The following is a 71,014-nucleotide window of genomic DNA, read 5'->3' on the forward strand; positions in this document are numbered from 1 at the left end:
TACCGAAGGTCAGATTCTTTGATGGTATTCTTTCCATCCTAAAAGTTTTGATCTGCTCGTTTCTCAGGATATATTTTTACTAGAATTAAGAACTTTTCTGTTTCTACAATATTATGGCCATTTAGAACTCTCGTCTTGGACTATAATAAGACTGTCAGATTCCATAGAAAATGCTAAGGTCAATCTAACAATTTTGGTAATTCCTTTGTGTTAAATGTCAATCCTTGATACAAAATAATCGGTCAAGCATTGGCAAAAATTCAGTTCACACTCTTCTATGAGCTTTTTAATGTGATCAGTGCTGCCTTAATTGTCAACTTAAAATGAATGGATATATAAGCATTCTGGTGAGTGGTTTCAGGTTTGAATGTTCACTCCATCAGTAGAGATTCAGGTAATCAACTTCTTGATGTTGTTCAGCATGAACTTTTTACTAACTTCTACTCTGAGTGCCTAGCGGACAGACAGAGAAGAGAATATCTGCAACTAGTAACTCTCGTATCTTCCTGGATCTTATACCCTTCTCCTGAATGTTTACTTGAAAATTTTGTTTTACAAAAAGGGATTTTTACTGAAAATGTTTTTCTTTCATAAATAATCTGTTTAGTGAGTGAAACGTATTGTGCATATCAAATTATAATAAACATGGGATGAATTTATGTTCTCTGTCTTGCATTTCTCTCCCTTTTTCACTCTTATTTGGTGTTTGTATTATGATTCAATTCTAGGAGACTCTAATTTATATGGTTCTTAGCGGTTATTAATTTATGATCAATGTGGTGAAGTCACATTTGAAAAAAGAAAGGAAGAGCTAGGATCTTTCCGATTTCTTTTAATATGTTTCACTCATTGGTATGTACAAACCGAAAATAAAAAAATCTCAATGCTGTCTGGTAAAACTCAATTAAACGATGTCTTCAAAATTTGAGTTTTGTTTGTATGAATTTCTAATGGAGTTCACTTCTTGTTTTATGGAGAACCCATTGGAGCTCAGTCCTGAAAGAAAAAAGAAGCAACACTACTGGCTAAGAAACTTACATTATGTAACCAAGTCATTCCCTTCCAACCCAATGCCACTTTCTTCCCTAAAAAACAAACTGCTTCTCACCCCCAAATCAAGGTGGTTGCCTATTCCCCAAGGTAACTGTTAATGTTAATGTGCAGTGTCGGTTTTATTTTATTTTTACTGCAGTTTATTCAAGTTAATTGTCTAGTCAATTTGATTAACTTGAGTTAAAACATATGATTTTGGAGAAACCACTTCTTGGCTTAGCTTTGGGCCTTATGAAAATATATAAGGTTGTGTGTTTTACTTCGTAAGTAGACTAAAAAAAGAAAAGAAAAAAGGGCTGTAGAAAAAAGTGCAGAAACGGAAAATCAAAGGACCAGCAAATAAAGCCAGAGCTTCTCCACAAATCTTCTTTCTTTAATTTCTCAAATTGTTCCTCTGTGTTCAGTTTTTAGACAACTTTTCAGACTGTTTTCTTCAGGTCTTGAACTCCACTCCACTCTCTTTTCCTGGAAATTGTTTGTGTATTTGTGTTGTGAAGTTGCTGAACAAATCAACCAATAGGCGCATCTTGGTTCTACAGCCCTAATTACTCTTGAGAAGAAATAAGGTCTGTGAATGAAGTGGATGGAATTTTCAGTATATACATATGTTTACTTTGTGCTTAAAATGCTGTTTTGTTCATTGTGGGCGCTAGTTGTATTTGAAGCTGTATAGGCAGTACATAGATAATATAATTTTTCTTTTTATGGTATATCAATTTCCTTGAAGCAACTCATTTCATCTTAATTTAAAGTTTCAGCTACTTGAATTATTTATATTGATGGAAATTTTCTGGTTCTGAATGCAAACTCTTCTATTTTGGTTACTCTGTAGTAACCTTGCTGTAAGGGTTGGACAGAAATAATAATAACCTTTGATTGGATAGTCAATAAGACTATATAATTATTTGGGATGGGATTGGGATTGGGATTGGGATTGAGATTGGGAGTGTAGATTAGATATGATATGATCGAGTTGTATGGAGTACTTTCTTTATATTATGATGTGCTGTTGAATGAAATTATAATGATATATATGGTCATGCATTTGATATAATATGAGGATCCTTTTGGCTGTATACTTTGCTTATCTAATGGTAAATCAGTAAATCACAATGCAAAATTGTTGTAGAGTGCATACATGTTTGTTATTGAATTTGTAACGTTGGATGAAGACATAAGCATTGTGTCTAAATCTAAATCTAAAGCATTATAGGTAAAATATTTGTAAGAAGAAGTTGAACCACGAACCTCAAATGCCAATAGTACTGTTATTTCATACAAAATATTCATCTTGTGTCATCGATCACAACTTTTTCCAAGCAGTGCCCGTTTTGGTAGAGGTTAATTTGAGGTGGTTCTGAGTCTTGTTGATTTTGGTTGATGATGGAGATGAACATGGTGGTAGTAGAACTCGTAATAGCAGAATGGAAAGGATAAAAATAATGTATGACTTCTTTAAAACTGGAATAGAAGAAGCTGCATAGAACCATCCCAAGACTTTTTCACATTGGATTTGGAGAACAGCAGGAAGAAGATGATAAAATTTAGAAGAGGTGGGAAAAGAATCCTCAAATCGATTGAGAAATGCATGATTGTTAGTCGTTAATTAATTTATGAGATTGACTGTTGTGCTTAATCTGAATGAGACGCTTTCCTCAAATTCATCCACTAAATATTATAAGAATATCATTATTTATTATCTTGATATGACAATTACATTATTATTATTATTGGAATTGTAATTAAATGGAATTAAAAGACAAAATGTATGAAAGATTTTGTTATGTTATTGGAGCAAAGTTACTTAGGTACAAGTATAAGATAACCCTTTCTCCGATTTGATATAAAAAACCATGTGCCAAGCAGACTACAGAAAACTAATACAGAGAGAGAGAGATAAAGGCAGTCAGGCAAAGACATTTCACAAAACAGATCGCTGTCTCAACCTCTCTGTATTCCCTTTTTTTCTTCTTTCTAACTCAACCGGACCCAACACCTCCTCTCTCTCCGTCCAATTCTTTCGGGGCCCGCCACTCATTCGGATCCTACATTCCGACTCCTCACTGTGCTCCGCGATGGTTGCTAGCACTCCTCTTGAATGAGAAATACCAGGTGCCTTTTATACAAGTGAACACAGTGACTGAGAAATACCATCTGCTCATTAACCCACCGGCCCACAACAATTTAATAAATAAATGTAAACAGTGGTCATCTTTTAGCCCACAATTTAAGATAAGTGACAAATGTGAAAGTGTCAATCAGGCTATATTAGTCATAAACTCTTTATAAGTGGCAAACCCTGACTTTAAGCAGGGTCAGTAACATAATAAAAGAGTTAAAAAGATTTTTTTTCCACCCAAATAATGGCTTAATAACACTTTTTCACCCAAAAACTTTTAAAATATTATTTTATTACTCAATTTTATATTCCGGTGGCGAACATAGAGCAAACTTATTCTATGCTATTGGGGCTTTTGAAGAGGGGAGGCTGATGAGAATTTTAGTGGTGGAAGGTTAGATTTTGGTGGTTATGATTAATAAGAATTTGACTTGGGAGAGGCGGTTGTATAAACCTTAATCGCTCAATTGTTGATGATTAGCATGGTCGACAGGAGTAGGGTTTGAGGGAGGTTGGTAAGTGATGATCGGGGAAAAGAATGGTGGTGGTGTGTGATGTGTGTTTCCTATAACATGTAATATGTAGCAAGTATACTAGTCGCACAAGTAATAGAGTGATGAGTGAGTATCGTTCCCACGAGGATTGTTGCTAAGCACTAAGTTTTCTACCGTTTTCAAGTTAAAGCAATCGAATTCTTTTGGATTTAAGGTAGCAATTTAAACTATAACTAAAACAAAATTTTACTAAAATAAAATTTTACTATGAAAGCAAGATTTAAAACGAGATAAAATCAATTCAAACAAACGGGTAGGGTTTTGACTTCATTCGGACTCTATGGGTTAAACTAAATTCATATTCACATTCATTTATTGTAAATCGAACTCTCTAAAAGTGTCCAACATACCTTCTCAGGTTATGTTGTCCTACTCTTCCCTATTAACCTTCCGCACCCAACAAAATGAAAGTTAATAAATCTAAGCTCGTTAAGTACAAGAATCCTAGATTGATTTCATCGGTTCTTGAATCTATCTCTAGCATCCAATAATACAATAGTGATTACCCAAGAAGCTTAACATGAATTATCTCTCAATCTCATCATGTTCATCACATACAAACAATAAATACAGAATAATCACACAATCAAAGCAAATAATATGAAATTAATAATCATCAACTCTCTAACCCATTAGAATCCGAGCTACATCAAAACCCTAACCCAAAATAGGTTAGTTCATGGCTAAATCAATAAAACAATTAAAAGAAACGAAAAACTCCAAGTTCAACATAATGGAAACAAGAGAAAAGGAAAAGAATCTCCCCAAATTGATGAATCCACTGATTTCCTCGGATCTTCCACTTTGTTCAATCCAAAATCATTCAAAAATCAATCTAAGAAAATGTAAAACTGTTGTCTATCTCTCCATGAACACCCTAAACAAAAAGACTAAGTCCCCCTTTTATACCTCGTCCAAAAATCTTAAAATCCAGCCTAAAAACGAAACTGTGCGTTTTACGAAAACTGGAGTGAGCAGACTTCGCCGCGGCGAAAAAGGAATCTCGCCGCGACGACAAAGGAGCTGAATCTGGTGCGTCACTAGCCCATTTGCCACGGTGAAGCTTCCTGAAGAATTCTGAAATTCTAGAATTGCCCTCCGCTTGCTTCTGAGTCCAACAACTCCAAATATGCCTTTATTTGCTCAAAATTTCCATTTTAACCTGAAACACGAAATGTAAGGAATTAAGTATCAATTCAGGCAAAAATAGACTAAGAAGTTTCTAAAATCCGGCCTAAAAGCTTAAATAAAATAGCATAATCCTCAGATTATCAGTGTGGGGTTACAATGATGCTGGAATCGAAAACGGAAGATAAATTTGGATAATAAAGTGATATTTTAAAAATCTATGGATCAAAAATGTCGTTAAGCCATTATTTGGGTTGGGAAAAAGTTGTTTACTCCCTAATAAAATCTAACACTTTAAATCGATGTTAGAATTAGAAGTTGGACGAATGTTGGTCACAGAGTGTGGCCGCAAGAGGATTCTAAATTAGACCCCACCTCAAGACATCAACTTATCTCATAGTGAAGAAGAGACTTTTAATTATAAAGTGTGTCCAACCCGCTTCTCACGAACTTTCTTAGCTGATTCTTCCATTTTGTCCCCTGCCCTTCCTACTTGTATATATAATGAAGCCCAAAGCAACAGACTTACTAAAGATCAAGCAAAAATTTATCCAATTACAATTTAAAAACCATGAATTTTTCTATTGATTTGCGGCTCTTTTTCCCATTACTGCTAAATCTTGTCATCTTCTTTCTATTACTCAAATTGCACAAAGAAGACGATGGGAAATGGGACCAAGTTGTTGTTAAGCAGATTCTCCAATATCCAGTACTATTTATATTGTTAATAGTTCATGTACTTCTGATACTATTACTCTTCCTCTTTACACCCATCTTACTGCCTTTCAGTCTCAGCGTGAGCTCTCTCATTATCACACACAGTAGAGATCTCCCTATCCTTTTGTCTCTATTAATCCTAACCTCAACCATTTTGCATCCCTATTGTTTTTGGATGACCTATGTGTTTCTAATTACCATATCACCTTGGTTTGCGGAGCTATGGAATCTATTTCTGCACTTCTTGAACCAGTTTCATCACACTCTACAAACCCATATTCCCACTATACACATCACCTATGTAAACCAAAATCAAGAAATACACCTGGAAGAAGAAACTGAAATGGTTGAGGTTCAAGGTAATGAACCCCATTTGGAACAAGATATTTACCTCGAGGTAGTAATTGATAGGTAGCCGGTTCAATTTCTTATTACAAAAAAGAGTAATGATACACCAATCCTCTCTCACAAACTTTCTCTTATAACCATGACGTGACAGCTTGCAATTAATTAGTGAGACTTATGTGGGATCCCTTGTGAACTGATCAACTGCAAACTGTCACGTCAGGGTTGTGAGAGAAAGTTTGTAAGAGACAGTTGTTGGTGTAATATTATTCTACAAATATATGATATCTATGCACATAAAAGTAACCATGTATTGGTTTTTATTGTAGTACTTGCTATAGTAGATAATTACAGTTTCGCCTCTAGGAATAATTTATACAGCAGATAGATGCTTGCACATTTTTTTCTTCAACTACTTTTACTATAAGTTATTATCCAAGAAAGAGGGATGGAAATTGTCTGTCTGCACATTCAGCTTGATTCGGTCTATAATTTACTACTTCTATTTAAATTGTTATTGATTCTTGTACTTTTGTCACTATTATTGTACCTCTTTATACTTATTACATAACCTCTCAGTCTCAACATGAGCTTTCTCATTATCATACACAATAGAGATTTCCCTATTCTTTTTTCTTTATTAATCCTAAACTCAATCATTTTTGCAACACTATATATCTTTTCTGGATGACCTACGTGTTTCTAATTATCATATCACCTCCGTTTGTAAAGCTACGTGTTGAAATGAAGACTTGAAATGGTGTCGCTGAGCCTTTAGTAATACCCTATCGTTTTAGTGGATTCCTGGAGTGAATCCAGACCTTTGATCCAAGTCTGATCCAACTGCTGTTATTCAACATCTGGTCAACGGTATTTAAGAAGCCCAATCGCCAATTTCATATCAAAGAGTCTTCTTTGTGTTCATTGAGCAATTTTATTTGCCAGGGTTTACATCTTGTGATCAAATCTGTGTAACTTGTTGAAGTTGAGTGATTAGGGTGTTAGTCATTCAATGAGGGGGTTTTTCTCTCAAGATTTAGGGATTCCAGGGAGAGGTTCTCTAGGTTAGAAGTTATGGGGTGATTTGGTTGTAATCAAGTGAGAGATTGATTGATCTGTGTGTTTGTAAACGGTTATTCTTAATTGATTAGTGCGGCAAGCTCCTCTAATTCCGGAGCTCAACATTGATATAATTTATCCAATTTTGGATAGGTGAACCACGGTAAATCTCGGTGTCTTTTTTGTTCTTGATTCTATTGTGTATTTTCTTGATTGTGTGGGAAAGAGATCTAGGATTATTTCATAACTCCACGAAATCTGTTTCAGCGTTTCTTGAACCAGCTTCTTCACACTATATGAACCTATATTCCCATTATATATACATACATATATATATAACATTTGTGTCAACCAAATACACCCTGTACTAACCCTTCCTCGTCAAGTTGAAGATATTGAAATGGTTGAGGTTCAAGGTAATGAGCTCCGTTTGGAGCAAGATGCTTACCTTGAAGAAGTAATTGACAGGTATCAAGTTCTTTTTCTTATTACAACCAAAATAATTAGGGCTGTTTTAGAGCCAAGCCGAGTTTTTGGCTTAACGAGCTCAGCTCATGAAAGGGGAGAGGAAATCGAGTTCAAGCCGAGCCGAGCCGAGCCTTTGATTTCCTGGCTCGGTTTGGCTCGTGAAGGGAGGAGGGGAATTCGAGCCTAGCTCGTGAGTCAGCTTAACGAGTCGAGTTCGAGTCAGCTCGTGAGTTGGTAAAAAAACATTTTTTTAAAAAAAATTAAGAGCAGATTTCAATTTTTTTTACTAGTGTAGAGAAAATAAAGTTGTGTTGGACTGTTGGTTTAACATTGAGCTTTAAATTAATTAGTTAATCAATTTGTTGTGTTTATGGAATTTTAGCTGCTTGATGAAGGCGTTTTCAAAATTGGACAATTAGTTACAAAGTAGTGCTAGTGTTTGCTGAATTATTTGCTTTTTTCAATGATAATAATTATAAGATATGTCATGACATATAAAACAGTTCTAGAGGTTTGAGAAATTAATTAACATCAGTAAATGAAAGTCATTATAGCTTAATGGAATACAAGCTAGGTAGAGAGATTTTTTCATGAACTTGAAGCTAAATCCAGATTAGATTCAATTCTTCCAGCAGTGCATGTGCAATATGCTTTGTTATTAAATGTTATGAACCTGATTGCTTCTATTTCTGACTTCATTACTGACGAGTGACACTTTCACAAGCAACATCGCATGTGATGTGATCACTAAAAAAGCCAAAAAAGTGGAGTGTATAAAATATAAATACATTCATTCAAGGAGGAAGGTCCATGTTTTGAATTCAAAATACCCTTTGTTGTTTGTATGCATGTAGTAAAAAAACCGAAGGTCAATAAAATGCCTCTATCATATTGTCCCGTTTGGCTTGAAACTCACGCAGGCTCACATTCCAATAACTTGTTTCATGCAAATAACTCATAGCAGCTTTACAAATGTGAAATGTCACTTCTTTTAATCTAAAGTCTAAAACAGCCCTAACTCTATCAGATCTGCGAGCAATATAACACACACATACATTTACAAGCCGACACCTCCAGCAACCTTGACGATGGCGACGACGACAGTGAGATGAGTTTGACAGTGATGAAACAAAAGGAAAACAGGAAGCGTCCAAACGTCGGTGAGATTTGAAGGGATAGATACAGCAAGTTTGTGGCAACACAACGACGAAGCATATGGGTTTGAGTCGTTTGACGACGACGAGGAAAGACATCGGAGGCGGCTGAAAAGTTGGTTGAAATTCTTTACTCGTTTTGGTTTTACAGCAAACAGTGGTGGAGTCGCGTTTTTAGGGATTTCAAAATTAGGGGGATCTTTGTCATTTTTGCAAACCTTTTTCTTTGAAAATTTTAGTTTAATCCTCCATATTTTAAAAAACCCCTAATATGCCCCTATGAATTCGAGCCAAATGCGGCTCGCGAGCCTAATGAGCCGAGCCAAGTCAGGCTCAAACTCAGCTCGTTCCTCTTACAAATCGAGCCGAGCTGGCTCGAATATAGTCGAGTCGAGCCGTTAACGAGCCAGACTCGAGCCGAGTCAAGCCGGCTCGCGAGCAGCCCAATTCGTTAAACAGTCCTAAAAATAATCATGTATTGGTTTTCAGGAGTCCTCGCTATAGTAAATTATCACAGTTTCACCCCTAGGAATATGTAAATTGGCAGATAGATGCTTGTACTTTTTATTTCTCCAATTATTTTTAGTAAATTTATTATCCACGAAAGAGGAATGAAAATTGTCTTACGTACATTCAACTTGATTGTGTCTGATTATGGTTAATTACTAATGTTATGCCTAAAAAGTCACGTTTATGTCAGCTCAATAAATGTCTTTTTGTACTAGCTGTCAAGCCCATATCTCCTCAAAGATATTCATACCAACCTTATCTCATTTCAAGGGATGAATGGACGAGAGCCTTTAGTGATGGCAATGGGCTGGGCCGGGATCGCGTACCCCTTGGCCCAAGCCCAAGCCCGATCTCATGACATAGGCCCAAGCCCAGCCCGAGCCCATTACGGGTATGATAGGCAAAGCCCAAGCCCGGCCCGACGGGTTTTTTATAACTGCAGGCCTGACCCAAGCCCGCCTTTTTTAATAATGTTTATTTTTAAATATTAATAAATTTCAAATTTTTTTTATATTTTTAATTTTAGAAATAGTTTTTAAATATTAATTGAAGCTATTTCCGCAAATAATTTAAGCAATAAGTGAGCAATTAAAACTCCATAATATTTGATTATACTAACTTTTCAGCTGTGCATAATATGTTATGGTGAAATCCACTTTTATAAGTTGAACCAAACCCATCTAATTCATTTAAAGGCAATTTTAACATGTTAAACCTTCAATATGGGATAAAAATTGAGGTTAGGGTTTGGGAAAAATGGATATATATATGTACGATAATATTGTAATTAAATATATAGTATAAGGGTAAATTAGTAAAATTAATACTAAAATTTTTGGGGATGGGTCGGGCCTAAAGATATACCCATGCCCGGCCCATACCTGAGGTCAGGCCTTAAAATCAAGCCCAGGCCCAAGCCCAAGCCCGCCAACCTTGGGTAAAGCCCGCCCCGGGTCGGGTACCCGAAAATGTCGGGCCCATTGCCATCTCTAAGAGCCTTCCATGTGTCAAGACAACTTGCAAAACACTCATTACACTAACCTCAAAGGTATATAAATTGGCACTTCTCTTCCCGAAAAGGGAGGCTGGGCATTTGAGAGCTAAGCATAGATTAGAGCTCAATTCTTTCTCTTTGTAAACACTGTATTTCTTCATCTTTGTATGCCTTACGGGTAATATCATAGAAATAATCAGAGATCAATAAAATAACAACGGCTGTAAGAGTCGCTTGTTTAAGCATTTGAACCACTATAAAAACCTCTCTTGTTAGCCTATTATTTATGTTTTCCGCAACATCTATAATCTCAACTCCATATTCAAATCTCATGGATCCATCACGTGTAATTTCTAAGGCTCTCTTAGCACTTTGCACGTGCAAGTCGTTGGCATCTAAAATCATGCGTCAACAGTTTGGTGGCCCATACAAGTCTCAAACATTCGTCCAAGTTCCCTGATGGCGTGCTCAGATCTCAAACCCGCATTAGAATTCTCCAATCGCGTGGCCAGATCGCACGCATTAGAATTCTCCAATCGCGTGGCCAGATCGCACGTGTCATAATTCTCCAATCGCATGGCCAAATCGCAGATCTTATGCTTCAGAGTTCTTCGATCGCGTGGCCAGATCACAGATCGCACGCGTCATAATTCTCCAATCACATGGCTAGATCGCAGATCGTACACTCAGATCGTCTTGATCTTCGACTTCATATCGCTGATCTTTAGCTTCAAATCGCGTGTTCAGATCGTTGATCTCTTGCTCTCAGGTAAAGCTCGTTATGCTTTGAGGTCGAGCTCGTTATGCTCTGAGGTCGAGTTCGTTATGCTCTGAGGTCAAGCTCGTTATGCTTAGGTCGAGCTCGTTATGCTCAGATAGAGCTCGTTATGCTCTGAAGTCGAGCTCGTTATGATCAGGTAGAGCTCGTTATGTTTTGAGGTCGAGCTCGTTATGCTTAGGTAGAGCTCGTTATGTTCTGAGGTCGAGCTCGTTATGCTCTCAAGTAGAACTCGTTATGCTCTGAGGTCGAACTCGTTATGCTCTCAGGTAGAGCTCGTTATGCTCAGGTAGAGCTCGTTATGCTCTGAGGTCGAGCTCGTTATGCTCTGAGGTAGAGCTCGTTATGCTTAGGTCGAGCTCGTTATGCTCTCAGGTCGAGCTCCTATCAGATCGCGATTAGCTCCTAGCTCTCAGCACTCGATCACGCCAGGAATAGTTTGAGCTCTTCAGTTCGAGACTGTAGCCTATAGTGCAACAGCCATTCAAATCAAAGACCTTAGTTTCTGAAGCGCGATTATGCACTCCAAAAACTGGGGGGCTTTTGTTATGCCTAAAAAGTCACGTTTATGTTAGCTCAATAAATGTCTTTTGTACTAGCTGCCAAGCCCATATCTCCTCAAAGATATTCATACCAAGCCTATCTCATTTCAAAAGATGAATGGATGAGAGCCTTCCATGTGTCAAGACAACTTGCAAAACACTCATTACACCAACCTCAAAGGTGTATAAATTGGCACTTCTCTTCCCGAAAAGGGAGGTTGGGCATATGAGAGCTAAGCATAGATTAGAGCTCAATTCTTTCTCTCTGTAAACATTGTATTTCTTCATCTTTGTATGCCTTACGGGCAATATCATAGAAATAGTCAGAGATCAATAAAATAACAATGGATGTAGGAGTCGCTTGTTTAAGCATCCGAGCCACTATAAAAACCTCTCTTGTTAGCCTATTATTTATGTTTTCTGCAACATATATAATCTCAACTCCATATTCAAATCTCATGGATCCATCACGTATAATTTCTAAGGCTCTTTTAGTACTTTGCACGTGCGAGTCGTTGACGTCTAAAATCATGCGTCAACAACTTAATTATTGCTGGATTTGTAAATAAATACAAGTCATCGAACTAAACAAAAAAAAGTAAATAAAACCAATTAATCAGATGAAAAAGAGGATATCACCACTCATCTAGAGGAATAGCAAGTACCTCCCCTGATAAACTCCCCAACAGCTCTTGGAGATTGGTCATGCAATACACCCAAACATTAACTTCGTTAGACTTCCGTTAGTTTGACTAGGGTAAACCATAATTTTATCTAATTGACTTTGACAAAATCGTTGAGGTTGATAGTCTGCACAGAGTTATTGATGTGAACAAAATCATTGAGTGCACAACAAATTACTCTAGGGATGAATGAAATCTGTTTGATGGAAGAACGCAGCTTAAGACGAAGACCTTGGCTTACTACGATATCAAGAAAAATGGCCAGTTGAAGATGATGCCTGCTGTGTACCAGATATTCGTAAGGACTCGGGACTGGGGAAACTATAACACTGGAGGTAACATAGGTCAATACTATTAGCGATGTGAAACACAAAGTGTTTGAGAAGATTGGTGTGCCTGCTAATCATCAACAGATTTCGTTTGGTGGTCGAACTTTGGAAGATGACAAGAGTCTTGCTTTTTACTTCATTGAGGGAGACCTCACTCTCCATGACCTTATTATAAGGTGATAGATAACTAATATATAGTGTAACTTAATATATAGGTCGGTTTGGAGCAGTAATATGAATAAATTACTTCAGCTATGTATCCTAATTAAGAGAAGCATTTACTCTTCCTCAATGTTATGAGCTCAAAGTAGTATTTTGTTATGAACTAATTTTAATTTCCTTGGTTCCTTCTCTCGGCGTTTAATAGTTTAACCTGTTGAGGATAATAACCAGAAATCCTCCAAGAGAGAGTTCAACACAATCAAGAAACACCAAGAAGAATATAGCAAAACAAAGATAGGAGAAAAACAGGAAGAAGAAAGAGGCACACGTGATTTACTTGGTTCGGATTCAACTGAAGAATCCTACTCCAAGGCAGGGTTTTAAGGCCCTAGATCGTCCACTATAATGAAGTCTGATACAATCACTAATCTGAGAATTACAATACTGAAAGACTAACTCTCACACCTCTCTCTATTTCGTTACTAACAGAAAGTACAGACCACCCTCTTTATACGTGAGCCTATGACGAAGTGTATCAGAAGATATTTGGAGGTTATCACAGCTGTGTGATCTTAGCCAGGTTAGTTAGCAAATAACTAACGTAACAAACACTAGCCATGTAGCTGAATAACCATCTCACTCTCTTAACAAATAAGAGGCATTATCCAACATAACCAATAATCCCTCCATCGGATTCTCTAGACAAAGAGGTTCTTACTTTCATCTTATTCAATTTTTCAAAATGTTTTATTTTATTTTTTTTATAGTTATTAAGATTTCGCATTAGCCATTCAATCTCAGAGCTGAGTTACATAGGATTGAAACTCGGTTATGTGAAATGGAAGATTTGTTACGTAAGCGGGGAGCTCAATTACATGAGAAGGAAGGGATTACTGAAGATATTGAGGACATCTTTTCCGGTGGTCGGCTTCAGGATGACCAGAGACAGGTTGATCATAGTATTCAGTGGGACTCCAATCTTCAACTTTCTCCAAAATCCCACTGTCATGAAGCTATATGTGAAAATGCTTTCAACCTGGAAAACCATTTTGATTGAAGCAATGCCTCATGATACAATTCAAAACATCTAATTATTGGTTCAGCAAAAGGAGGGAATTCAATCAAATCAATTCAGTCTTATCTATGATGGAGATTTCAGGACGAGGATATAACTCTTGCCTCCCGCCATATGAAGAGTGACTCAACTCTCAATTTGGTCTTCTGTCCAAAACACTTGATATCATTTTCTGTGAAAGCACCAAGTGGAGATGTAGTAAAACTCAAAGTTGAAATTCTGTTCACGGTTGGTGATGAAAAAGCAACCTTAAATTCACACAAACTCAAGAACTACAAGTAATGAAAATAAGTAGGAAGAGAGTATAGAGAAAATTATAAACTTTATTGCTTGAATTATTGGATCCTACACATAATGTATTTACACAAAGTGGAATGCCCTATATTTATAGGCTAAATCTCCCAAATGAAATGTCTATATACAATGAATTCTTCATACCTAAATTTCCTACAACTTGTATGCTAGTTGACAGTGAGCAAGTTTTGAGATGGCTGAAGCATAAGGTGGCTACATCTTAGCAAGAGTTGGCTACAATGGCATAGAGCTGGGCATTTGGGACCGGGCCCAAAAGCCCAGCTCCAAAAACCGGTCCTAGGACCGGTCCTTGGGAGGACCGGTCCTAGGAGGCCTGGTCCCAAAACGGGACCAGGCCTTAGGAGGAGGGCCCGGGCCCTGCACTGGGCCCTCCTCCAAGGCCCGGGCCTGGGACCGGTCCCAGGCCTGGGCCCAAAAAAATTTGTATATTTTCAATGTAGTCTCCTGTCAAATTACATAAAACCCCCTATTAATTAAATAGATATAAATTACGAGGGTTAAAATGAAATATTACAAAATTTATTGAAAAAAAAATCTTCCAGGTCTAAAAAATTTATAAAATTTATAAATTTTACCCCTAAAAAATACTAAAAACCCCCTATAAAATTTTGTTTTGCCCCCAAAATATAAAAAAAAAATTGAGGGGGGAAAATGAAATTGTCCAAGGCCCATTGGACTGGTCCTAGGACCGGTCCTGGGCCCATGGGACCAGTCCCGACCAAGCCTAAGGCCTGGTCCGGGTCCTGGTTTTTCTCATGGGCCTGGGACCGGTCCCAGGCCCATGAGTGACTGGTCCCATTTGGGACCAGTCCCAAACGGGCCCAGGCCTGGGCCCGCAAGGGACCGGTCCCTTGCCCAGCTCTACAATGGCATGAGGTGGCGACGACTTTCTTAGCAATGAAGTCTCCTTAGCCATGAAGTTTCCTTGGCCATAAAGCTCCTTAGTCACGAAATTCTCTTAGTCATAAAGTTTCTTAGCAAAGAAGTTTACTTAGTGATAAAGAAATAGATAACCTCCTTGAAGTTTTTTTACTAACGAAGAAACTACTTAATAGCTTATAAGAAGTTGTTGTGCTGGTTGCCCATGACATTGTGCAGGATGCTTTTGTCGTTGAGCAGGTTGGTCGTGACACATTGCTGCCTTCTTCTATTCAAAAAGAATTCTTATTAGAAATGTCGCCTTCTTGTATTGAGGTACTTGTTAAAACGCCAACCGAAGAGATCCTGAAACTCCAAGTTAAAGCTTCCTCAACAGTACATCAAGTGAAAATATTAGTTGGGGGTGTAATGGCGAATGGGTGTCTCAATAAGCAATCTCTGCATATTTTATGCGGGAAGGAAGCTTGAAGATGACGAGACCCTGGCTTCTTATGACATCAAGAACCAGTTCATGTTAGAGGTGTCACCTCCTTCATTTCAGATATTTTTTAAAACTTGATGTGGGAAAACTATAACACTTGATGTGCAGCTAGCTAATACAATCAAAGATGTTAAAGGCATGCTTTTTGATAAACTATGGATTCCTATTAATCGTCAGAGTTTCGTATATGCTGGAAAAAAGCTGGAGGCTGACAGTAATATAGAGAGGCACTCCACTCTCCACATGGTTTTTGCTCCTTCATCAAAGTTTATAAAGATGAAATTAAATACAATTGATCTTCCTATATCAAGATTTACTACAATATCTGAAATGAAGACAATGGCTAGAGTTAAATTCCAAGATCTAATAAAGGAAGTGTTATTCCGTGAAGTGGTGTTAGAGGATGAGCGTCCACTAGCTGATTATGGCATTACCTTGAATGCAGAAGTAACTGTTGTCTTTGAAGCGTAATGTCTATGAATTGTCAGTTTCATTTGCAGACTATGAGTGCACATGTTACTTTATATTTGACTTAATGAAACAGTGTAACAAAACCAGAAACTTCCGTATGCTTGAATGGGAAATGAACAATAAATGATAACATAAGTTTCATTCAGCTTGTGGAATGAGTCGGCTCATAAAATGAATTTTCTTACAAGATGGGTCATATCATTGGATGATTAATACACAAATGAATTTAAGCGTAGATCTAATCAGAATTAGACAAGGACACTGGGCTTGAATAGTTTATTTTGTTATTAGGTCTGGTAATGTATTGGATGAATTTTTACCCATCCAATAGTAAAGTCGATTAGGAAACCAAAAGGCAAAAGCAAAAAACAGAAGAAAGAACACAAAGCATTCCTTCCAAAGAAATTTATTTCCTGCCAAAAAGAGTAAACGACTTTTTTCCACCCAAGGTTTGGCCTAATGACTATTTCTCACTCATAAAGTTTTAAAATGATACTTTAGTACCTATAACATAGATACATTAATAAATTTTGTTATAAAGAAGAGTTGAATGATCAAAACTCCGTTACAAGTAAGGGCAAAATAATCAATTAACACTATGCATAAAAATTTAATATTCTCCCTAAATCAAAATTTAATATACAAAGTTCTTAACCTCGTCCCTCTTGTTCACCCTATAACCCTTAAAAACACCTAATATCCTCCCTAATCTTTATGATTCTAAAACGCTTTAACCCAAAAATAAACCAGAAACATAAAAAATAAAAATTCAAACAAACAAATCGTCGGCCATGTTGCGACTGGTGGCAACACCCCTGGCCGCCGAACAGCCAGTCCTCCCCCACTTCTCCTCTCTTCATTGTGCCTCCCAGTACCTCCCCTCCGCTGCTCCGGCCCACCTCCAATTTCCTTGCTCCTTTTGCCCAACACCTTCCCTCTCCGCATCTCCCGCATAGCACCACCAACCCACCCACTTCACTTCTCACCGTCACACCACACCCCTCACAACCTTGCTACAAACCCAAGTCAACACAAAATATAAAAGACACATCACAAATTGACACCATTTTATTTGAATCAACACGAAATAAAACACAAAACACAATCGAGCTTTGTTCTATCTCCAAATCCCTTTTTCTATCCTCTTTTATAAAATCCCAAACAATTAATCTCCTTTCATAATCGGAAAATATTTCGTGATTATGGGTTTTCAAGGACTGGGTTTGAATTTTTTTTTTTTTTTTTTTTTTTCGATTTTATGACTATGCAAATGAGATGGAGGATGAATTTGTGTGGAATAAATGGGGAGGTGATAATTTCGTTAAATCTTGGGTATATGGAAAATCTTCTTTGTTTGGAAGAAATCGTGAAATTTTGCTATTGGAAGGTTGTTGTTCTGTAGGGGTTTGGTGCTGTAGATTTCAGTTGGTGCTCTGGCTTCAACTTGAGTTTATTATTTTGTGGTTTTTTTCTGAGTATATGATTATGAAGTCTGTGTTTATTTTGTTGTATCAAATATGACTAATTTGCATAATATATAAATCTATTTATTATTATTTTTGGATTTGTTATTTTTTCCTTGGTGCCATTGAGAGAGGAAGGAGAAGAAGAGAAGGAAATAAAAAGACAGAAGAAAAGAGAGAGAAGAAGTCAAAAGAAAAAAGAAAAAGAAGAGAAAAAAATTAGGGACAAATCTGTAATTTAATTTTAATAAAACATTCAAACTTAAATAGTAAAGGGTATTTTGTCTTTACAACAAATATGTAACTGAATTTAACGAAGATTAGTAACAGAACATAACGTTGGGTAGTAAAATGTCCTTTTCAAGCTTTTTGGGTGGGCAAGTGTTATTAGACCAAACCTTGGGTGGGAAAAAGCCGTTCGCTCTGAAAAAAATTAAAGAAACCTCATCAGTCATAAAAAATTAATAATTGCCCCCCTCTTTCTCTTCTCTCAGACTCTTCACTCTCGCCATATTCATTACTATTAATTTATTCTCTCCTTCAAACAAAACAAAAGGAATCATTCAATTTAGAATTTTTTGCTGCTATCTCAAATATACATGGCATCATCCAGTTCTCAGAGAACCCCAGCGGATTCTTCAGACGAAGAGGTTCATGCTTTCATCGTCTTGTTAATTTTTAGTTTCTAAGATTTTGCGCAGTACCCAAATTTTTTTTTTCTTTTTCACGGAATCCTGTGTTTAAACGGTTTGAAAAAATTAAAAAATGTGACTCTAGGATTCATTTCATGATGTCAATAGTAAAATACCCTGTTTTTAGGATGAAGTTAAAACATAGAATGTTATGTTTTAGTGGTGGAAACTTTGTTTCTAGTGAAGCTTTGTACTTGGTGGTGCTTTTGACTCTGTGTGTGTGTTATTGTTTCTAGTGAAGTTTTCTGTTTACTTACCAGTTACATGATCTTCAAATACATGATAATTAGTTCAAGTGGAGTTTCTTTTTGTAGTGTTGTAATTGATTGACCTATTGGATTTTTCAGAACGGATGCATGCTTTATTTTTTGCATCCGCGTCTTAACTGCTGTACAGAGTTGAAATGAGAATGTTATGAATTTGGTCAAATGAAATCCAGTCATGCTTGCTTTGTTACATCCTTCATTCCTTCAATCACGGTAGCTTCAATCACGGTAGCTGGGCGTCCTGGCTCGTTTCCTTTTCCGGGTATTCTATTTTTGAAGTTTTTGTAAATAAACAAGTACGTTAACAAGTACGTGGTGTGGACGGAAGTCAAGAAAATTTGTTTTAGACCTTATGTGAATATTTTGAAACTTATTCTCTTCTGTTTGCCATCGATCATCTAATGTTTATCTCTGGATGCACATAACAATACTGAATTCTGGAATGCTCTTTCCTTTTTAGTGATGCCTATTTAATGATCTTTTTATAGTAATTTTTTTTTTTTTCCATTTTTTTCCCAGGTAAATGTGTATTTGAAGGTCATGAAGACTGTGGCCTTAAAAGTTAAGAAATCAGATACAATTAAAAACCTCAAAGCTCTCATACGTGAGAAGGAAGGAATTTCTGAATATATTCAGGGCATCTTCTTTGCTGGCAATCGGCTCGAGGATGGCCAAAGGCTTATTGATCATGGTATTCAGAAGGACTCCACTCTTCATCTTATTCTCCTGAATCTTAAAGGAATGAAGTTATATGTTGAAATACCATCAAAACAGAAAACTATAGAGGTGGAAGCAATGGCTCATTACACTGTAAAAACCATCAAATCATTGATTCAGATGGAGGAGCAGATTCAATCAGATGACTTCGCCCTTGTCTATGATGGAAATTTACTTGAAGAGGATATGACTCTATCCTCTCTCCATATGAAGAACGAATCGACTCTTCATTTGGCCTTGCGCAAGAAACATGTGCTCTCAATTGCTGTGAAAACAACTTCTGGAGATGTTGTGAACCTCAAAGTTGAATCATTGTTCACAGTTGGTGATGTAAAAGCAATACTTGGAAGTATGATAGGTGTTCCAACCAGCAATCAGGTTATGATGTATGCTGGAAGGAAGCTTGAGGATCAAAAGACCTTAGCTTGTTATGGCATCAAAGACCAATCCATCTTGGAGATGTTTTTTCCTTCATTTCAGATATTTGTTAAAAGTTGGAGCGGGAAAACGATCACACTTGATGTGCAGCTATGTGAAACAATCAAAGATGTGATGTGCAAGCTTTGTAACAAACTGCAGATTCCACATCATCTTAAAATTATTATTGTATACGCTGGAAAACGGCTTGTGGAAGACCGGGATCTTGCGAGCTACAATATACAAAAGCACTACACTCTCCACATGCTTTATGCTCCCTCATCTAGTATATTGAATGTGAAATTAACTTCAATAAATCCTGTTTTATCAGAATCTGCCACCATTTCTTATGTGAAGAGAATGGCTCAAGTTCAATACGAAGCTCCGGTAATTGAAGTATTATACCAGCAAGTGCCATTAGAAGATGCTCGTACACTAGCTGACTATGGTATTGATTTAAACTCAGAAGTGACTTTTGTATTTAACTGGCATTAAACCACTTTAGTAACTATACATTGTTGCTGACTATTTTGGATGTGAAACACATAAGATACTTGAAGGGAAAGGTATTTTAGGTCCATTTTCTTTTACCTTCTTTCTTTTGGATGTTTCTATGTTTTGATGCCTCAACATAGAGCGAGTAAATGTAAACTGTGCATACTATTTACCTATCTTGGATTTAATATTTTGGCTTGCGTTATTGACTTGAGTGGATACCAATTTGAAGGTCAAATAAAATACAAAACTTTCTTAAGTAAATCAACATTCTTAAGTTAAGCCAATTCTTGAGCTTTACTTTCTCTGATAATTCTTTATTCTTCTCTTTTAGAAACCAGTTTCTCAATCTTATTTGTGTACTATTTTTTTAAGGGCAAAAATGGTCTGAATTTCCCTCCATTATAGTCTCTATGTTGTCCTGATTTGTTTCAATTTCTCTTGGAAATTATTAGAAACAGGGAATCGGGGACATTGGTTTGATATTTTTCAAATTACAGAGTATAACAGTAGAGGTGGCTATATTTGTCCTTTTCTGAATGCAGAGCCAGCGGCACAAGATGCTATCATTGAATTTGATGATAGGAGGTCCATGTAGACGAAATACTTCCACCAAAATATGTTTAGCCATCATATCAGAGACACTGTTAGTAAGATTGGATTAAAACGTTTCAGCTGAAGAGCTAAACGATGATTCTTGTATGACAAAAATCTAATATGATGATTGGTGATTATAGAAAAGAATAAAAAGGAAGATAAATCTTAGGACAGATAAATTTTAATATTCATGTGTAGATCTTTAAACTCGTGATCTTATAGATTCAAATATAACTAGGATCTACATTGTGCCTCCTTTGAGTTTGAAGATGAGACTGAGACCTCAAACATGTCCCATATATTTTTATTATTTAATTGTTGAAAGTTTCCTCGAAATAATAATGTAGGCTCTTATGATTGTCATCAGTGTTAAGCTTCTCGAACAGGCTTTGAGGTTCAAAAGTCAAAACTTACTTCTGCTTTGTGCTTTTAAGGTAGAGATTTCATTATGTAATCATCTATACGATATGGCATCTAGCTACTTGGTATATACTCTTTGCGTTCATGTTGAACAGAAAACATATTGAAAACTCTGATATCAGTGTGTGGTTCATTCCTCAACAGGGAATGATTCCCTCAGCCGGAGTATTGGATCCTTCAATGAAAGAAATGAATGACAATATGTATATGTACTAATAGTTAAATTTAATGGTCATTTTGTTTTAACATTTCGATACAAAACCAAGATTCTTTTCACTGCATAGTTACTACACTTCTACTAATAAGTACCAATTTCATTATTGGTCTAAGCAAAGGCCAGCCAGAATGGCAAGCGGAAGTCAATATTGTAATGGACAATGAAGTTAAAAACAATTACACTTTTTTTCATACAGAGGATTATGTATTTATGTTAAAACTTATAATTTACAGATCTCTAGATTCCTCCTGAACTTCTATTTCATCCTTTCTCTTCTTCATTTGCTTCCAAACCTGAACCCATTTGTTGTCTTTGTTTGTTCTTCATTTTCTGTCCTGACTCACTTCCAGTTGGCTGCTTTGGTTTTTTTCGGCGAAATAGTTTTGGAATGCCAGCAGGATCCTGAGAGGATGAATCAAGGCTAAGATTTGACCTCTGGCTCCCTCTTGGGGAATCAAATGCGGATTCAATAGTCGTAGATTGCTTTGTTCCATCCGTTCCCGGCTTTGGGGAACTTAAGGGTGAGCCAGGGGCACCAGTAGATGATTTCCTTCTCGACTTTTGCTTTGGCTTCTCATTCTTTGAATCTTGAATTCCTGCAGCAATTTAACTTGCATAAGGAAGATTACAATAACCGAGTTAAAGAAAATGATATTATTATTCTCTAATCTCAAACCAACCTTCCGGGGTCAATTTTTTTTCAGGTTTCTTTGATTCAACAATGGAATTCGAAGGCTCTTTTGCAATTTCCTCCACAGATTTAAACCCATTCATCTGCACAAATTTCAGAATTCTGGTAATTATTGCATGGTATGTGAATAACTCAGGTAACTAATAAAGAAGAGTGGGCATACCCAGCTGGGCGGATTGGCAGATGAACCATCCCATCCGATGTGAGAGACATGCTTTACATCTGTGGGAAGACCAATTTGCATTTCTGGTTCTTTTGGCTCTACAAAATTGTTACAAGAAATAATTGATGATTATAGTAACGTTATGTGAAAATTTCAACGTAAGTTAAAACTGAACGATACCAAATAGTTGCGCTATGAATCTTAATCCTTTCAAGAGGCCCTTGATCGTTGCACTCATTGTGTTTACAAAACATCAGAATGGTTCCTCCACAAGTTACTGGTGCTTGATCTAGTGCTATCACCAACGTCAAGATTCAATAAATTCTGGAAGCTGGTAAACAAAAGAAGAGAAAGAGAGAACATGAGTATGAAGAGAAAAATGGTTTTTTTGCTCCGTATCATAATGCCTTTACAACTAGCATCATGTTAATTATATTATTTCTGTCAAAGACTTTTTAGGCTTATATGTCCATAATTTCCATGAAGAAAATTACATAAAGCTTCTCTATACGGGCAAACTTTTGTCCTTTCTCTAAATAAACAGGAAACAAAGAAAAGAAACACATTTCACATAACGCATCTTTAGAGCAAAAATCAAGAAGATGGCATGATGTTACCGAACAACTCACAATGAATTTTCCAAAATCACCCAGGAAGGTCAATTGCAGAAGCATGATGTGAATGTCATATTCTTGGTTCTTGTTACCATGCTCTAAAATTTATCCCACAAAGAGAAAAATGGTTTTAGTGTAGAAAAGATTGAGATTGAGTGGATTAGCAAGAGGGGGAATCAAACGCGGTGTCTGTTCCGGTTGCCCGTGAATGGAAACCAGAAGAAGAAACAAAAATTGGGTCAAAATCCAGACACACAAAACTAAAAAAATCGTAACAGCATGAGCTATATTTGTGTTAGTTTTAATGTAAGTGCGGGATAAACGGTTGTGAAGTCATGGCAGTTGGGTAATATTTAGGTGTCATAGGTAAAGTAAATATTATAAGATTGAATTATCCAACCTATAAAGGGATTTAATCTATCACCTATGATAGCCGTAGACTTCGTTTTATAAAATTATTGGTTTATTTTATATAATCCTTATATGCAACATAGTAATTTAGATTATAAAATTCTGATAAACGTTTACTAATTATAAGTTCCATGCAACATCTATGATTGTTCTTGCCCTATACGATTTCTTTTTCTTCTGTAACTTTTTGACATTAACTTTTACACAAAAAAGTGATGTCCAACCAAGTAGAGGACTTAAAAGACCTCAAAGGATTGGTCTCGCGGTAAAAAAGGTTTGCTCCCTTCCTTGAATTCTTGGGTGTAAATGTTAGAACCACCTACCACAATAATATTATGGTTTACTTGATCCTTTAGATTTGTAAAATATTCAATAAACCTCGAGGATTGATTAAGATGCATACAAGCTGACCTAAACACCCCAATTACCAAAAAAAAAAAGTAGAGGACTGAAATTCTTTGTTTTAAAAACCGAACCGGATCGATCAGATCGAGACCCAGCAGCTTCTCCAATCCGGTTCAGGTCTTAGGGGTTTTTGTAATATTTCAAAACTATAAGGGTTAATTTATATTTTTATAGGGTGTTTTAGAGATATGACAACAGTTTAGGGATTAATTGGTAATTTTTTTGGGACATTTTTGAAATAAAAAATTTTAGGGATTAATTTGAACTTTTATAGGGAAATTTTTATAATATATCAAAATTTGAGGGATTAATAATAATTTTTAAAAAATAAAATTATGACTGACGTCATCGGTCCAACCGGTTGGACCGGTTGACATGTGACCCAAGCAACAAAAGGGGTTGCTCTACCGTTCGGGTTTTAAAACAATGTTGAAATCCCCACAAATTGGATTTTGCAAATTACCAAGTGAAATATATATTCCAGTTTTTTTTTTTTTTTTTCAGTGATGTAATTTTATGAGCTTCGACGATTAAAAGCATGGCCTAATTCATGGTTATGATATACATAAAACTGCAGTAAACTCGTTTTGAAAAGCCTTTTAAAACTAAAAAGCCCTCCAAATCCAAAAAGAAATCAGTCAGTTCAAGGGGTCAAATGCCAAGCTTAGAGCAAGAAAATTACCATCAAGATTACTAACCCAAAATCGAAAAACTCATTGCCAGTCTGAAATCAAACATGTATTAACTAGAACTTTATATAGCAGCAAGTACATGTAAAAGTTGAAGCCAAAGCGGCTCCTAGAAGGCCAGTATAGATCCAAGTCATTGATTATTTGTCATGTCAGGATGTTTAGAAAGCGAAAGAAAATAATAATAATAATAATACAGTACATGTAAACAACAGCTGCGAAGCAGAGAATTCTTCCAATCATGAAGCTTTCAGATCATCCATGCCAACACTGGCCTGTATCAGCAAAAAATATTTCATCAGCCCACTAGTTACAAAGCCATGCTGAAATCATATTAGTAAAGTAAAACAATTTCCTTCCATAGAAATGCCATTATTTCAGCCCGTCTTTGAAGGTTCTTACAGCCCAAGAGAAGATGTTCCGGCTTCTTTAAAGTTTAAACTTATTCTCAAGATGTGAATTTACTGTTTCATAACCTTCACAATAGTGAGATTTTCAAGGGCAAGGACATTTCATAGGCCACAAAACACATTGTTCAGTTGAATGGCGATGACAAGGTTTCCCCAACCACAATCAGGAAGATAAAACTGCATGATAGGGAACAATATCCATCCTGAACCCTAAGTTTACTTTATTCACCTTATTTTCTGTTAAATATAAGTCAAATTATTGCATTCTCAAAAGTTTAACATTTCGCAGAACAGTGCAAAGTCATTAAGATCCTGGAAAAATCTTACCAGAAACTTGTGGTTCTCTTCAAGAAATGGAGAAAAGTTAGCACAAAATTTCTCCATGTCAGCATTTATATCACCAGAGCCACCTATCACATCCATGAACTTCTTCCTATCTGGTGCAAGCTTCATAGCAACCTGTAGTAGTACAGTATCAAGTCAAAAGTTCTTGAAATAGTGTACAATAACAAGAAAAGGTCCCACAATAGAGCAAGAGCTATTTGCATCTGTTAACTTAAAATATACAACCTTTAACAGTATAAGATAGAATTAAAGAACTATTTGCCATCACTATTTAAATTCTGCACTCTCATGGTTCTTACATACAGAACAAAATGACTCAATCTAAAAGTTAAAGAATTTCTTTCATTGTTAAAAAGACAAAAAAGATTACAAAACAAATTGTCTTCCATAAGTGAAGCATCATCATACTAAATCTTCCACTGACTCTTACATGCCTTCAGTTCAAAGAAAACAAAGGGTAAAACTCCATATAGATAGTACAGAGTGAGTTTTAGTAGTTTACTACTCAGCGACTATAAGCACAAAATTACCAGAAATATTAGAATTTGACTTTAACAATCTAACTTAGGCCTATGAAGCAACATAGTGCACATAATAATACCCACTATGTACAAGATATAGAGCAGTACCGTGAAACTTGCACTTGCAAGCCAGCCATGCCATTTCTTCAGGGTCTTAGTATAGGAGTCTGTACAAGCTTGTGACATTGTCCAATCTGGATGTGCAAGTAAGTTGCGAAACAATTCCACCAGGAAATCCATTGCTCTAAAGAATTATCAGAAAAAAGTAACTATGAATAAAAAATATAATTGATTACAGACCATCAAATTCAACTCAGATATCTCTTCTGCTAATCTGCTCAAGGAGCTCTGACAGTACAACATGTTAGCAGTTAAGTGTTTTGGAGTCTCATAATTCTATCAATACCATCCTAAAGTAAAACTAAGAGTCCCTGACATAAAAAAGTGAGAGCAAGAGCAGCATGTTAGCAAATTCTAATCCCATTCTTCATCTTCCACTTCATATTACATATATTTTTAACAATCTAAAACCATGGTCTGAACACCAGGCCAGGGTGAGATTTTCATCTTAAAGTACTTTCTCCTACATACTTCAATTGAAGGAACTGAAGAACATATGAAAGAAGACAAAAGAAAAGAGTTTCTGTTCTTTCCTTTAAATTGCTTGATCCACACTCAGTAACAATGACATATTTCAATATTATAAACAATCACCTATTATTGAAAATATTCCCTTAGTTATAAACTAAAAACAAGGAAAAGAAGTAAATTATCAATGAAATAACAAATGGTACAGAAAAAGGAATTGTCTGCAGGATATAATATGTACCTCGTCAACCAGAGAAGACCATTGGTACAACTAGATGATCCTTTGGAAGTTTTCGCTGAAATTTCTACTTGTACCAAGCTGTATAACTTCTCAAATTCAGTGGGATTGGATAAATATTTATTTTCCAACCTCTACAAGCAAAACAAACATCAGTTCAATATTACATAAATCAACTACAATATATGAGATTATACTTTATTTGCAGGCAAATTTTTCACAAAACTACCCGCCACGATTTTTTTCATTTGACAATACACATGCAAGGCCACACATCCGAAATTTTCAATCATAGTAGCTATAAAAAATCAACCATACAAGTTCTTTCATGGTCTTTTACAAAGTACAAACATATTGAAGAGCATAAAAACACACCTAGAAGAAATATAAATTAATATCAATCCAGAGAAAAACGCATGAAAGAAACATCTTACCGTTATATTACCACCAATATCAGACTTTACAAGGGCAAGGGCAGCTCCAAATTTATCTGCAACCAGAAAAAACAGAACACTTCCATTTATTTATTTCTTTTTCAAAACCAAAAAATTAATATCTACTATCCATCTCACACGAAGCAAATTACATTGTTGAATTGGTAAAAGAAACAAAAACCCATCCTTCACATGAATCAGTACAAAGAGAAAATCAAATTGCCACGCTGATGCAAACCATGAACTTGTAGCAGCTATCAAATGGCAAGGAAAAATGCAGATCCAATGTGTATAAATAATAATAATAAAACTCTGTTTAGCATTTACTAAGACAATAATTGACGATGTTAAAGCTTCAAGCTTCAATATTCTGATCAGTTCAACTTATAAAAATGCTCAAAAATAAAGCAGGGTGAGATCGATGAATAAATGACTAAAATAAAAAATGAATAAGAACCTATAACGGGCAAAATCAATTTGCAAACATCCAAGAAAGGCTTGGTGAGCATTTCCCCTTGTTCAGATTTGACATGCTTCATTGCTTCCAATGATGGAGTAAACACTGTTCCCTCCATTTCTTCCTAATTTCACTACAAAACCAATCAATCACAAAACAAACTAAACCGTTAGCCGATCGATTCAATCAAACACCAAATCAGATCTATCAACAATCACAAGATCACAGAAGAGAGTGAGAGATCCGTACACGAAATGATGTGAAACGAAATGCGAAGAGAATGAAGAAGAAATGAAAACGAATGAGCGTGGATTAAGAGTAGCGCTGGGAAGGGTTGGGTATGACTTCCTAGTTTGATTCGATTCTGAAATGGAGACGGAAAATCTCTGAGAATCAGATTCTCGTTTTGTTTGGAATTGGATTGATTGGAAATTTGATAGAAACTACTGTGTCACGTCGCGTCCACGACTGTACTGTTTTTTTTTTTCTTAAAGATATTGGCATTTCTGCAACTGCCAATTGTCGCTCTTTCATTCGACCGCTATCTTTTTTTATTATTTTTAATCTTTAGATATTTTTTTTTTTAAACCTCTTCTCTTTGGTTACCAATAGCGGGAAAGAGTACTCTTGTAAATCTCTAAAACCGTGTCGTTTTTATTTTTCGTATTTTAGAAATATTATTTTCGGATAAATTAAAAGATATTATTTTCAGATAAATACATGAAATATGTTTTTTATTTTTCATATTTTTAATATCTTTAAAAAAAAAAATATGGTTTCACAAAATCTGAAAAAGACTATGCCCTTTAATATTATAAAAGAATAATTCATTTTTATGTAATTATTTTTATGATTGTGTTTAAGTTGTTTTCTTTTAAGTTTGTATTACTTTAGAAACGTTATTTAATCATAAATACAGCAATGTTTGATGAACTGTTTTCTCACTATTTAATCATAAATGCATTATTTGATGTAAACTTAGATCATAATGAGTCTTTCATAGAAACTAAAGAAAAGTATTTATGGTAATTAATTTTTTTATGTTTTTTTTTTTTTTTTAATGACCGAGGGTGTCTAAACTAACTTACACACACTTCAATTAATTCTCTAGAACCCTAGAACTACCGACCGAGTAAGAGTTCTAATGTTACCCTTATTAGCAACCTAGGATGGTCTTGAACTCAAAACATTTTGAATAATATACTCAAGAGTCTCTATCAAACCACTCAACGTAATTAATACTCTTCTTTTGAATAAAACTCTTAGCTACAAGTCTAGTTTTTTATCTTTCTATATTTTCATAGAAATCTCTTTGGTCTTATAAGAACTCCTCTAGTAATTCAACAAAATCCCAAACTTGGTTTATAATAGTAGATCTCATCTCTTCATTCATGGCATTATACCAAAATATGAAATTTTCTCAATTTATAGCTTCCCATAATGAACATGGATCATCCTTAGATTCAATGTTAAATCTGTTTCTCGGAAATATGTAATTGAATGGTTGTTCTTTAACAATATGTAATTAGTTTCGTTAAAAAACAAACAAAAGACCATCATTTATTGGCAACTCAATTTCATTTCATGTTTTCTCAATTTCTATCTTTCAAGGATAAGCACTCCTTCTAGGCTCCGAGTCTCTTTAAAAAAAAAAAAAAAAATTAATCCTTTCGAATTCACTTTATAACCAATGAAAAAGCAAATTGGTTATTCTAGGGTCTAAATTTTCTATATGAGAATTGTAAATTTTTACTTCCTTTGGTCCTAACATTAAATTTTGAGCAATAATTCCTTCCTGCTCAAAGAACTTTACAAATGGATCTAGTACTTGTTCTTTTTTTATGTACCTTCTATAGAATTCTCCTCCCCGATACTAATCTTATCTTTTTTTTTTTTTTTTTTTTCCTTTTGTTTCTTTCATCTACTTTATAGGTATTCAAAATATATATTTCCTAAACCTTATCAAATAAAAGATAAGGATACATAAATTTTGTATGGTTGTCAATGAATGAGTTATAATATCTTTGACCATTCAAACAAAGAAACAAAGAGTAGAAAATGGTCCAAAGGTATCATAAATATGATTTCAAATTTGATTTTTAAATGTCTACTTTTAGAAGAGTAGATATGATACGTGATCAAATTATATTTTTTTTTCATAAATAAGTTTTTTTAAATTATTAAAATATATTAATAAAAAAAATCTTTAAATTTTAAATTAAAAAGAATTGAAAACTCACCAATGGAGTCACTAGTTAGTCTACCAATGGTGGTGGTTGCTGTTACTGCAGACCTAGCAATGTCGTCACAAGTATTGAGATTGTTGACGGCAATAATTATCATCGATAACATGTTTGACCAATCTTGAGTAGCCTAGATGGTTAAGGGAAATTAAGGGTAATGTGATAGACCTACGGTCTTAGGTTCGCTTATCGTAGATTGTTGCGTTAGTCATACAACACTAGTAGTTGTAGCATTTGGATTTAAGTGAGGGTCATGACGATGGGTTGTTGCGCTAGTCATGTTTGACAACACCGTTAGTTGCAACATTTGGACATAAGAGTTTGGCGACAATTGGTCAGTGACTCTGATAACCAGTTTTTAATTTTTCAACTTTTAAAATTGTTTGTTTTAAATTATAAATTTGATTAAATAATTATTCATAAAAGGTAATTTTAGAATTTAGGTTAATTTTTAAGATATTAATATAAAATTCATCATAAATCTTTCTTAAAATATGAAGTTTTCAAGAAAAAGAATCTCTCTGCAATTCGATCAAATTTGTTTCTTCAATTTTATGAAAACTCTTGGGTGCGTTTGGTTCATTATTTTGGATAGGAATTTTGAGGATAGTATTGGATAGTTGGATAGGGTTATGATTATGAGAATAGGATTTACATAATATGTGTTTGGTAGAGTATTTTGACCTTGATATTTGTGCTGAATATTTGATTAATACATTTTTTTTATAAATGATTTATTAATATAATATTTTGTTTAGTTTTATTAAAATAATATATTATTATATATATAACTTATCTTGGTGGTTCACAGTGGATATTAGTGTGGGACAGATCTTGGTGGTGGGTGGTTCACGGTGGCTTTTAGTGTGGGACAGATCTGGTGGTGGTGAATATTAGTGTGGGATAGATCTGCTGCTGTGGGTGGTTCATGGTGAATATTGTTTGGGTGGTGCAGGTGGAGAAGAAGTTGGATGTGCTTTGTTTGGTATTTACGGGTGGAGCAGAAGTTGGATGTGTTACGTTTGGTATTTGCAGGTGGAGAAGAAGTTGGGTGGAAGAAGAAGAAGTTTGGAAAAGTGGTGAAGCACTGATGCAGTGAAAAAGATGAGAAAATGAAAAAAAATGAGAAAGAGAAAAAAAAAGCTGCAAAAAGTCAAACGGTCAAATACATGATGCAGTGAAGAAGATGAGAAAGGTATTTGCAGGTGGANTTCTATATGAGAATTGTAAATTTTTACTTCCATTGGTCCTAACATTAAATTTTGAGCAATAATTCCTTCCTGCTCAAAGAACTTTACAAATGGATCTAGTACTTGTTCTTTTTTTATGTACCTTCTATAGAATTCTCCTCCCCGATACTAATCTTATCTTTTTTTTTTTTTTTTTTTTCCTTTTGTTTCTTTCATCTACTTTATAGGTATTCAAAATATATATTTCCTAAACCTTATCAAATAAAAGATAAGGATACATAAATTTTGTATGGTCGTCCATGAATGAGTTATAATATCTTTGACCATTCAAACAAAGAAACAAAGAGTAGAAAATGGTCCAAAGGTATCATAAATATGATTTCAAAATTGATTTTTAAATGTCTACTTTTAGAAGAGTAGATATGATACGTGATCAAATTATATTTTTTTTTCATAAATAAGTTTTTTTAAATTATTAAAATATATTAATAAAAAAAATCTTTAAATTTTAAATTAAAAAGAATTGAAAACTCACCAATGGAGTTACTAATTAGTCTACCAATGGTGGTGGTTGCCTTTACTGCAGACCTAGCAATGTCGTCACAAGTATTGAGATTGTTGACGGCAATAATTATCATCGATAACATGTTTGACCAATCTTGAGTAGCCTAGATGGTTAAGGGAAATTAAGGGTAATGTGATAGACCTACGGTCTTAGGTTCGCTTATCGTAGATTGTTGCGTTAGTCATACAACACTAGTAGTTGTAGCATTTGGATTTAAGTGAGGGTCATGACGATGGGTTGTTGCGCTAGTCATGTTTGACAACACCGTTAGTTGCAACATTTGGACATAAGAGTTTGGCGACAATTGGTCAGTGACTCTGATAACCATTTTTTAATTTTTCAACTTTTAAAATTGTTTGTTTTAAATTATAAATTTGATTAAATAATTATTCATAAAAAGTAATTTAGAATTTAGGTTAATTTTTAAGATAAAATTCATCATAAATCTTTCTTAAAATATGAAGTTTTCAAGAAAAAAGAATATCTCTGCAATTCGATCAAATTTGTTTCTTCAATTTTATGAAAAATCTTGTTTTTGATGTAACTTTAGTGGTGTAACTGTAATAGAGTAAGAATGACTAAATTTTAAGAAAGTAAAGTTTAAGGGGGGTTGTAATATTTCTTCTTTCTTCTCAATTGGTTGTGTAACAAACATGGTGCGGGTGGGTGGGGTGGGGTTATTTATAGCCATCACCCGTTCCCCATTTACCACCTCAAAGTTAAGGCGGTGGATGGCCACATATTTTACAACACTTCCCCTTGGACATCTATCGCTTACAAATAATTGTATTTAACATTATTGAAAAAAAAAAACCTAGTAGGAAAAAAACCTAAGTAAAGAAATACAACTCTACAATGAAATTGTAACGTGAAGTTGGACATGCTTCATACCAATGAAACAAAACCTGATCAAGGAAAAAAGAGTACAGTGCACATATGTCCAGTACAATAAACAGTACAGTAAACTTTTTTAAAAACTCTCCCTAATCGATGCTCATCTTGATCAATGCTCCCCCTCATAATGTAGAATTAATTTAATAACTTATTGAGTCATCACATAGCAATGTTATACACTAACTTTTCAAATGTTGATGTCGATAAGGCCTTAGTGAATAAATCTACAAGATTATCATTGGAGCGTATTTGTTTGACATCAATCTCTCAATTTTGCCGGAGTTCGTGAGTGTAAAAGAACTTCTTTGAAAAATGTTTGGTTCTATCTTCTTTGATATATCCTCCCCTAACTTGAGTAATACATGCTGCATTATCTTCATTTATAATTGTGGGAGCATCTGTGGCACATGAAAATTTGCATGTACTTTTAATATGATGAATAATAGATCTTAACCATATGCATTCTTGGTTGGCTTCATGAAGCGCAAGAATCTCGGAGTGTTGGAGGAAGTGGCAACCAATATTTGTTTTGTAGAGCGCCATCATATTGCAGTATCATTGTAAGTGAAAAAATATCTCGTCTGCGAGCAAGCTTCATGAGGATCATAAAGGTACACAACATCTGTATAGCCAACTAATTTAGGATCATTAAGAGATTTCCTTGGATAAAATAATCCTAGGTCTTTTGTTCTACTAAGGTAACAAAAGACATGTTTGATCTCATTCCAATGTCGACAAGTTGGTGCAGAGCTAAATCTTGCCAACAAATTCACTGCAAATGCTATGTTTGGTCTCGTACATTGTGTCAAATATAATAATGCACCTATTGCATTTAGATACAATACTTCAAGACCAAATATCTTTTTGTCGTTTTCTTTAGGACGAAATGAATCATTTTTAGGATTAAGAGACCTAACTACCATTAGGATACTCAAGGGGTGAGATTTATCCATATTAAACTGCTTTATGATCTTTTTAGTACAATTTGATTGGTAGAGCAAAATATCATCTAAACAATGCTTGATCTGCAGGCAGAGACAATACTCTGTTTTCTCCAGATCCTTCATTTCAAATTCTCCTTTTAAGTACTCATCAACTTTTATGGGCTCTTCAGGAGTCCTTATTAAGTTCATGTTATCGACATATACTACGACAATTGTAAATCCTGATTTTGACCTTTTTATAAAGACACACGGGCATACAGGATCATTGATGTATCATTCATTTATCAGATATTCACTAAGACGATTATACCATATTTGTCTTGATTGTTTTAACCTATATAATGATCTTTGCAATTTTATTGAATACATGTTCAATTTATTTGCTTCTGGCACTTTGAATCCTTCAGGGATTTTCATATAGATATCAGTATCTAGTGCACCATACAAACACATAGTGACAACATCCATGGGACATATACCAAGTCCTTCTGAGACTGATAAACTCATGAAGTATCGAAATGTGATCGCATCTATCACTGGTAAATACGTTTCATCAAAGTCAATTTCGGGTCTCTGTAGGAAACCTTGAGCCACTAGTCTGACCTTAGACCTAGCGATCTCATTTTTCTCATTCCGTTTCCTTATGAATGCCCATGTGTATCCTATAGGTTTCATGTTTTCAAGCGTTCGGACTAAATGTCCAAATACATTATGTTTTGCTAGAAAGGTTTAATTATGCTTGAATTGCCTCTTCCCATTTTGGCCAACCATGTCTCTTTCGACATTCATCAACAAAACGTGGTTCAAACTCATCATTCATAATTTCAGTAGCTACTGTGTATGAGAATATGTTATCGACAAATCGTTGTCTCATGATTCCACATTTCCCTAGAGTGAGCATAATTTATAGAAATTTCTTCATTTTTATGTTCTTGTATTCCTTCGGGCATTTATTCCTCTTCAGGGGCTTGTGTCCTTTCAGAGACTATTAACTCTTTTGGAGTTAGTTTAGAAGGTGTGAAATTGTTTATTATTCTAGTATTGTCAATATTGGCACCTATTTGACTTTGTGCCTTTTGTTTCCTATAAACAGTATCCTTGGCTCTAATAAGCCTACCACGCTTCTGGCGTGTAACAAATGAATTGATTGCTGCCAACATGGATTGTTCATTGGTAACGTCAATCCTTGTTAGTGTATTGATAGCAGGAATGTATGATCTTGTTATTTTTGTTGCATCTATAAATGCATCAGGCATTTGGTTGGCAATATTTTGCAAATGTGTTATTCTTTACACTTCAATTTCAGATTGAGATGTGCGAGGATCTAAATGATATATAGAATTCACTTTCCAAGAAACTCCAAGCCTTACTTCAGGAGGCTATACCTTTTCTCCTAAAGATGGGAATGTTGTCTTGTCAAAATAGCAATCCGCAAAACGTGGGGTAAACAGATCACCCGTCACAAGCTTAAGGTATCTGATGATGGATGGCGAGTCATAGCCAACATATCTTCCCAAACGACATTGGGGTCCCATTTTGGTGCATTGAGGGGGTGCAATTGAAACTTGCATAGTACAACCAAAAGTTCTTAAATGTGATATGTTAGGTTGATGTCCAAATGCAAGTTGTATTAGAGAGTATTGATGATATGCAGTGGGTCTTAGGCGAATTAATTCCGCAACATGTAAAACAGCATGAGCCCAAGTAGAAGTCAATGATTGCATGCGTAATAGCAAAGTTTCTACAATTAATTGGATACGCTTGATAAATGACTCTGCCATATCGTTTTGGGCATGTACATGTGGTATTGGGTGCTCAACATCAATTCCCATTGATGTACAATAGTCATCAAATGTCTTTGAGATAAACTCACCAACATTGGCCAAAAAGATTGCTTTAATTGGGTGATCTTGAAAGTGTGCCCGTAATTTGATAATTTGTGCTAGCAATCGAGTAAAGACAATATTACGGATAGATAGTAGATAAACATGTGACCATCATGTTGATGCGTCAATCAATACTATAAAGTAGCGAAAAGTCTACTTGGTGGATGAATAAGTCCACATATGTCCCCATGAATCCTTTGTAAAAAAAAATAGTGGGGATTCTAGACCAACTATCCCATCCCATTTGATGGTGGGGATATATATTTGTAGCCATCACCCCTATCCCACTTACCGCCTCAAAGTTAAGGCGATAGATGACCACATATTTTATAACAATTATTCATTATTATTATTATTATTTTTAATAGAATTTGGAACCCTTACCCGAGGGCGTAGCCATGATTTCTAGTTGTGGGGTCAAAATATGTAAGTTGATAAATTTACAATAAAATATATACCAAGGTAATAAGCATAAAAATTTATCAAACAATTAATCAACATATCAAAACTAAACTAAATCCTCAAATCTCTACAACTTAGGTTTCATCCATCTTTAAACTTATTCAAAATTAAATCAATAACTAACCAAAATTTATCAAACCTAACTTAAAACAACAACTAATTAACCCATACATTAACATAAACAAGATTAAATCATAACCCACATCAAAATCTAAGAATTTTATCTTCCAATTTTAATCCCATTTATTAAACTCACATATTAGCCAAAATTAACTAAACTCATCTCAGTCAACATATAATTATGTCAATTATATACATAAAATAATAACAGCAACCTAAGGCAACATAGCTCATGATCTGTCATCAATTAAGAAAGATAGAAAAAGAGATTTTTAAGCAAAATGACAAAAAATGAGCATCATTTTACCTTGTGACCCTCAAAGGAGTAATCTTTCTTGATTAGTTCAACCAAATGAAGAAGAAAGTATGAGAGAATAGAGAAAACGTGAAAAAGAATATGAGTATTTTTAAATCACGGGATCAATAAATATGAAAATATCTTAGTGGGGGTCAATCAAATATGAGTAATTTTAGTTAGGTCAAAATTGTTAATTACTATAAAATATATACCTGGTTTTAATAATTTCAGAATTTCAGTGGGATCAAATAACCCCACTGAGTATACTTGGTTATGCCCTGTTTGCCACATTTATGAATATTTAATTAAAAAAAATGGAATGCATGTGACAGTATTAATATACTCATCAATGATTGATCATCTATCAAATCTTTAATAGAAAATAATTATTTTAAAAGGAAGGAGTTTATAGTTGTGGAATATATTGACAAGTCTAATCCAATGAAGGAAAGTAAAACGTCTCCCTCTCTATCGGTCTATCTAATTCACACAAACAATAATACTTTGAGTACTAACGGATTTTACTAACTAGTGTACTAACTTAAAGCATAATATGGGTATTATATATAATTTTAACAAAAATTAGTACACTGGTTAGTAAAATCCGTTAGTACACATAGCATTACCTTTCACACAAATCTCAACCTTGATGAGCCAAAACAGAATGTGATTCCCCTCTGGTTTTCTTCATATCACACAATAACAATCATCAAAACCTGTAACTCTAAAATCTCTAAACAGCTGTAAAACAACTCATAGCCATCTTTTATAAGCAATAACATGATTGAATATCATAAAGTACCTTAATTCATTTTGATAGACGCATCAAATTGCTTAACCAGCTCATTCTTTTATATTCGCCACCATTACCACACAATAGAAAAAAAAAGCTGAAATGTCACAATAACAATAAAGATAGTTATTATTATTTAAAAGTCACCACTGGGTGTTAACTCATTTCATAGAATGTATATATTTTTTTTTTCCAAGCTCAATTGGCAGGCAAAAATGGCAGGTTATTGCACAATGAAGTTATTTCAAAAGAGCTTTAGGTGGGTATTTGATTGCATTTTTGACAATCTTTTTGCTGCGGCGTCGCCTAGATCAATGCCGCAAATATCAGCCAACCTGATAAGATATAGAAGAACATCTGATAGTTCTCCAAGATGCTCCTTATCTGCGTCTTCCCAATTTGGCAACCCTTGTCCACCTCTCCTTTCACTGGAATATTTCTGATAGCTCTCCCATCACCTACCTGTATATCAAATTCGATTATTTGTGCAAAACAGAAAGGTTATTAATTAATATCGGATTGCGACAAATTCAGATAACTGTAGAGCTGTAGGTTAAAGTTTTGATTTTGCTATATGAAATGACAGAAGCATCTTTAGAAAAAAAAAAAAAGTTAGGAAAATAATTCCCCGGGTAAATTCCCAGAAATTTCAATACTGAATATGGCTTAGAGATTCCTCTGTTTATTATCGGCGCACGACCGTACTTGTTAACCTTCAAGATGCTGATCTTGCTGCATAATTAGCAGGATTTGCCCTTCCGTGGTAGGCCTTGGTGTGGTTCTGAACCATTCAAAAATTTTGTCTGGAACCCATTTTGAGCCGTGGAAAAACATCAAGTACAATATAGGAATCCGGGTTGATTAAAATTTCAATTATTCTGTCATTTTGAACCGATGAAAGCCTTACGAATCTGTTTCAGGACCCTTGGTTGACAAAAAATTTTTGTTTAACATTATTAAATTAATCCTGTAAAGACTGAAAAGGCGGGATTAATTTAAATCAATTGATGGACATAAATTTAGCATATAACGACTTTGATTATTGTTCCTGCAGAAAAAAATGATTGTTATGGTTTAGAGTAGTCCAATTCATTTTGAAAATTAACAAAGAAATTTGACAGGAATATAATGATCAGGAATGCATATGCAACAAGGGAAATAACTATATATGGATTTGGCATTGTAATTGATGCAAGGAAGATGATCTTTGATTAAGAAAGTGAGGAAAGTGAGAGAGGCAAATTGATTACCATAGCAAGGAGAAGGTTTCTGGGACTGTGGAATTTTCCAATCTCTCGCTTTGGCAAATTCTTCAAGCTTTCTCGAGAGGTCTTGAGACTAATATCCATAACCCTGCTCTTTCTAGGTTCACCACTTCACCTTCTCCCATGATGGACGATGATGAGGAGGAGTGAGTTTAATTGTGTGAGGAGAGAAGTGAGAGTGGGTTGGTGGATTTAAAGGGAAAAAATTGGTTTAATGTTTCTTATTCTGTTTGAAAATAAATGAAAAATATAAAAAAGAAATTGGCTTAAAAGTGGGGTAAAAAAAAAATGCCTTCCTCATGGTTTATTCATGAGATTCCTTGCTGCCCCACCTTGCAAAATGGCCAACTTCACTACCTGAAGATTAATAGGAATTTCCACTTTTACATCCTAATTTCAAACCAAACCAAACTCAACCTTAGGGTTTAAGTTTTGAAAAATACTAATGTACAAAGAGTCTTGTATGAAGTGAAGTGACAGTTGTCATACCATTATTTTGTGAAAAGAAAGAGAAGATTGATGTTAAATTAGTGGTGTGGCACATCACTTTGTATAAGACTTTTTATAAGAGTCTTTGTACCTCTAATTTTCTTTAAGTTTAACTCCCTCTATTCCTTTAAGTAACCATTTCAACTGTTCCATAGTAGTCCGGTCCACATTTAGACACGTAACATATATAAGTAATTAATAAAATTAATGGCTACAACAAAATATGACTGTTTATAGGGTGGGCAGAGGCATTCATGTGATGTGGAAGGGAAGGATGACAAGTCGTTTTTTAATAGTGACTGAACTCTACACAGTTTGGTATGTCGTTCTTTATCTTAATTTGATTGATCAAGCATCAAAACTCACTGTCACTCTAACAAATTTGCAAGGAGGTTAAATGATTCGACAGAGACAGTTGAATGTATTATTTAAAAGATCTTAAGTTTGAATCATTTTTCGATTGTTAATAAAGATGGCCATTGAAACCTTTATCCAACCAATAGTTCAAGTTTAGAGAATTAGTGGGGGTATGGAACTGATCCGAAACACCTCCAGTGATAAAAAAAAATAATAAAATTTGTTGGGGGGATGGATTTGCCGCACAATCACCCACTACCACGTGCAACCATCAAATACTGTAAGTGTTGATGTTCTATTTATGATGATAATTCCTGGAAAAAAGGAACTGAGTTTTCTGCTCTTGAAACTACAAAATCATACATCAGTTTAGTCAAATTAAGTAGCCTTCTCTTACACGCAATCATATGCAATGTATGAAATAGTACAAGGAGAAAACTTGTTTTACTCGTAAAACATGCTTTCTTATCTTTTTGGGATGCTTTTCTTTTGGAAATGAAACTGCCCAATGTTTGGCCCCTCCTCTCCAATTTTCTAAAGTTGAAGAGACCTAAGACTTTATGGGGGGCTTCTTTCTTTGATATAATCATTACAATATACTATTCAGAACATCTTTTTCTGCAGAGTCTGGCCCCCGGCCTCTTCACATAGAATCTACCCCCAACCATTCCAAAAAGCTAGAGCGGTGTGGAAAATTCCTGAAGCTTTTTCTACTTATATTCGACCCACAATCGTTGTTTAATTAGTCGTCAAAATGTACATTGGTGGAGACACAATAACTCGGTATTGAATTTTGCTTCCTTTTTCCACCTTGGACATCTGAAGTATCAGTCATCATACAAATTATTTATGTGTTATGAAGTGATTAGTCTTGAATTGAATCACTACTAGAAAATGTACATGTCTCGACAAGCACTCTCGACCCGGCTCAGGAATGTGTTGGTACTCATGAGGCAGCTTCTAGCTGCCAGTTCCCTGATGCACAACCGCGCTGGAAAAAGTTAGCCGGATGCAAGAAAACTATTACCCAAAACATGTTCTGCACCGACAGAGAGCTTTATTCCAGTGGTAAATATTCGTGTTGGTAAATGTCTGTGATTCAATACTCATAACCCCATATGATAAGCGTAGTAATGGCCCGATATGATAAGATATAATAAATAAAGAGGACTCTGATTAATTATGCCCTTGGTTAGAGAATCTCAAGTTGAGAATTAATAAAATCTTATTGTATTAGTTTGTCACTGGGGACATCCACTGTAGTGGTGTTAGCATCTAAACCTGTAACTTTGTCTACTCCTTTGATACTAAAATATATGAATCGTCAAATCCTGTAATCGCTTTAATATTTATATATTTGAGGTGATTGATCATTTGGGTGTTACTTTGGAATACTGGTGGTAAGTTTTGAATTTGTTTTAAAAGCATATCTTTAGGATTTGAAAACTTAAATAAAGCTCAAGATTGAAGATTCAGATTAAGCGTTAGGTCTAGGTTATTCTACTTAATTCATCCCCAATATTGATTTGTAGTGGCTTGAAGACCAGATTTTGATCATTCTAGAGATTACATTAGATTAAATTAACACTTTATCATGTTGAAATATGATTATAATACTCAGCTAGTTGCTGATATTTCTGCAGATAAAAAGTTTTGGTCGGTGTCACCAGGACTAGATTCTCAACAGTTAAAATTCAGCTTCAAGTTATTTGTTAAGAAAGTTGCAGGCCCTCACAACTGAGGTCATACCTCTGTAATATTTAATTGCTTTTTGAAGAAAATGTGGACACGTGAGAACCTGGAATCTTATTCCTGTAAATGGTTCAAAAAACTAAACCCAGTCGACAAATGTAGAAAAAGGGTTTCTTCGGAAATTATAGACTTTATATATGTTTTAAGTGTAAAAAATTTGGAATGAGAAATTCCCTTCTGTGTAACTCTTAACTGCTTGTACTCTTTCGGCAGATGCTTGAGAATCCGAGTATTGGGATCCAAAGGAAGAAGACAGTCTTCTCGTAGTAAAGATTCTAAGCCTAGATATTCTAATAGATAATTTTCAGAATTCCAATAGTTCAGAATAAAGGGAAATAACATCATGTATTTGAGGAAAAAAGACTCATCCCTCAGCCAAAATTGTTGAACAAGTGGCCGTGGATTCTCTGATTCAATGGCTTTTGAACCGTCCCCCTGGAAAGATGTTCAGTCTATGTGCTACTTTGAGTCAGGAAATTAATCCAGGTGTATAAGCAACTTGTTCCTGGAAACTTCATAAATCAACATGAATGTATCTCGATATTCCGCTTCCTGAACAACCCCAAAATCCTGAGGCAGTCAGCCTGATCACGCAATGGATTGATTCTTTTCTAGTTTACGTTAATTTCATTGTAATTCACAGAGAGAGACGCAAGAGAGACCCCATAGTTTTAAAATGGGTAAAAATATCTCCTGAACTTCTAAAAATTTCCATGAATTTCATCATAAGTTTTCTTTTCAAAAACCTCTTTTACAAGGAAAGTATCTTTCTATTTTGTAATTGAGCATGACTGCTTTTTATGTAATACAAATCTGGATAGAATTTGAGATAGGTTTGACTCCTCACTCAATAAGGCCTTGTTGAATGGGAGGATTACCTCCTCTTATAAACCAGTAGGCTTGAACGTGCCTAATCGGTGTGGGACTCCAACACTCCCTCTCATGATTAAGCTCATATGTTGGGTCATGCCTGTTGATTAAGGTAGTTATCGGCTCTAACTCCTCACTCATTGGTCAAGCACTCAGCTCAACTGAACCTAGACTCTGATACCATGATAAAATTTGAGGTGGGCTTGATTTCTCACCCAATAAGGCCTTGTTGAATAAGAAGATTACCCACTCTTATAAACCAGTAGGCTTGAGCGTGCATAGTCCGTATGGGACTCCAACAAATCTTAAAGATTTCTCCATCTAACATATACACATAAGACACCAAAACTAAAGACCTTGGACTTCACTAAATAGAATTGCCTATCTGGGAAATGATTCAATTTCAACTTACAGCTGCTCTTAATTTGATACAGAAAAGAGTAAAAACACAAGAGACTGCTACCAATCACAACTACATACAAAGCCCCTTTAAATTATAATTCATCTAATGCTAAATTACCAAATAGTCTGTTTGCCCTGAACATGAAGAAAGATAAAAAGTTTCTTACCAAGTAACTGAGTATAAAATAAGCCCATTTCAGGATATATGTGTTTCTATTGGCATTGTTGAATGATTAATGTTGTTGACCTCTCTTGTGTTTTGATGTACCAAAATTATCCAAAAGGTTGATTAATTATTAACCAAAACATGCTAAGGTATGACATACATCATAACTAAACCAAAACAGACTTGTTAGGTGGTATGACCGTGCTTAAGCAGAACTTTCAACAGGTATGACTGTGCGCGATCAAGGCACGCCCGTTTGGTAGAAGAAAACTGCCCAGATGAACGTGCTTCATTGCACAACCTCGTTCCTCGTGATCGTTCATCACTCTGCCAAAATGTGTGGCACCTGCAAGACAGTTCCATTCAAGTCAAAAGTCAAGATTTTCAAATTCATAATCCTTCGCGTTCTTGACTATTCTCCAAAGTCAATTAAGTCAAAACTCATATATCAAAAGAGGCACAACCGTTCCTCTCTGAAGAGTTTTTCAAATTAGATTTCCAGGAAGTCATGGCTGCTTCTAGAAGATCATGTGGATTTGGAAGAGCAATTTGGGTAAGGCTGTTATGCATGGTGGAATGACCATATGATGTCTTCGCACACTCATACATTGCGGTGGAACATCCATTCCAGAAACCCTAGATCTAAGAAATATATCTGTTGTATCAAAAATGACCGTTTGGGATTATGGAACGATCGTTCCTCTGTGTTTGCAAGCTTTATCAGAATTGCATTAAATGAAGCAACAACTAATTTTTTTAAGAGATATAAAAACTCAAGGTTTTTATGCAAAAGAGAAGAGAAGAGTTATATCAAATCAAATAACATTCTCATATAGTCCCTTGAACTCAAAATCCAAATCTCACTTGTACTCACCTTGTAAATCTTTGAGAGAATATTTGTTCTTATTGTGTGTATAAGACTATAGAGAATAGACAATCATTTGCAAACACTTTGATTATAACCTTAGTGGCAAAATCCTGTAAAACTAGGTGCAATCTTGTAAATCTAAGTGTGCGAGGTGAAAATCCTTGTGAAAACTATTGTATTGGTACAATTTGATTCTAGTGGAAATTCAAGGAGGTTGCCTTGAAGAAGTGGATGTAGGAGGCTTGTAGATATAGCTTGAATCACTATAAATCTCTGAGCACTTCTCTCTGTCTCTCTTTCTCTCTCAACATATTTATTACTCTTGCTCATACATTCATCATACATATTTATTGCTCATAAGTTGATTGCATTTATTGTTGCTCACTTGCATTAATTTCAATTTTGTCATTCTTTGGTTGTTGAGTTTATTTATTGAACTTAGATTTGTTTAACTCATCATTTGTTATTCTTGTATAAGATAGTTTAACTCATCATTTGTTATTCAACAACCAAAGAATGGCAAAATTGAAATTAATGCAATTGAGCATACTTGATTTGTTGCTTATTTAGATGATTGAGGAAGACATTAATATCCATTCGATTAGTGTAGTGACGTTGTCGAATCTGATCACTCAATTCTATAATAACTTTTTGATTCTCCTCATCCACTTCATTTGTAACTTGCAATTCATTGACATTGGGAGTCCTAACTTTGCAATACTTAAAATAATTAACAATTGTATGTGGTTTCACATCAATTGATCATGCATCAACTACATTTACAATTCCATCAAGGACACTTATCTTTGTTGGTTCCAAGACACGATCTTCTATCCGTTTCAAAAGTAGACAATTGAAGCACTGAATTGAAATCTTAATACTACTAAAGCATTGATTGAAATCATAATACTGTACTAGTAAAACATGAATTATAAAATCAAAAATCAAAACAACAATTTTTGTAACTACATCTCTATTAAGTTATAATCTCTTAATAATAATAAAATTAGTTGGTCCCACCATTATGACTATAGAAAGGTTTTACTGTATATATATTTGACATGACATTCTAAAACGGCCAAACAAACAAAACTCATGTCTTGATGGTCATCATTTTTTAGCCTTTCGGGGTCGTTTCAAGAGGTTTTTGGACGTTTTATGATTTTTAGGGTTATTTTTGTGAGTTTCAAGATGTTTTGGTATTGTTGGGTGATAATTGTTTAATTTTCATTTCCTTTGTTTGTTTGGATTAGGATTTTAAGGGGGAACTATATAAAGGTTGTTTCAACCTGAAGGACTGCAGTTTTTTTATTATTTTATACTAATGAATTACTAAAAACCCTAGAGGGTAGTTTCAATTAATTTATTATCCTAAACTTAATACAATTCGGTGGTGGTTATCGTATCCTTGTTCCCTATGTTCAATCATCTCTTGATTGTTTCGGCATCAATATATATATATCAAGGGAAAATTACTTAAATAACTCATTTTAGTATTTACTGATCGGATAATTTAAAATTTATATATGATTTTTTGTAGAAGGAAAAACCAAAGTTTGTTTACCATCATTTGGGCCGTGGGCTAACTGCTCCAAACCCGACTTAAAATAAGAGGAAAACCCTAGATCAAACGGCCCAAAACCCTTATAAAAACAGCGTCATTAAAAACCCTAGCTTCCATTTCTTCTCTGAGCATCTCCGCCTCTTGCACTCTCTTCCTCACACACTCACACACAAAACACGAACCCAAAATGGTTGGTCTCTCTCCCTCTCTATCTTTACGAACATTTGAACGGCGTAGTTTTGTTTCTGATATTATTTTGTTTTGTAATTTCAGCCTTTCAAGAGGTACGTGGAGATCGGGAGGGTCGCCCTCGTCAACTACGGCAAAGACTACGGCAGGCTTGTTGTCATCGTGGATATCATCGATCAGAACAGAGTAAGCTTTTGCTTCCTGTGTATTTTTCGTAATATTACTTGTATTAAGTTTAAGATTTATTTATCTGTTTAAGTGGTTTGTGGTTTTGTTTATGCAATACTGTTGTGTACTCAGTTTTAACTAGGGATTGATGAGTCAATGTTATTAACTCTCTTTAGTAAGAGTGGATTTTGAATTGTGATTGTAAGACTCTGTTAACTGTATCATGAAATATTAATACCTCTTTTAGAAGCATAAGAACAACCGATGCTTTGCCCGAATTTGTAATATGGCTTTTTCTTTTAGTGCAATTTAGTGTTTGACGGTTTTGCATTGTGTATCAAAATGAAGTTTAGCTTTGTTAACTTCTTTATTATTCTTATATGCTATCTTTGTATGTTTGGTTAACTGTTAGATAAATTCTCCTTGATAATTATATTCCAGTCGGTTTAGAAGGTTGGACTTTAATAATTATTACATTGTTGAGTAGATTTATAGCAATGTTTAAGAAAAGCTAAGTTAATTTTACTATCCTACATTAAATTTAACCTCTAGGGTTGTCCTTGAGTTTGATTATGTGATGTGTTTATTTTGAGCAATGTAAGTTTTGTCTGAATTTGTTTTGGCTTTAGTTACTATTATTTCTGTTTTTTGATGACTTGGGTTTGTGACAAGTCTCTTTATGTGTTTCCACTTGCCCGGTAATATCTTTTATGTCACGGAATTTTGATGAATGTGCCAATTTCACTGATTTCTGACTTACAATTCTTGTTTCTTCAGTCTGTAGAAATTATTACTGGATATTTGTAACACAATATCTTGTGGATTGACAGGCTCTTGTTGATGCCCCTGATATGGTGAGAAGCCAGATGAATTTCAAGAGGCTTTCACTAACTGATATCAAAATTGACATCAACCGTGTTCCAAAGAAGAAGACATTGATTGATGCCATGGAGAAGGCTGGTAGGGACAATAATTTTTGTAGGAAATAATGTTGTTTCTGTTTTGGTAACTTCAGTTGATTTTGTTGTGTTTCTGTAATGTCAGATGTTAAAAACAAGTGGGAGAACAGCTCCTGGGGCAGAAAGTTGATCGTCCAGAAGAGAAGGGCAGCTCTTAATGACTTTGACAGGTTCAAGATTATGTTGGCTAAGATCAAGGTCGGTGACATTGCTCTCTAATATTTAGCTGCTTGCCTATGATTTTTATGCATATTTTTTATACATAAAAGTTTCCTTTATTGCCTCACAATCAACTTAGTGGGGGGTCTTTAGTCATTTTTTCTCAGACCTAGTAATATACTTTTGTATTAAATACTATTTGCTTGAGACATTTGGACCGAGTTAACAGACCTTGTTACCTATTTGCAGAAGGGAGGATTGATCAGGCAGGAGCTTGCAAAGCTGAAAAAGGAGAATGCTTCCTAAGTGTTGTCTGATATGTAGGTCCCAATTTTCTTATCAGTGTTCTTCAAGATGTTATCTTGGAATGTTTTCCATTAATTTTGAGATTAAGACAAGTTTAAGGAGACAATTTTTACTTTTATGATATTGTAGTCAGTGCAATTGGTAGATTTTTACCGTGTGCATGTTTGTGTTACTTTTTCGATTATTTTACATGGAGTTCTTTTTTGGCACTGTATGTCTTCATTCAATATGCTTGTGAAAGTGAGATAGAAGCTAGCCAATCATTTGGCCAGTTTCTTAGATATTCTAATTACTATCAATTATAATGATTAATGGGTATTTGTTCAGGCATATTCAGTGGTTCTCAAAATTCTGACCTGTATAACTCTATGACAATGTCCTCGTTTACATTAGAATTTACTAATTACTAGGAATCCCTGTCTTGGCCACAAATGAACCGTGGTGGATTTGAAGTTTGATCTGGATTCGAACTCCTGAATGTTTATCTGATGTTTTCAATGTCTCTGTGTACCTCTCATCCTGATATGGCAAACTTTCCTTCTTGGGAATACACCGAATGTGCTTCTTGAGTTTTACCAGTTTCTTATCTTCTTTATAACTCATAACCCTTTTCTTCTGTGTCAAGATATAAAGGGACTTAGTTTTTTTATTGTGTTTAAAAGAATTGTTATTGAAGATGCAGGGAAATGAAGGCAATGTTAATCTGTTGGGCAACTAATGAAAATAGGTATTGTTTTAATTCATAGAAACTAGTGTTGTGTTGGTGATTCGGTGAAAGATTGTTAGACAACTGTACCAATCTTGTCATTTAGACAACCCAGATCATCTTAAATTCTTAATGTCTCCTTCTTGGGATTAGACAATGCTGTATGGGAAGTATTTCATTTGCATATTATCAATTTGACCATGCGAGTATGGAGACATCTTCCACCATTGGCAATTATAGGGCGAAACTGGACACCCCTTATTTTAATTGGCCATGGCCTTCTGTAACTCACCTGAGTCTCTATGACTGTAGGTTTCTAATAACGATCACATAAATGCTGAATTTCTCAGTAACAAATAATTTACTAGTTTCTTGATCCAAAACCAACATTAAATATATAAGAGACATCATATAACAAATTTTATCCAATCCAATACTGACTGAGAAATCATAAAGATGTTAAATGTATCTGCATTATGTTGGTGAGAATCCACATTGGATGGTTGAGGCAACTTGAATTTTATAGTGAAGATAATGGCACCATCTGGTATCCTTTTTTTTTTTAGATTAAATCATATTCAATGTCTTTATGCCACTTTCTATACGCCATCATTTTTAGTTGTTGTTTTTGCAAGACTATAAATGACCCTCTTCAAGGAGGAGACCAAGACCAAGTCCAAGATTTATATTTATTCTATATTTCTACCAAATATTATCTTTAATGTGCATTTTTTTTTTTAAATTTATTTCCAGTTATAAAATCCACACTTCCACAAGGCATGGAGTTTCCAGGGACTGAATCGTCTTTCAAACAAGTGTTCTGCACCTGTCAATACATAATTGACTCCAAATTCTGAATATCCAAGACTAAATTTAACTGTGCTTTTCTTTAATTTTCCTTTCATCTGTACAAGAAATTTGCTACTTCCCAGTTATTTAATAATATTAATTACGATGCATTTAAAATGTTTTTATTGTTAATCAAATTATTTTCTCTAAAAATGCTTCTGTTGTGTTCCTTCAAAAATAATTCAGAAAAAAACTTTAATTTTCTGCATTTTTACAAAAAAAAAAATTTTAAATATTTTTTGTTATAAAAGCACTTTTCCTTTCTTTCAAGCAAACATTATAAAATAAATAAAAAATTTATATATTGACCATTGCGCTGCTTTATTCTGACCACTATGTTAAAACTTGGTTTCAATTCAACCCACTACAATTTATTGGAGCCCCAGATCCAAAATATATGTCCAATATTGACGCAAAAGGAACTCAATTTAATAAATTTACTTGTATTACAAACTATATATATGCTGGTTTATAAATCTAATTTGTAATTAATTTATTAACTTGTTAAATGAGTTAAAGCTCAACTTTCCCATTTACAATCTATTAGCAATTGAAATTAATCTAATAAATAAACACACATAATGAATTTTCTCATCCAAAATATTTCAAAATACCATTTTTTCACCCAAAGTTTATATTCTGTTACTATTCAAAGCCGATTTGGTGGTTAAAATTATCTCCATCACCACCATTCGAACCTCCGATTTCCTATATGCAAAACCCTTCTCACTTCGACACTTGATTTCTCATCAATTGCCCATCATTACAAAGTTAGAGTTTCTTGTTCTTAGTTGATTTTCGACTGATTTTGGCGATGAATATTCAATTGACCACCACCATTTAATCAATCAGCCTCTACTCTATAAAATTTTTCTTATCTTAGCTGTTAAATGCCGACTAAAAAAGTGAAATGTATTTTGAGTATTAACACTTTGAGTGGAAAAGTGGTATTCTAAAACTTGTTGAGTTTCGAAAAAGTAGTTTACTGTATACATTATAGGTTGTATGATATTGTGTTTTTTTCTTGGAATTTGACCGTGTCAACAAATAAAAGGTGTGAGAGGCATCCTCTTCCATGCTGCTTTCATTGATTGACTTACAAAATTCGACAAGTAATTTAAAGCATGAAAGATAAAAATAAGCAATACTGAAATTGTTGGTTGTCAATTTCAATTGGTAGAACTAGAAAATCTAACCAAACAAGGAAAGTCTTAATTTTCCATGATGTTTCGTTACATATTTATTATGTTCAACACATACAATAAAACCCCATAAATTCTTTCATTAATTACATTAACCTAAAAATAAGGCTTCCAGAGAAGAGTCTCAACATCTTAATTTATACCTTGTATTGATTTCAAATATCTCTCTCTCCCTCTTCCTTTCTTTAACTTATTACATAAACAACACTACCCACCTTTTAATTTTCAATATTTGATTTTTTCCAAGAGGTTCCAAAGATAAACATGGGACTCAGGGATCTTAATCTCAAACTTAAGGTAATCTTTTTTTTTTTATTATTATTCATTTTTCTATTTTCTTGTGTTTCTTTCATTAAGAAAATGCGTAAAGTTGATCACTTTGTTTGATGAACTGTATTAGAAGAACAAAGAGATTGATTTTTTTTTATTTTTTTTAATTAGAAAGATCAAGAATGATGTACATGAAACTACTTGTATTTTGTGGTTGTGTACTTTGACAGGCATTTAGGCTGAGGCGGTTTTTGATAGGTGTCAGTGGTAGGAATAAGAAAAGAAATGGTGAGACTAAAAAGAAGCCTTCTTGGATGGTGCCGATCTCTCATGGGTATCATGTTGTTGGAGATAACTCATTTAGAGGTGGTGGTTCGGATGAGTCAGACTCTGACTCGGTTGTGGTACAAAGAGAGCAAATTGAAGAGATTGAGTTGTGGTTTTTTGGAGTTTTTGATGCTCAAATTGGTGATGGAGTTACCAAATACATGCAGTCCCATTTCTTTGATAGAAATCTCAAAGAGGTAACTCTGAATCATAACATATATAAGTCTTGTTTAAGATTACTTTATTCAAATACAAATGGCAATCACAATAAATAATCAGAAATGTTTTAATAGGTAACCTGCCATAATCATTATAGCTTTGTAAATGAAGTTTGATTGAATCTCCAAAACTCAATGTCCTGGCTTGTGGGTTGCAGTCTCAGATCAGGAGAAAAAGCAAAGAAACAATGAGAAAAGCATATCTCGGAGCAAGAGCAAAAGTGAGAGAAGCACAGAAAGAAGATGAGACATGGAGAGTGGGTTCGGCATCTGCGATGGTGATCAATGGAGAAAAGCTTGTCATAGCTAACATGGGTGACTACCGAGCTGTTGTTTGCAGAGATGGTGTGGCTCATCAGATCAGTAGTGGTCCTACTGGACATCAACAAACTGCCAAAAGACATTGGACTCGAAGACTTTTCTCTGGTAAGAACACTTCAAACTCCAATCAATTAATTGCTTTATGACGTGCCATTACCACTATTATTTTCAATGTATCTGATATTAAAATGTATTACTTGTGACTAAAGTACGCATATTAACCTGCAACAGGCGTTAAGCACTCGAAAGGCACAGAACTTTCAGTTAAGGCTGAAAAGATTGACTCTGATACTGAATTTGTCCTGATAGCAAGCACTGGCATATGGGAGGTAAAAACACTCCCATCTTTTTTCTTCTTTTCTCTCCAAGAAATAAAGAGAATGTGTTAAATTGTATGTATAATGTTGTGCAGGTGATGAAAAATCAAGAAGCAGTGAATCTTGTAAGTCACTTGGAGGATCCACAAGAAGCAGCCGAGTGCTTGGCAAAGGAGGCATTAACTAGAATGAGCAGAAGCAAAATTTCTTGTCTAGTTATCCGCTTTGATTAATACAAGATTTTGGCAGCGATTATTTAGGTGTGGGCAATAATAGATTATGGAGTAACGATAATCAACATTTAATGTAATGCGAGATGATCTTTAAATGAAAAGGCCACAAAAATACCCCAAACAAATATTTGATGGGCCAATTTTGATCTCACTAACCCAATACTGGAACTCCGAAATGTTTTCTTATATGCACATAATTTCCGATTACCTTAAACCTTCTTTCCAATAAAAAAAATGAAGCCTTTCGTTCAGATCAGACATTAAAATGGAGCAGTCTCACACGACCCTCGCTCCCTTAGAGAAATATTAAGGATTGTGAGCTTTTGCTAGTTGAATATTCCCAGATTCGGTTTGGACTGAAACATGTTAAGATACAAGAAATAACTATAGGGAAGCTCTACTAGAACAGAATACTTGTGGCTGTATGAAAACCAATGTTAATCTAACACACAGAAAGCTACAACATAATTCATCATTAAAACCATTGAATAAATTATAGCGAATGTACAAACAGCAACTTTTATAACTTACCTTATATATATATATATATTTTCCTTGCACATTATAAGACTGGAAACTAACTAAAACACAAAATCTGTAACAATACGCAGCCAAATGGCACAAATGAAACCAATTTGCAGCTTCCAGACTCACAGCTCTAGCAGCACCTGTATTGTCAAGTTGTCAGCTTCTTTTCACTACTCTTGCTCCGGAAGGGTGACAACAAAGAGAAAGTTCGGGAAGCTGCATCCATGAGAATAAATCCCTTGATTCTCATATGTATATTCATTAAAATCATATAAAGTTCATATGAACCTAAGAGAAGAGAAGAAAATAATGAATTGCACCAAGCTGTATGGGCAGTGAGCACTTACACTTTTGTGGAGCAGCAGCAGCAGTAGGGGTTTCCTCTTGAGAGATCAGAGTTTTCAATGTATGAACTGATGATGACAACAGAAGTTGACGGTTAGCCTACCGAGGATATGCAACTTCGATGATAATATAGTCACTATACAAAGGATATGCAACTATAGTTTATAAACTCTCATGGGCATCTAAATGCCCTCTTAAGAAATAAGCAACTTCGATAGTATCATAATCATTATAGAGAGTCAAAAGATTTTGGCATCGCTTGTCTACCTTTATTAAGAGCCTATGAGATTTTTCTTTCTTGCTAGTCATAAGTTACAATGGTAATCAGTTTTTGAAACAATTACGTCATATCTGAACATAGCAAAATTTTCCTGACAACAGTAGACAACTTCTTACTGCTGCATTTTCTTCAAAAAAAATTGGCTTTTCTGTAACATTGATGTGCACGTTAAATGATCTAGTGACCTGGCTAAGATTATACATTAGAAGATAGACCAGCAAATCAAGGTCTGATCATTATGTCCAAAACACATTGGACGCAGATAATGCAATATTGCTGATAATGCTTTTGGGTTAGATAAAGTAATATCATTTTTCAAATCTCTCATCGATATCTGTTGACCTGAAAGTCTAGAATAGATGCCAATGGCATGTTTCTTCAATTTGCTACTTGTATCTATTAGGCTTCACGACTATCAAGCATCATTTTGAATATCTTTGTTCATTAGAGTGCACTAGAATGGAAAATAATGTAAGTTACCTTCACTAGAGGAAGCCACATTTGTGACACCATCATCTGCCTCAGAACCATTGACACTGACATTGTCAGATTCACTGTTACGGTCGCTTGTAGCTGAGCTATGATTCTTTTTCCCAAACTTCAATAGTCGTCTAAAACCTTTTGATGATTCTTTAGTCTGAGGCCTATCCAACACTTCTGGAATCTTTTCTAGTTTCAAACTTTTAGAATCAGAAACATGATCTTTAACCATCTCTGTCCCTGTTGCTACAATCTGTATATTCGTTGGGGGTGCTTTTCCATACTCTGAATTACTAGTACATGGGTCTTCCAAAGAAGAGACCCGAGCAAAAGGGGCTTGATATGGTTTTTCAATACCACTGAAGCTTGAAAATTTTGGTAATTCCTTCTCTGAATTACCAGAGTTTCCTGTTGTCATCTAAAATAAAAAAAATTACCAAAGATAGTTAGATATATTAAGAATTGTTATATTGGTAGATGAAAAACAAAACTATCAAAACATCACCGCACAGCTGGTGAGACTGCAATTGCACATACAGGAGAAACTGAGAGGCTACTATGCTTAATTCCAGCAAGACAATCAAAAATTGAAATATTAACTCTGTCAGTTCCTGCAACTTGGAGAGATCTTTCATGCTGTTATAATTCTATCATATATGATAGCTTAAAACTTTAGAATCGGCAATAAAATTGTAATGTTTAACCTAATAACCAAGATTTTTAACCCTAATCATAACAACAGTGCAGAATAGCCGTGCATAAAACAATATGCTAAAAACAATATCACTCCAGATTTCCAAATGAAAATCAAGAGTAATGCTACATTTATACCATTCATTACACTATTTTCATTACACCATGATGTGGCATATGTTACATCCATACAAATTTTTAATATTATAATAAAATAATTATTAGTAAAATGGTCATGGTGTAATGGGTAGTGTAAATGTAGCATTACTCGAAAATCAATGTATACTCCTAATTTGCAAAATGCAAGATTTAGAATTTTAAGGGCAAATTACATCCAACAGAATTCATATATTGGATTAATGCTATTTTTCATTTATGCAGGTTTTATCAATCCTACCTCATATGAAGAGGGTTTCTCCTGTAATTGGTGTTCAATACATTCTTTATCAGCTCCATCAATGGTTAGTGGTGACACTGGTGCACGAATAGCAACATAATCTGACACCGCCTTATTTTTCTGAACCACATCCTTATCATTAGAGTGTCCCTTCTTAAACTCCATATTTTCTTCTCTTTTGTGTACAGAAGTGGATGGTTTCTCACATTCGAGCATCACAACAGTCTTCTCAATAACCAAATTGTCATCCCCATCACTATGATGCGAATTTTTGTCCTTATTCCTCTTCATTTCAGTGCCTTCAGAAGAGGTTGAAGATTTAGTTCCATTTACCTTCTGTGTCGATTCTTTTGCTGCTGATTTGCTATGGATAACATCAGTTTCTTTAGATTTTCTAACTTTTAGTTCTGGAAGAGAGGCAGCTTTGGTTTTATCATAGTTCACGATTGCCGATATTTTCTTAATCTCAGGCCCGTTAGATGATTTTGGCTTTGATGATAGTTCAGCGCTTCGTGGCTTCACTGAAGAAACATGTGGACTGCTAATTATTTTAGGCTCAGATAATCTTCTAATCCTGGCCATGGATACCTTTGTATCAGGTGTTACAGCAGTGTTTTCTTTCTTTGGCTCAGGCAATGATGACACTGACCGGGTTAACCTATTTCCATCAGAGTGGCTTCCATTATTCAATTTGCTGGGTTTAGAGGCTTTGGGCGAATCACTGGATCCTAAAGAAGCAGTTCTGACAGAGAACCTCCGTAGGGGCGATGATGGTCCAGGCTCTGAATCACTGAACTTTGAACCTTTATGAGCACTAGGAGAAAGTTTTGTAGGTAACTGTTTTCGGGTTTGCTGTGAGGGCAAAGGCGATTGAGCAGGAATTGAACTGCCTCTAGCAGCAATTCTCTTTTGCCTCTCTATCTTCAAAGCTTCCAAGCGTTTTAACTCTTCCTCTTCCTGAAAAGAACAATAACAACAAACAATAAGATGGACAAATTAGTGCATTCAATAAACCAGATGTGCCAGCTGGTAAAGAAGACTTGAAGTCATGCTAAATAGAAAATACAGCTTATTTAACGCTAGTAGCAATACAAACTGGATGGTTATTTGTAGTCAAAATCACTGGCCAGTTTGCTAGAAGTGTTCAAGTGTTCAAGTTTTCAATCTTGAGCTAGGTGTTCAAAATATGGTTAGTTAAGTACCTTCTGTTTCTTCATTTTCTGCAGATCAGCTTTATAGGCTCTTAGTTTCTCAGCACGCGCTCTTGCTTCGTCCAGAGGACTCAACTTTGAAGGCTTTCCTTTCCTTATTGGTCCTACACTCTTCTTCTTATCTGAAGTATCCATAAGTTTTGTTCTCCGGTCCTTGTCTAACTTTTTGGACCCTTGCTTGGCATCAGTCACAGCCTCCTTATTTTTCTTATTCAGTGAAGCACCATCTTCGACATTAGCTTGCAATTCATAATCTAAGGCAGGATCGTAACCAGATGATCCTTTTTCTGCTCCACGCTCAGGCATCAAACTTAATTCATCTGGTTCATAACTGACTTGGTTTCCAACCCTATTAGACTTGTTCTCTGTCATCTGATTTGATGATGGGAACTCAGAAGCCAAGTCAATAGCATTTCTTCCATCAGTTCCAACTTGATCTTGTGAAGCTGACCTCAATGGTACTATGTAGGAATCATCATCCATGTTATGTGATGACCTTCTATCGAAATCATTAGTTGCTCGCTCAAATCCATTAACAAACAGTGGATCAGATGGAGAATTCGTAAAACCTGATTGATTTTCCAGTCTACGAATCAAAAAATCTTCATTTGTGGTCCTCCTATATGCCCCCCTCCTGCCATTCATTTCTGTGGACTCTACATCCATTTGACCATCTATGAACCTTCTACTATCACCAGACTGATCCACTCTTCCAGAGTTCAATAATTCATCTCTTGACCCCTTAGGCCTGCGAGCTATATTTCCACTAATTTTATGCATATCGGTAATATTCCCTTGGTGATACTCACCCATATCTCGACCACTTGAAACTAAAGGATCATCACCAGCTGTACTCTGCCGCTGCCTTGCTCGAACCCCCTTTTCCATTGCAAACATGCCTTGGTCAACACCACGTTCCTCTTCATCGGCATCTCTAAGTATAAAATTTTGAAATGCTTGCCACTGTCCACCTTCTTCATCCTTCCTATTAACTGTCCCTTGCATGTCAGCATTCATAGATGATATATGACTCTCTTTTCTTTTTGAAGATCTCAAACTGCTTTTGTGCTTCGTCTCTTGAGCACTGCCTTGTATATCTCCATCTTCATCATCAGTTTCAGAGTTTGAAGCTGATTGTGATTCACTATCCGAAGCAGCTTGCCCCTTTGAAGTTATGTAATTAATGTTCCGAATGACTACCATGCCAGGTTGCTTTTTACTGGATCGGCTAGCCTTCTTTCTTGAAGTTTGTTTCTCCAGTTCTGCATCATCCTGAGATATTGCTTTAGGACCATCTGTCTCCCAGGTTTCTGATTCACTACCAGTGTCTCTACCATCCATGGAATGCCTTCTCTGCCCCATTCTTTGGCCAGCATTACGTTTAGGATCCTCAGCTGATGGATAAGGTAGCTGAAAATATGGGCTATTTGCTGGATAATTTTGATAGTAAGGCATGCCTGGCATGGGATACCCTTGAAAAACTGGTAGTGCACCAGGTGGAGAATGAATTGGCCATGGAGGGAACAAATGGTGTGGATACTGCCCTTGAAATTGTTCTTGAGTATTGGGTGACTGGTGATCCATTGGAGGCTTCTCATCTGGCATAAAAAATTTCCAACTCAACTTTTAAAGATAAAAAAACATGAATAGAATGAGACATAACCAAAACATCTGAAGACATCAGTTATACTAATAGAAAGCCATAGTCAAAAGGCCATTGATAAAATGCTGGAGGCAGATCTTTTATGAAAAATAAAAGTTGCAACAAGACATCCATATCTATGTCTCCATATCTGTCTTATAGTATTTGCTTGAAAGCCACCTTTTAAGTCCCTAGACCTATTTCACAGTTCTATTCCCCTTTAGTGCCAAATGAACACCTCTTGTTTATTTCTGACACTAAAAATCCACCTGAGTGCCTCCTTTATATTTAGATAAAAGCTTCTTAAAAGATATTATTTAAAAATAAAAAACAAAGAAAACAGAATGGAGTTTGCAGCAAGAACCCTTCTATATGATGAATTTAGAACTAAAGCAATTATGAGATTAGGTGTCCAAGGGCAAAACAATTTCTGGATATTTGTATTTTGATTTAAAAAAAAAAAAAAAAAAAAAAAAAAACACATATTTTGTCTTTTCATGCTGAGGGAACCAGCTAGAGCTTCTCTTTTTCCATTTTTGGTTGGGGAGGAGGGGAAGGGAACGCTAACCAAAAATAAGAATATGCTCAAACTTCAGGCAACCATGAGTAGTGAAAATGTGCCTTTAAAGAAAAACTGTTTAGTTATTTATATTAGGAGATACAAATGAGCAAATCAGAGTATCTATTATTCCACCCAAATTTTATATTTGGTGTGAAACCAATGTGCTAATCTCATATTTCTAGTTAATGACACCTAAATTTCATCATGTTCTCAGCATTAACAGTCACTGAATGGCTTCTTCAACCACAATCTTTATGTTCATTACACATAAGCATGCAAAAAACCAGTAGAACAGTTCCTCATTTCCGGAAAAGGAAACTGATGGATGAGGGGAAGTTATTAAACGAAAAACATGGAGATCCATAATGAAATATTATTTACGCAGCAATGCTGATAAAGGAATTTTTCATGTGATTACTCTTATATTTTGCATGCATACCTGCATTTGCACCAATGCTTGCTCCGCCGTTATTTTCAGCAGTTTCACTGAATTCTTTCTGCTTATTGATCACATTAGAAAGCATAATGCCTGATGCATTCATAGCAGAAAAATCTGATTGGTTAGACATTGCCTCAGCTTCTTCAATTTCAACCCACTGTCCAGTCTCATGCTTTCTTTTCCATAATTCCATAAATCTTACACAAGCATCCCTGCAGCATTAATTCATGCAACTTAATCAGGAAAATTATCTCGAAGCAATAATTATCCTTCCACAGGTTAATTATTGAAGGTCAAAATTTCAAGGAAATTCTGTTTACTTCAAACGTGACGCCCCAAAGCTTTCTGCAAACAACATCAGAGGCGCCATGTGATCAACGTCAAAACCTGCAGCTACAGCACGTGCAAAGGCCATGCCTTGCTCCTTCTGTAATGCAGTTTTCCGCGTCTCTAGGACTTTCAATAGCTGGACTCTGATGAACATTCATCAGACAAAGTAGGCAATTAACACCACGAAAATGCCAATGTATATATGAATGAAAATTAAAACAAAGTGAATTAATAACTTGTGGACAAGGAAAAACAATTTTCCCTCCTGTCTGATATGCTGCTTTTGATATGGCTACTGAAAAAGTACTCCAGTTTATTTTATTGAATTTGACATGGCTACTAAGCTTAAATTTTCATGTTGAGAATCGTAATAGATAATTGAAGAAAATGAATCTCCTTGGAATGGGTGTACTTTGATAAATAAAGAAAGAGTAAGAGAGAAAGCATTTGATTATTAGGGTGGCTTTAGTAGCACATATAACAGCTCAGCTATCCTTCTGACATCTCTGCTTTACTAGAACTTCCAAAAAAATGCATTGAAGCTTGTCAGGTTTAAAATGACCAGTGAAAAGTTCACAATCTCCCATGTATAACCCTTTCAATAAACATTTGCTTTGACAACAATATTGTAACTCATGGTAGTGATTGAACATACTTTGAACTGCCCTCCTGGGCAGCAGACCCATTTGCTTCAGGCGGACGTTCTCCAGGCTGCAAGAATTCCAAGAAAGGAGAAGAGGGGAAAGGAAGAAATATCAAACAAATGCAACGAAGGAAATAATATATGATGAGGTACAATTAATTCCTAATTACCTTGTAGAGGACAATGGCTTTCTCCTCATTAGAGTCCAGCAACGGGCGGCTACCTGTCAAATATGTGGCATGAGTAAGTAAAACCAATATCAAACTGATCAAAGCTGGGACAAATAGTTCTGCAGCATAATTTATAAAAACCAAAAGAAAAAAAGAAGGAAACTTTCAACATCTAGTTCTCAGAATATAAACTTGAACAGTACACTGCAGAGTAAAAACTTCTGTTGATTTGACTAAAAACAATAGAATGGAACAAAAAGATAAAAGAGTAATAAAAGATATTCAGAAACAGAAGTAATGAAATTAACACCAAGATCCAAAGTATCCTTCATTATACTTCAGAAATTTTTTTTTTTTTTTTTGGGTGGAGAGATAACTTAGAAATCCCTCAGTGCACCAGGTTCAAACTGCGGACCATGAACATTATAGTAAGATATATATATCCTATTTTACAGTACCTTCAATGCTTTCCACAGGTTTAGCTGGAATTTCTTCTACCTGTCCCACAAAAGAGTGAAAATAAATGAATTTCTGATCCAGTGTATACATAGATATTGAAAATCAGAGAATTTTACTCACGGTACTCAGCCCTATCTCATTGTTGCTTTGAATCGCAATTGCCTCCTCAATCTGCAAGATCTCAGATTCTATTGTATAAACTCGCTCCAAGACCTCTGGAGTGCTCACAAAGCGAACAAACCTAGAAAAAACAAAATATAATAGACTCTCATATCAAATTCTGGCATAATAAAGTCAATGTAGCACCAATTTGACTCCAAAAATTCTAAAAGAGTGACAAATTCAGCACTCAGAGCACATACAACTGCAAATTCAATGACCAGTTCAGAAATGAATGTAGCTCACACCGAGAACTCTACTAGTTGAGAGAGACATAAACTGTTTTTTCCTTTTTTCTTTTTTCTCATAGGAGAGAGACATCAACTATTAAAGCACATAAATCAGTTGAGTAAACTCAAATATTATTTGGTATTCGTTGGATGGTCCTTGATAATTATAAAAATCCCAAAAGACAGTCAAGGGTCATTTCCATGGTGATCTCTGATACATAATAGTCATGTAACTGATACCCTACGTGCCACCAATAAAACTATAGCTGATAGAAGATGTTGTTTTAAAAAATGAATAAAATACGGTAGATTCCTTCTGCTTTAATCCCGGTTGTTGAAATTAAAAGAGAAATTTCTTGAGCAGTCTGCAAGACAATACAAACCTTTCGACGGTTCCCTTTGTGAACCATGTTGCATCAGTGCCAGACTCTGGCTGGAGCACAATCGAATAACCCCCCTTGGCCATCTGTTCCTGTGCAGTCTTTAAGTGGGCAAGAAATGGATTCAGCAATCCTGTAGCCATTTTCTCCATCTTCCCGTTGGCAGATATCACCAAATCACATCTGAAAACATAAAAGTCAAAGTTTAGGTTCGCTTGGTGGAAATAGCAAAGGAAAATTACAAGTGAATTTGCAAATTGATTTTATATCAAAATTACACTCTGAGAATCATATAAAAAATTATACGCACAAAGGGAACAAGCATCAGAAGGCTATTATATGCGTTTTTTTATCCATCATTCAAAAAAATTAAAAATTAAAATAAAACGCAAAGAAGAAATCTGTCTCAAGTAAACTAATTTGATTTCTAACTTTAATCAAGATTGACCAGCAAATCCACTCAATAATTCACAAAAAGGGCACCGGTCTTTCAAGATTCATAACCAATGCTTCAACTACAATAACAAAACAAACTTACATTACAAAGAAATGCAAATTTACATAACCAACAAAATTAAAAACAACAATAGAAACAATAAAGTAAAATTATTAATTAGAGAACACCAACCCACAACTCAGATCATTCCCTGAAACAAAATTTATCGTTTCATATACAAAGTCTTAAATCATTCTTTCGAATGAACAATTTTACCGAATAATAGATGAATAAACAAGCCACAATTCAATAACAAAAGTAAATTTGAATAATTTACCTCGTCCGAGTTGGAGTGAGCTGAAACAGAGCTGACTCAAGCCGAGTTGACGACTTCATTGTCAACAAAAACCGATCTTCAACACCAAGATCAACAAATCAACCAAAAAATAAAAAACCCACAAACGAAAAATGATTTATGAATAAACTAGTTCACTCTCGGGTCATAAATAGCTTTCCCTCTCCACCTTTCCCATCATGGAAAAAGCTCAGAGTTCTGCACACAGAAAAAGGTTTTGCAGAGAAACCCACACAAGAGGAAAGTGTTTGAGAGAGAGAGAGAGAGAGAGAGTGTGTGTGTGTAAAAGCCTTCAAGAGAGAGAGGGAAAGGATCCAAAGATTGTTGCGTTGTTGGTCCTACGATGCTATTTGCTTTACCAACTGGAGAGAACTGGGAGAGAGTAGAGACAGAGTGAATGAAAACTATTTTTGTATTATCACGTTGTTCATTTTTCGTCATGCCTCATGTAATTAAGTGGAAAAATGAGGGGTAAAATAGGAACTCAGAGTAAAGTCAAGAGAACATTATGGGAAATGATGTAACGTGAAGACAAACAACTGACAGTAATGTTGTTAAGATTAGTTTTGAAATTACGAGAATGGTGTTATAGTTATATATTCCCAACGGTAACATTAGTGCTATTCCCACGTGTGGAGTTGGTAATGGAGGGTTATTGAATTTGATTACATCAGTTTAAACAAGCTTTGTTGACCAATAATTACCTACTATTTTCCCTTTCCCAAACAAGTCACTCCAAAAATTATTTGTGTGATAAATAATACTATTACATGTAAATTGTGACATTTTTACATCAAACATAAATAACTCATTTTTCAAATGTTACATTTGGATTATCATTTTAAAGGTGATTAATATTGTCTTGTAAATTGGATTAGTCCAAACTCTCTCTTTCTCTCTCTCTTTTTTTTTTTTTAATAACCGAGGTGTTTGAGATGGCTTATGTACACCTTAACTAATCACCCGAAACCTTAAAACTATCGATCAAGTAAAAGTTCAAGTGACTATCTCTATTAGCAACGGAAGAGATACTCGAACTCAAGATTTCTTGAATAATATATCTAAAAGTCTCTATAGAACCACTTGACTATTTAGAGACACTTGATTAGTCCAAATTCCATCCAACCATTTGTTCAACTACTAAGACAAAAATTAACAGTTTATACAATGTAAATTTAAAATGTGATAAGCATGAATACTTGATGGGATAAAAAGGGACCCCAGAAAGCTCTACAAATCAGGTAGGATTAATCCTGTTAATCGGGTCAAACAATAACTAAGACAAGCAAATCGTGTTGTTTTTTAAGCCATCAAATTAGCCCTTGACTTGACGCAATCCTTTAGTTATCGTGACAAAATTTTACAAAAATTTCTCATATATTAAAATACATATACTCAAACCCAATGGATTGGCCTAATAATTAAAAAAATTAATTCTTTTCTTTGAGTTTCTAGGTTTAAACATGAGGGTCACCTACCATAATAATATTGTAGTTACTTGATCATTTAAATTTATAAGGTGTTTAATAGACGTTGAAGATTAATTACAATACGTATAAACTGTCTAAATACTTCGTTATCCAAAAAAAAAGAATGCATATACACTAAGAGATTTTATAATAATTTAAATTTATATGGTGAATTTGATTGTAATTTACAGGTAATTATGGTTTGAATATGGCATGTGATTGGGGTATAATTAGATTCCATGGATAAGAGTAAGACTCATTATTGGTGAAAGATTAAAGAAAGGAGAGCCATGGAATGTGCGTCTACCTTTTTTTTTTTTTTAATCTGATTTTAGCCAACCGAATGCTGGAATTTCATCTCATATTTATTACAAGTCTTTTCATCCTCTGAAATTATTTTAATGATGAAGAAAAAAAAAAAAAAAAAAGTCGAAAGTTTGTGACGAAGAAAAAGGTATTTTACTCAATATCCAATACACGATTAGTAACAGTAAAGGCAAAACTTCCACCAATTCATTAAGAAAAAACAACTTTCGTATAATATAATGCGAATTTTGAGGTTTAATATTTAAGAAAAAGCAAACCACACTACTTATAAATTAATTTAGATAATCTTATATTCCACTCTCATAAGGTATTTAAAAAAAAATTCCATAAAAATAATAATAACAACTACACCTTTCCATATGCTTCAAGAATCAATTGCTTGATTAGAAAAATAAAGATATTGCCTAAATTAACTATAAATTCAAGTCACATCAACGTTTAAGTCGATGAAGTGATGGTTTTTCCATGCCCATAAAAAAAAGATATATTTCAACATCCTTGACTATTTCAAAAATAAAAATGCAAAGAATAATGTTATTAAGTATCTCAAACTTTATATTTTACATAATGTATCATTGTAACAGAGAGATTTATATATAAGTAAAAAATAATTGAATTTATTTAATATACAAGAAGATTTGAGGTCTTGTTTATCTTAGTTATTATCATTAATTACTACCCCACTGAGATTTGTTTTGGGGGAAGAAACTTGGTGAGGATGACTTGGCCCCATTTATGTACATAAAGTTACTTAAAAGATCAGAAGTCCTATATTAAATTATGGCATACCCTTTTTTAAGATACTCATTAAAGCAATGAATAGTAGAGTGCATGACTTTTTTCCATCCAAATAATAGTCTAATAACACTTTCTCACTCAAAACTCTTCAATATAAGACTTTACCATCCAAAACATAAAATTCCATTGTGAAGAATGGCGGGATGGTCAAAAATCTATTATAAGTAAGGGTAGGATGGTACACTCACCTTCCATCATTTGTCGGACACCATACAGTTAGGGTTTCACTTTTTAGGCCAAATTTCGGCTATTTCTAATGGCCGAAATTCAATCTAACACCATCACCTAAATCACCGACCTCCACTCTATAAAACTCCTCTACCCTGACACTTTTTAGCCCCCCATTCGTTAGTTGTGACTCTGCATACTGTCGCGATTAGGTTGATTTTATCTAGCCAAATTGGTTTCGATTTGATAATTTTTGAAATTGATTTGCAGTCTCTGGTTGTTTGGTGCTTATTTGGATTTGTTTTCTGGGTTGTCTCCCTTGTCGACCCTCATTGCTCACCTTTCGATATCGATTAAAATACTCCTCTTCATAGGGTTTTGTTCAAAGTTGTTAGATGAATTGGGGTTGGTTTGTTGGAATTTTGTGATTGTATTGTTGGTTGATGATTAAGGAAGCTTTTTTGAAGTGCTTGTGGTTGTGTTGTTGATTTTCTTGTTGTCGGTGCTCCCCACAGCTCTCACTTCCCACCGTTTTCCAAAGTGCACACAAAGTGTCCAACAAAAAGAGGCAATTAGCACCTATCCACAAGTGCACACACCTGTGCGCACACATAGCCTCCTGCGTGCGCCAACGCCATGCTCCTGCCCCTGTAGGCAATTTACGAGCTTCTCGTAAACCTTCTCCTAGTTGCCACCACCCATTCCATTGCCCATAAACACCTTCACAACAACCTGTAAACCACCCCAATCTTCTTTTCACCCCAAAACATGCCCTCACTCGCCATTTTGCCGCAACAAGACAGTCACGTTTACGACCCAATCCCAGTTTTCTTGGTGTTTTTTTTTTTTTTTTTTTTGGTGTTAAATGTGATTGTTGTTTGAAGTGTTGTGTTGCTAATGTGTTGTATCTTTTTGGATGCCGACCGTCCCCATCTCTCCAACCTTGCTATTCATCCACGCACACCACATGTTCAACCCTTACCCTAAATGGCGTCGGTGATGAAGAGTGATTACAGTGGGGTGAGAGGGTTTTGGTGGGGGGATGCCGGTGAGTTGAATAGTGGTGTTGGGTTGATTTTTGATTCCAAAAAAAAGGTGATTTTAAGCGTAGCAATCGGGATTAGCTAGACTTGGGCCGTGACATTTTATTTATTATGGGCCTCGTAGGCCTAGACAATTTTTTGCCCATACAAGGGTGAGAGGGGTTTTGGTGGTGGGATTTGGTGAGTTGAATGGTGGTGATGGGGTTGATTTTCGATTCCGAAAACAATGGAATTTGGGCTGAGACGCTTAAACTTTGATCTATGCGGTGGTCGACGATTGGAGGTTCATCTTTGGTAGGGTGTTTTTGTTTTACAAAGGTATATTTATTTAATGAAAATTTATTAACGGAACTAAGGTTTGGTAATGAAGTTATATTTTGAATATTGATGGAAAAGTATCATTAGACCATTATTTGGGTAGGAGAAAGTGGTTTACTTTGAAAGCATTTGTTTATTTTGGGTTTTTTTTTTTTAAATCAATTTTGGTCCACCTCTACCACCCAATTAGTGCTATTTCCATTTCACCAACACAATGTTTACTTCTTTATATATGTAATATATTTTCATACTTATTTATGTGAACATTGACAACATGAGAGGACAAGATCTCTCGATCTTGCTTATGTTGGCAACATTACATGCGCTTTCCAAGGCGTGTTATTCCATATTTTCAATTTTGTATACATATAAAATTTTATATTCAACATTATTTTGTAAATTGTATTTAGAAAGTTAAAAGGTCATTTGAGCTTATGGTGTTGAGAAAATGTAGTAACTAGTATCAAATTTGATGTCGTCGAAAACAAATTCAATAATCAGACACTTCTTTAAATTTATGTAATTTATAGAGTATGATTAACAATTTAAAAAAAAAAAAATTAAAGATCCAATCATGTAACAATTGAAAAAATAATGGACAATTAGGCACAGGTTGGTGTAGATAATGAAAAATAAGATTTGAAGAGAGAATTTAATATATGTTTCTGTTTTGTCTACCAAGAAACAGTATATGGTGTTGGGCATGTTTGTATTATTATTAATTATTTATTATACTATCTTTTCTTCAAGGAATTAAAGATATATTTCCTAATGTTTAATGTAAGGAGCGTTTTCATATTATCGATGATATGTTTTAAAGTATTTAATATTTATTTCTTACTTTTTCATTCCACAATCAAAAGTAATTTTTACAAAATTACAGAGTTTATGTGTTTTGAGTGATCATAATTCATACATCATACACTTGTATGTATATATATACAGGTGTTTAAAACAATCTAATCAGCACAGTTTACTTTACTTTTATGTTATTTTTTAAATATTAATCATGAACTTGCCTCATCTATATATATACTTGGTTTTTTAAGTAGCATGGTGGTAGCGCCATTGTGTGGTCAAACGTATTAGACATGGACAGGGCGACTTCATTTTTGGCTTTCAGTTTAGGGGTTTCATCCAAATTTGCCTCTTTCCTTCTGCTCCTGCTCCTTTTTTTTTTTTTTTTTTTTTTTTTGATATGTGGTGTTTTGGCCAATTTGTATGCATCTCGACTAATCTTAAAAACTTATTAATACTAACAATTAAAGAACTAAAAGCCACAATATATATAGTAGATATCCCAAAACATAAAAAGGAAACAAACTCTCCTTAACCACCAAGCAACCCTTCAGGGTTCCTTCTCTTGTTCTATCTTCTTCTTTTCCTTTTTATTTTTTGTGACTTATCTCCTGGCAAGCAAAGTATAAAGGAGTTGGTACATATAACAAGTTACACTATTATGATATTAAAACATATAAATTATGATTGTATTTTACAAGTTTCATCAACTTTTTCTTCTGCAAAGGCATCTACCTACGAACAATATTCAAGCATAATTTCAGTTGGCCTCTAGCCTGATATTTCAGTTGAAGTTTAGCAGCCTTAAATTAACCCCATTTCAGAATTCTAGGACTTTCACCTACCTTTTGTCCATATTCTTGATTGAGTATAGACATGACCCTAAAGGGGACATTCATATAAATGCAACCTTTCATACATTCATTTTGTATTTTCCTAAATTTTTTATGCTGAAAATTCATAACAACCCTTTCATCTAACATATAATAGCGATTTCCCAACAGAATTATTATATTCAATTAGTACTCACCTTTGCATTTATTGTACAAGATATAAGGCTACAATATTATTTAACCCAAGATATAATTAATATCCCATGAATATTGGCGATCAAACCTTTCTTGGCTGATCTATTATTCATATCTGAAAAGTCCTGAAGGCCACTTCTCACCATCAAACTTTTTACAAGGACTAATGCCAAGCTTTGAGCAAATCCCACTGATTAAACCATCTTTCCCTTCACCATCTCCAATGTCGACGTCCTCGCTGTCTAGTAAAGAACCGGTTTCTTCGCGAGGGCTGTCCCAAAGGTGCAATCCTTCAAAGCCATTGTTATTTGCCTTGAAAGAACTAGGCTTCTCTTCTTGATGCCCCCTTGGTGAATGTTGTTGTAACTTCTTTCCTGGACATGGGATCAATCAAGTTTGTTGAAATCACATATGTCGCTCAATGCCGAGTTTGAGGTCGCGTACGAGCCAAATGATGAAGTTCTTGAAGCTGCAGAGGAGGTCGTGATGATGGAGAAGCTGTCAGAATCACTTCCGAAACCCTGGATTTCGTTTGTTTTTTATAGCTTTTAAACGCGCTTCGTTTAGAATTTTTCTCCCCGTAAAAGATTTAGTATACTTTCGGCTCTCTTTTGCATAATAGCACCCCAGTTTAACCTAACACAAAGATTAATAACAAGAAAATAGCATGGTTTCAAATTTCTTAATTATAACACTTAATAACAGAATGCGGTAAACTGTAACTCACCCTCTTTCATCAATGTATTTAAATGTTGCCAGCTCTTGAATGACATCGGTTTCGCATTGAAATTCTTCAGCTAAATCTTCAGGACCGTGGTGATTAGAAACTCAAGAAGTACCAATGATTTGTAGGATTCCCTCCATTGCTTCCAGTCAAAATTGTAAAACCTGCAAAATATATTAATTACTTGAATATTGCATTATGGATTTTGAAAGAGTCACATTAATTAAGTTTCCGTTACCTCTATGTAGAACATCAACAACTCGCCAGTAATCATCAACGTCAAGGATGCGTCTGCTATTTTAGTCATTATTCTTGCTTCAGGTCCCCAGGATCACCGTTTGTTGCTTCTTCAGCCAACCTTCACAACAAGATCATTATATAATAAAGTTATATATCATATTAAAGTAGTTACAACATATATTAAGTGAGAATTATTCAACGGAAACTCGACAGAACCCAATGAATTCCTGAAAATTAGTAATGTTAATCAGTCATTCTAGGGCTTCAAAAATATGATTTTAATATACATGTATATAATTCCTGAAAGCCTAGCTATTTCAATGGTAATTATTTACCGACGAAGAAACTAAAGGAAAATACTTACAGCTCTGCTTCAGAAACATCAGCTAAGGCCAGCCTAGCAATCTTGTATTTCTCATGAAGAAAGTAGATGTCTGCCACTTAATCTTGTTTAGAAAGGTTCCATAACTACGTACCTTAAACTCTTTGACCAATGCTAGATTAATATGATATATAAACCGAATTACCTGGGAATATTAGTTTAATTACTGAAAGCTAAATCTGATTTTTTGTTGAACAAATGATTTTCATATATAAAAAGCCAGTTTTGATTTTATTCCGAGAAATGATTGGGTAAACTTAAAATTAGGATCTGCAAAAAACCATGCCCATGGATTTTGAGTGTTTATGGCCTCCAAAATTAGTGAATATAATTTACTCTAACCTTTTATTTTGATGGCTAGCTTCCAGTCTAAACCAGTCATGGTAAAATCTTCCTAGTATGGGTTTTTATGTTATTGTCTTTATGATCAAGTTCAAGCTCTCACGGTTTCGGTTTAGGGTTATATCTCTTATTTCTTTAAAGATTCATTCCAATATTCCATATACACTTGCACATTCAAGGCCAACATATAGGTTAGCCAAGCCCACCTCTCACATGGCAATAGATTTTTCCATGAAACTCATCCAAGTTAGTTCAAGTGAAAGAGACAAGGAAATGGGTCATATCGGAGTTCCTAAGGATCTCTACGTGAGTCCAATTCAAGAGAAAGAGTGGGAAAAGATAACAAAGTGGAAATGGGTCTAATATAATAAAAAGTGGTGACCTCAGGTCTTTCTTAGATTTTCACTGCTTAAAATAATTGTATTAATTTTATAAAAAAAATAATAATATAAAACTATAACAAAAAGATAGATTATATAATGAATTGCAAAGTGGTGATGGACGTTTTGAATTGTCTCGTTAAAAAACTTATTAGGAAAACCTACCACAAGCCACAAACAAAATACAGTGCAAAAATGCCACAACAGTCTTTAAAAAGTGGCTCTCCCGTGATGAATGCTCCTTACTTGGTATAACTTCATTTATCATTTGGTAGTTTAGGAAGCCTTGTATATAAAAAATATTAAGTATTGCATAATCAGCTAATTTTGGATTAACTCCAAGAGGTTAGTCGATGGTTAAGAAGTTTGCCCCTTATACTTCTTAGGTGTTCAAACCACTATGGGGTCACCCTATCATATTTGTGACTTAACTTAAAATATTGAGCTTAGAGTGTTCAATGGGTCCTAAGGATTAGTCGAAGTGCGCACAAGTAACTCGAATACTCCGGTATTAAAAAAAAAAAAAAATTGGATTTTTAGGCAATTTGAGTTCTTTAAAGACCATTGTATAGATGTTAGTTTCTATAGAGTGAAAAAAATTAGTCCTTATGGTTTGGTCAGCTACTAAACATCAAGGAAACTTTTTTTTTTCACCAACAAAAAGGTCTGTTAATTTAATGACGTTAGTGTAAAAGTAAACAAAAGGTTATATTTGGCTTCCAATATTTTAAACTTTTAATTATAAATCACTAAACAGCTGAGTATTATTTTTATTTAAATATAAAACACAAATAATTTATTAATTATATTTAATCTAATTAAAATAAATTTCCTAAATCCTCTTTCACAAAATCTTTCTTGTAAAATTATCCAGCCACTTCACAGTCCAGTCCAGTCCAATCCAATCCCATCCCTTATTGTGCACTTGCAACTTCTCAAAACCACTACGACACATCTCCATAACCTTGAAAAAAAAATGTGTCATAATGGAATATCACCATCCTTTAGGGATTTGAGACACGGAGGATTTTATTGCAGGGTTAGGCTTTAACTTTTAGATTGATTTGTAAGAGTTTGATTTGTCAGGTGGATTTGGTTAAACTGAATTATTAAACATAATAGAGTTTAGAATTTAAGTCAGTTTAATGTTATTTAATAATTTTTTTGTTTTGAACATTTGGACTTTATGTGTCAAGATAACGGAATTCGTTAACATCGTTAGGTGAATGACTATTTTGCTAGTGAAAAAATAAGATGTCCTGAAATGTAATAAGGGTATAATTCAGAGACATTTGAGTATTTACTTCGTATAATATATAATAAAATGTAATAACAATATCCATATTTTAATGGAATGTAATAACAAGATCCATATATCACGTATTTCTAAGATCATTCAACATAATCAACTATCAGATATAATTGCTTAAAAAAAAAAGGATTAAAACCCAAGTCTCTTCCACATTTAACCGTGTGTATCACTGTAGTGTCCGAATTTAGCATTTTGAACTTCTAGTCCAAACACTTCACATTTTCAAAAGATTTTAATTAATTATCCAAGAATTACATATTGCCGTTTGGCTTATTATCATATTTTTAGAAATTTTTATATATCACTCTTCAGTCTTGTGCCACTCTTAGGACAACTTTTGATATTCTATACCCATTCTAGGACATGTGTCATTCTCCAGGATGTTGTCTTTTTTTTTTTTTTTAACTTGTGGAAAAACATTTTTATATGTTACTTTTGAAACGTGTCACTTTTGGACAATTAATAATACTATACCCACAACATGTGGACAATATATGCTATTTTTGTTACATAACCTAGTTCTCAGGTAACATTTATGGTGACATTCATACATGTCATGCACTTCTTCGACAACATTTATATTAACTTTTGAAGTATGTGACTTCTCCAATAATGCTACGAACACCAAAGTTTTACACTAAAATTTTGCACCGAATGGCATATCACCTGAATAGACGCAATCATATATCAGATTAATAAATATTCCGTGAATAAACGGTTATCCATCAAATATGGATGAGCATCCATGATTATTGGACAACTATTAATTTTAAATAGACTTTCGTCCATGCGAAAATAATAATAGACTCACATCCATATAAAATCCATTTTCTATGGACAGGCGTTCACCTAAAATGGACGCCCGTCCATAGTTTAAATTAAAAATTTTTTAAAACAAAAATAATGGACGTCTTTCTATAATATATGGACAAGAGTCCCTATTAGAAAAAAAAAAAAAAAAAAAAAAATACTAATGCGCTATCACCAACTGAAACAAAAATCCTTTCTCTTTTACCTCTAATGGTTTATCACCTATCACGAAGTGCATCAATATTAAGGTCTTCTTTTGATGATTCCTTGAAATGAACCTTTTTTAGCTTTTCATTTCTTCTTAACTTCATATGGCTCCTACCTTGAGAAAATCAAAGAAGCATGGTAGAACGACGTCAAAATGGATACCTACCGATGATGAAGCTTCGCGAGCTGAAACTTGAGGTGTAGATGTTGTGGAAAGGTTGTATGTTGATTTCAGAAATAACACACAGATCACCAACCAACTTATATATCAGCGTCCCAAGCACAGCATGATTGCTATGCCCTTTACTTGACCAGTATGAGCTCTCCTTGCAACTCTATCACTAGGTTCCAGAGTATTGTGAATGCTTTCCTTTAGATAATTATCAGTGCTGGAAGCATAGATTGACTCAAAAATCAATCCCCTGACAGGAAATGATGTACAACCTCGAGCTAAAAAGGTATAAACTCTATTCTCACTCTCCGAACTCTACCCTTTCACAAAATTTTCAAA

The 71,014-nt window shown here is 34.7% G+C and overlaps 7 protein-coding genes across 8 annotated transcripts; 4 read left to right on the top strand and 3 right to left on the bottom strand.

Moving 5' to 3' along the window:
* Positions 1-7,375: 7,375 nt before the first annotated feature.
* On the top strand, positions 7,376-15,816 carry LOC116135901 (polyubiquitin-C-like). Its single transcript, XM_031421605.1, has 6 exons — positions 7,376-7,432; positions 12,449-12,609; positions 13,397-13,544; positions 13,755-13,898; positions 15,084-15,179; positions 15,454-15,816. Exons 1-6 carry the CDS (start codon positions 7,376-7,378, stop codon positions 15,814-15,816), a joined length of 969 nt encoding a protein of 322 aa, XP_031277465.1.
* Positions 15,817-17,787: 1,971 nt separating this feature from the next.
* LOC116135905 (polyubiquitin-like) lies at positions 17,788-20,079 on the top strand. The gene is made up of 2 exons (XM_031421610.1): positions 17,788-17,929; positions 18,757-20,079. Exons 1-2 carry the CDS (start codon positions 17,879-17,881, stop codon positions 19,864-19,866), a joined length of 1,161 nt encoding a protein of 386 aa, XP_031277470.1. The 5' UTR covers positions 17,788-17,878; the 3' UTR covers positions 19,867-20,079.
* Positions 20,080-21,339: 1,260 nt separating this feature from the next.
* LOC116135909 (CRIB domain-containing protein RIC1) lies at positions 21,340-22,237 on the bottom strand. The gene is made up of 4 exons (XM_031421612.1): positions 22,135-22,237; positions 21,955-22,052; positions 21,781-21,874; positions 21,340-21,696 (listed from the first exon to the last, which is right to left on the bottom strand). The coding sequence occupies exons 1-4, from the start codon at positions 22,190-22,192 to the stop codon at positions 21,362-21,364; spliced, it is 585 nt and encodes a 194-aa protein (XP_031277472.1). The 5' UTR covers positions 22,193-22,237; the 3' UTR covers positions 21,340-21,361.
* A 1,863-nt stretch (positions 22,238-24,100) lies between these two features.
* LOC116135903 (glycolipid transfer protein 1) lies at positions 24,101-27,539 on the bottom strand. Of its 2 annotated transcripts, none has more exons than XM_031421608.1 (7): positions 27,316-27,539; positions 27,067-27,190; positions 26,610-26,665; positions 26,179-26,309; positions 25,458-25,593; positions 24,811-24,942; positions 24,101-24,348 (listed from the first exon to the last, which is right to left on the bottom strand). In XM_031421608.1, exons 2-7 carry the CDS (start codon positions 27,182-27,184, stop codon positions 24,313-24,315), a joined length of 609 nt encoding a protein of 202 aa, XP_031277468.1. In that variant the 5' UTR covers positions 27,185-27,190; positions 27,316-27,539; the 3' UTR covers positions 24,101-24,312. The 2 variants fall into 2 exon arrangements, with proteins under 2 accessions (XP_031277468.1, XP_031277467.1); XM_031421607.1 differs by having other exon boundaries at positions 27,067-27,199.
* A 16,707-nt stretch (positions 27,540-44,246) lies between these two features.
* Positions 44,247-46,189, top strand: LOC116135904 (60S ribosomal protein L14-1). Its single transcript, XM_031421609.1, has 5 exons — positions 44,247-44,384; positions 44,468-44,569; positions 45,382-45,511; positions 45,596-45,708; positions 45,919-46,189. Exons 1-5 carry the CDS (start codon positions 44,382-44,384, stop codon positions 45,973-45,975), a joined length of 405 nt encoding a protein of 134 aa, XP_031277469.1. The 5' UTR covers positions 44,247-44,381; the 3' UTR covers positions 45,976-46,189.
* A 2,638-nt stretch (positions 46,190-48,827) lies between these two features.
* On the top strand, positions 48,828-50,486 carry LOC116135907 (putative protein phosphatase 2C-like protein 44). Its single transcript, XM_031421611.1, has 5 exons — positions 48,828-49,029; positions 49,233-49,526; positions 49,706-49,973; positions 50,100-50,197; positions 50,281-50,486. The coding sequence occupies exons 1-5, from the start codon at positions 48,997-48,999 to the stop codon at positions 50,416-50,418; spliced, it is 831 nt and encodes a 276-aa protein (XP_031277471.1). The 5' UTR covers positions 48,828-48,996; the 3' UTR covers positions 50,419-50,486.
* Positions 50,487-50,922: 436 nt separating this feature from the next.
* LOC116135900 (COP1-interacting protein 7) lies at positions 50,923-60,534 on the bottom strand. The gene is made up of 13 exons (XM_031421604.1): positions 60,140-60,534; positions 59,370-59,549; positions 58,718-58,838; positions 58,597-58,636; positions 58,139-58,191; positions 57,981-58,036; positions 57,316-57,468; positions 56,996-57,207; positions 54,344-55,950; positions 53,142-54,098; positions 52,052-52,469; positions 51,294-51,359; positions 50,923-51,162 (listed from the first exon to the last, which is right to left on the bottom strand). Exons 1-13 carry the CDS (start codon positions 60,196-60,198, stop codon positions 51,095-51,097), a joined length of 3,990 nt encoding a protein of 1,329 aa, XP_031277464.1. The 5' UTR covers positions 60,199-60,534; the 3' UTR covers positions 50,923-51,094.
* Positions 60,535-71,014: the final 10,480 nt, after the last annotated feature.

The sequence above is a fragment of the Pistacia vera genome, unplaced genomic scaffold (assembly GCF_008641045.1).
Source record: "Pistacia vera cultivar Batoury unplaced genomic scaffold, PisVer_v2 Contig305, whole genome shotgun sequence".
Lineage (NCBI taxonomy): Eukaryota > Viridiplantae > Streptophyta > Magnoliopsida > Sapindales > Anacardiaceae > Pistacia > Pistacia vera.

Bases quoted from the DNA above. Each gene is read 5' to 3' on its own strand.
- LOC116135901 (XM_031421605.1), top strand. From the start codon at position 7,376: ATGGTTGAGGTTCAAGGTAATGAGCTCCGTTTGGAGCAAGATGCTTAC. The intron at 13,899-15,083 runs GTTGGTGATGAA...GACATTGTGCAG, and splicing joins AAGTTGAAATTCTGTTCACG to GATGCTTTTGTCGTTGAGCA. The intron at 15,180-15,453 runs GTACTTGTTAAA...CTTGATGTGCAG, and splicing joins TGTCGCCTTCTTGTATTGAG to CTAGCTAATACAATCAAAGA.
- LOC116135905 (XM_031421610.1), top strand. From the start codon at position 17,879: ATGGCATCATCCAGTTCTCAGAGAACCCCAGCGGATTCTTCAGACGAA. The intron at 17,930-18,756 runs GTTCATGCTTTC...TTTTTTTCCCAG, and splicing joins CGGATTCTTCAGACGAAGAG to GTAAATGTGTATTTGAAGGT.
- LOC116135909 (XM_031421612.1), bottom strand. From the start codon at position 22,192: ATGAGTGCAACGATCAAGGGCCTCTTGAAAGGATTAAGATTCATAGCG. The intron at 22,053-22,134 runs GTATCGTTCAGT...ACAATTTTGTAG, and splicing joins ATTCATAGCGCAACTATTTG to AGCCAAAAGAACCAGAAATG. The intron at 21,875-21,954 runs GTATGCCCACTC...AAATTTGTGCAG, and splicing joins CTGCCAATCCGCCCAGCTGG to ATGAATGGGTTTAAATCTGT.
- LOC116135903 (XM_031421608.1), bottom strand. From the start codon at position 27,184: ATGGAGGGAACAGTGTTTACTCCATCATTGGAAGCAATGAAGCATGTC. The intron at 26,666-27,066 runs GTTCTTATTCAT...TTCTGGTTGCAG, and splicing joins ATTGATTTTGCCCGTTATAG to ATAAATTTGGAGCTGCCCTT. The intron at 24,349-24,810 runs GTAAGATTTTTC...TTGCTGATACAG, and splicing joins AAGAGAACCACAAGTTTCTG to GCCAGTGTTGGCATGGATGA.
- LOC116135904 (XM_031421609.1), top strand. The intron at 44,570-45,381 runs GTAAGCTTTTGC...GTGGATTGACAG, and splicing joins ATATCATCGATCAGAACAGA to GCTCTTGTTGATGCCCCTGA. The intron at 45,709-45,918 runs GTCGGTGACATT...ACCTATTTGCAG, and splicing joins TTATGTTGGCTAAGATCAAG to AAGGGAGGATTGATCAGGCA.
- LOC116135907 (XM_031421611.1), top strand. From the start codon at position 48,997: ATGGGACTCAGGGATCTTAATCTCAAACTTAAG. The intron at 49,030-49,232 runs GTAATCTTTTTT...GTACTTTGACAG, and splicing joins ATCTTAATCTCAAACTTAAG to GCATTTAGGCTGAGGCGGTT. The intron at 49,974-50,099 runs GTAAGAACACTT...AACCTGCAACAG, and splicing joins GACTCGAAGACTTTTCTCTG to GCGTTAAGCACTCGAAAGGC.
- LOC116135900 (XM_031421604.1), bottom strand. From the start codon at position 60,198: ATGAAGTCGTCAACTCGGCTTGAGTCAGCTCTGTTTCAGCTCACTCCA. The intron at 59,550-60,139 runs GTAAATTATTCA...TTATGTTTTCAG, and splicing joins CTCACTCCAACTCGGACGAG to ATGTGATTTGGTGATATCTG. The intron at 58,839-59,369 runs GTTTGTATTGTC...TGTTTTTTCTAG, and splicing joins ACAAAGGGAACCGTCGAAAG to GTTTGTTCGCTTTGTGAGCA.